This window comes from Glandiceps talaboti, chromosome 4 (genome assembly GCF_964340395.1).
Source record: "Glandiceps talaboti chromosome 4, keGlaTala1.1, whole genome shotgun sequence".
Classification (NCBI taxonomy): domain Eukaryota; kingdom Metazoa; phylum Hemichordata; class Enteropneusta; family Spengelidae; genus Glandiceps; species Glandiceps talaboti.
The window spans coordinates 15,912,043-15,984,131 of NC_135552.1; the positions used below are offsets into that span (position 1 = coordinate 15,912,043).

General features: G+C 35.6%; 1 protein-coding gene across 2 annotated transcripts; it reads left to right on the plus strand.

Moving 5' to 3' along the window:
• Positions 1–8,057: 8,057 nt before the first annotated feature.
• LOC144434517 (neural-cadherin-like) lies at positions 8,058–60,195 on the plus strand. 2 transcript variants are annotated; one of them, XM_078122978.1, is made up of 23 exons: positions 8,058–8,199; positions 14,585–14,703; positions 15,301–16,700; positions 29,431–29,666; positions 30,490–30,769; positions 35,151–35,381; positions 36,386–36,627; positions 37,618–37,856; positions 38,560–38,723; positions 39,654–39,911; positions 40,892–41,077; positions 44,202–44,311; positions 44,985–45,380; positions 46,046–46,311; positions 46,572–46,911; positions 47,730–47,845; positions 48,489–48,808; positions 49,239–49,414; positions 50,220–50,499; positions 51,478–51,652; positions 55,854–55,984; positions 56,563–56,826; positions 57,311–60,195. In XM_078122978.1, the coding sequence occupies exons 3-23, from the start codon at positions 15,440–15,442 to the stop codon at positions 57,553–57,555; spliced, it is 5,916 nt and encodes a 1,971-aa protein (XP_077979104.1). In that variant the 5' UTR covers positions 8,058–8,199; positions 14,585–14,703; positions 15,301–15,439; the 3' UTR covers positions 57,556–60,195. The 2 variants fall into 2 exon arrangements, with proteins under 2 accessions (XP_077979104.1, XP_077979105.1); XM_078122979.1 differs by lacking the exons at positions 8,058–8,199; positions 14,585–14,703 and adding an exon at positions 15,090–15,125.
• The last annotated feature ends 11,894 nt before the right edge of the window (positions 60,196–72,089 follow it).

Genomic DNA, 72,089 nt, shown 5'->3' on the forward strand with positions numbered 1-72,089 from the left:
ATGTTTATATGCTCATGATGGGAAGGGGATACATCACACCTTTCCCGCCATAGATGATGGTATGCCCAATTCCGTTAATTTATACTAATTTCCTAAAGAAATGAAGATTGAAGAGGAAAGTCCTGCTGGTTTAATCTCTTCACGTATACTAGTTACATCCCAATATTGGACGATATTTCCCCTTGCAAAGTCCACATCTATTTGTAAAGATTCATCATATATGGATGCTGAAGTCCATTGCGACTGTTATTTTAACGTAGTGTACCATACAGTTGCACATCTCCAGAATGTGGGGGGGGGGGGAGTACCGTACATATATAATTGTACATATATCAGTGTGTACTGTTTGGGGGAGGGGCTTCGGGCGGAATTCTTTGGTCAAATTCAGGGGGGGGGGGGGCGTGAATTTTTTGAGAGCGAGAAGGGGGAGGGGAGGTAACGCATCTATTTTGACTTAAATATTTTCCCCTCAGCCCTCCTACTCCCGCTTAAATTCGCGGCTCGTTCGAGTTGCACAGGTTTAACCTGTAAACGAAAGTATCAGTATAGTACTAGTAGTAGAACCACAACACGAATGTGAATGCAGAAGAGGGCGCTCTTCACAACAACAGTCTTTTTCTCGACGTACACGCAGACGAACTCAACTTCAAGAGTGGTGCAAATTTCAGGAAACTTTCGTTTTATTAATTTTTGTCAATGATTTTGTACATTGAAGGGATTGCGTTCGTATTCATCACGGAACCGCGTAAATAAGATAATGTATTTCAGAATGTAGGCATTAATATGCATCAAGATCGGACGGCACGTCGGGCGACCATCGACTTTGGGAAGTGGAACTTGGAAGGCTGGTTTTGTACTTTTACATTTTAGGACTTGTAAAGAGGAGGGTGATAGTTACGGGGATGCTATTTCTTCTGCCTTCGGTGAACTTGGAGAGTTTCCCGAGGTAAGTAAATATCGGGGACTGTACCTCAAGTGTGAAAAATTAAATTCATTTCTGGGTACGCACAAGGGGCCACACGGGGTTGTCTTCATGTGTACTATAAATGCCAGTGACGTCTGATGCTCGACTCCGAGTCCAAGGTCCTGAACGAAAGACAGAACTTTTCCATACATTGTAATAAATACTCTTTAGAGTTGCGATAATGATGAGATACCAATATCAAGGGGTGAAAAATGGACTCTGAGAAAATAATTGAAATTGAAATGTCAAGAAGCGAGTTTTCAATTTTTTTTGAACTTGAGGTCATTTAATTTGAGTTAGTATTAATTTACTAAAATTTGCACCGAGATAATAATTCAGTACTTGTAATTTGTAAATTCAAGTCGTTTTGGTACCCATTTACTGGCGACAAAATAAATATATAAAAAAATGAAATAAATGATGAAATGAAATATAACAGTGACACCAATATTGAGTTACCAATTTAAAAAAAATGAGAGGTAGATATTTATATCATGCACAAGCCAAGTTATTGTCTTTGAACAGAAAATATGGATTGTATACCCTGGTTTTTCTATGTCATGGCAACCTGTGTCTATGTTGCTGGTTCTGTAGTGCTTGAAGTATTTATAAAGTCAAACTGTTCCAAATCGCCATTATTTCCCCCTGCTTTTTCATTGATTACGCTTGCACTTGCAGACCGAGATGTTATTTCCCAATATTTGTATGTGTTCAGTACTTTTACAGCTAAAATGATGTAGGCTTGGTGTTTCACTCATAAGACATTACATTTTTTGACACAAATATAGACATATTTCAACTCTAGTCTAGACTTACAATAACAGAGACACAACAAACACAGCAGGATCCTTTGCCCAATCACATTGAACACTGATAAGCATTGCTATTCTTTCACAGTGCAGTAAAAACAGGCTTGTAATGAAAACATTACACACCAACTTGATGATTTAAATGATAATCAACATTTAAACTTGACTACTTGTACATCCCCACTGTGCACTGTACCTATGTAATTGTTTCATTTGCATTAGAAGTTGTCTGAGATGAGAGCGTGTAATAAATGTCATGTTGCATGAGTGAAACAGCAAGCTAACATCATTTTAGCTGTATTTGGTTGTTCGGTGTCATGACAATACATGTCAGCATTGTTGGTTCTAATTGCTTGAACCAAGAGTTGTACACATTCAAAAAATGACCATTTTCCATCATTTCGTGAATGTTTTCTCTTGACAGGGTGCTGTATGTCTTTTGATTCTGTTGCCATAGTAATAGCAAAGTCATTAGTTACTCTGGACAGAAAATTCAAATGATATGCTCCTATAAAAGATTTATTCTTGGTGTTTAAAAGTCAACATTTGGCAATAAATCCAATTTCATCTACATTATCTGCTCTTTGTTTGGATTTGTTTTTTCAGTTATCATTGGAAAAGAAATCTTGCACATCAGGCAAACTTGGACCAAATTGCAGTCTCTCTGTAAAATGTTCAGACAACTACTGACCAGGTTGCAAACTAAAGACAAATGTAGGACAGAGAAGCTGGCCTCTCATTGTATTTTACCTAAATTTCATGACAAAAATGATATGGATAAGTGTAGCAACAGTTTGTCATCTGGGTGATAAAGTATCAGAATGAAAGGGCGCCCTCATTAGGTCCATTGTGGTCAGGAGCAGTATAAAATGATTGAAAGATGAGAAGAAAGAAAAGGTATAACAAATGGTAAGTAACCTGACAGATGATGATTAAAATTTTTACCCATTGTTCTATTGTGACTTATTATCTCAAGGTATTTTAGAGGTTCAAGCCATATTTTTTGCACTCAGCTTAGTTTCTACTGCAGATTATTTGAAGATTCGACATTCATTCACAACATTTGTACAACTTAAGTATAGGCAAAGATAAAATAAACCTGTTGCCAGTTCCAAGATTCATCGCCCATCTCTCCATACAACGCCATGCATTCTGTAAGCACAGGGTTTTCACATGCTACTCATGGATGGTTGTCACCAGACTGTACCTGTCATTGATGGCTTTTAGTCTTTGTTCTATAAAACCACTCACAATTAAAGAAGTGCATGCATATATATAAATATTTGAAAAGACAGAAATTCAGAGAAATGTAAATCGTATAAGAGTTGCATATACCACAAGACTTAAAAACTGTGAGGTGACATAAACAATGTGTTTGGTATAGTCAATACTTTTGTTTTCACTGATTTCCATTTATTGATATTTGATTTAGATAAAAAGTCATGTATATGTTACTAGTCAAAGATTGGTTGATATTATTACTGGATTCCACAGTAGACCACAGTTGGAATCCAGACTATCCTGGTTGACATGGGCAGTCACTGACTATTTGACTATATTATCAGACTATATTCAAATGAAGTCATTATGTAAATGTACCTTCGTTAATCAGATAAACATTGTAGTCATAGAGGCATAATTTACATATATTATATGCTAATATTATGTAAATACCTACAATCATGCTGATAATGACCACTGGGGGCGGAATTTGAGGGCATGGCTAAATTAACAGGTTAATGCTGATAGTATTACAAACAGAACTGCCCTATATAAAGAGGATTATGGCTAATCTATGCAAATGCGGGAAATTCAAACTGCTGTACAGAGCACTAGCTTCTGGGTCTTGTTTTCAGCATTTTTTCTGTGCTCTGAGAAATACACAGGTCATGTATCGTGCACAAATTGTTTGTGAATGTCGTAGGATGGTAACTTGATACACAAATTAGTTGAAAAGCAATCTGTTTGTTTCATAGAACGAAAAAAAACCTTTAAAAATGAGACAAATTCAACTGCAAACAGCTGTTTAGATTGTGTGTCACTCAGGATTATTCAAATATGCGGCATTTGCATGTGAACAACCCAGAAAGGGAATGTTTATATTTTTGGTGATTACTTGCCAGTGAGTCATCACAAGTTCTCCACCTCCAAACATACAGTCAGTCATATGCAAAATAGGGTCCCAGGCCCAGGCAGTCGTACCTTTAAGTGTGAACCACAGACAAGTAATTTGTCTGTGTGTGAACCAAAGCAAAATCATAACTCACAAGATTTGACAGACAGACTAGGTAGATCACTGATTTCAAAGTGTAAAGTGTACATATTACCCCGTGTGCGGTACCAGTGGCCAGCTTTGGTAGGGGTGTGTGGCCAGTGCTGGAAACCCCAGGCCCCATTTTATACCCATTTTGGCCCAAAATCAATATCCCATTTTAGACCATTACCGGTTTTTTAAAGGATGAAAGTTTAGACCTAAATACATTTTCCTTAGAGGAGGCAACATTTGGGACAATTAATGGCAGTTTATGATTTGGTAAAGGACAATGGAGCACATTTTAGACCAAGTAAATAAAAAATAATGCAAAGTAGAGCCTGTTTTAGACTCAAGTTGAAAAGAAACAGACCCATTTTAGACCAAAGGGCTAGAAAACGCATCCCAAAGGGCCGGGCGGCACCTACGTATACTGAAAATATAAGGGGAGTAGCCCCAAACCCCCCCACCCCCCCCCCCCCCCCCCCCCCTCCATCATATTACCTGCTTGTATGAAACTCAGAACATACTACAGTTATAATGTAATTCAAAGCCATATTGGCTCAAAATAAATGTGAACCAAAATTGTAATAGGAAGATAAACAAAGAAAAAAATTGAGAAAATGATGAAATATTACAGTCCAGCAGTGACATGTCACATGTACTTCATTATGTCTATGAAATTATAACCTTTGCTTTCTCGTTATTATTAACTTCTGTAAATGGTACCTTGAAGAAAATTACCTAAAGAGTAAAGTATAAAAGATTAATTTACTGTGCTGTAAATATTACTTGCACTCATGATGGCTTGAATCATTGACCTCACTTTGATGTGTAGCCAAGTATTTTATCATTATGTATGACCTCAAAATGTTGCCCATTCAATATGGTCCATCAATCATAGATATGGTTGAAACAGTGCACACAGAGTAGAATATCACCTTTTCTCAGGATTATTCCATTCTGGAGTCGGATATTTGATTATCTATATGACCTTAAACTGTTGCCCATTCAATTGTCCAAAGATCACAGATATCGTTGAAGGAATTAACCCTTTCATGACTAGAGACGAGTTTTAAATAATATGGGGACCCAATTTATATGAATATTTTCATAATTACAATAATATTACTTTATTAGGAAGTAACATTTCTTTAATTCCAGTCTAAAATGAAGTTGATATATGCCAAAAACTTACATAAAACAAGAATTTTGTCCACACAATTTTGGCGAGAATGTTTTCAGTATTGAAGGGGTTAACAGTGCATGCACACCGAGTAGAATATCACCTTAGGCTTTTCTCAGGATTAGGCCATTTTGTAGTCAGATATTTTGTTACGTTTATGATCTGTAAAAATTGCCCTACTAGTACAGTTGTTCAAAGATCACAGTTATCATTGTTCAAGGAATCAACACTAACACTAGGCTAGAATATCACTTGCTCTGAGAATACAGACTTAATCATTAGTCTGTTGTGGAGTCTGATTTTTACTATGTTTATAACCTCTGAATGTTGCCCTTAAAGTTACCCAAAAATGACAGATATCGTAGAAAGAATTAACAGTGCAAAGTAGATAGAATCACCTGTTCTCAGGATGCAGACTTCTCATAGTTATGGAGTCTGATATTGTATGATGTTTAGTATGACCTTTGCTTTCATTATCATTATTGGCATTGGTTGCAGCAATTTCCTGTATTTAAGTGAATCTCAAGTCAGAGTTAAGTACGTGCAAGGAGACATTAGGTTTTCCCTAATGATAGATAAGATATGGCATGACATATATGGCTTTATTCCTACTAGAAGTCATCAAGATAATGATCTTTAGTACATGCATTTCCTCTGCTGGGATTGCAATACTCTGTTCTTGTCTTGATTTCATTTTGTGATACACTTGACAATGAAATCCTTTGCATTCTGTGGATTTTATTACCGCAACTTGAATTTGTGGTACAGCATTATGTCTGTCTGTTTGTCTGTTTGTCTGTTTGTCTGTCTGTCTGTCTGACTGACCGTGACTGTCTGACTGTCTGACTGACTGACTGTCTGTCTGTCTGTCTGTCTGTCTGTCTGTCTGTCTGTCTGTCTACCTGTGCCTGCCTGCCTGTATGTCTGTCCATCCATCCATTTGTCCATCTGCCTGTCATGTCACAATGTACACACATACATATACATACATACATGCATATTTACATAATATACATATTTACACACACACACACACACACACACACACACACACACACACACACACACACGCACACACACACACACACACACACACACACACACACACACACACACACACACACACGCATGTATAATTTCTGTGCATATATTATTGATAATACTTGAGGCTCATAGTGTATTTATCATCCTGGAACTAATGCCGCTTTTTTTTATAGGGGCCTAGCTTTTAGTTTCATTTCCTGTTGTTCATAGGTTAACATAACCTGAAATCCATGTTGTCCTTTCCTAAACTACAGAAATAGCTGAATGAATTCCTATATAAACACTGGTTTATTTCTCATTCTGATTTAAATTTGATCTCGGACCACTGAGATTTGATGTAGGAATATAGCTAGGTAATATTTACCTTTAGTTTGTTTGGATATTTTTTTATTTTTGTGTTTCTGAGAGTGAAGAGGCGAGCACTCTCAGACCAACAAAATGAAAAGTGAAGATGCGAGCACTTTCTGAACAACAAAATGGAAAAAAATGACAATATACATATGAAATAAAAGTGGTTCTAAGAGTGAAGAGGCTAGTGAACAACAAAATGGAAAAAAAAATCACAATATACACATGACATGAAAGTGTGTCTGAGAGTGAAGAGGCTAGCTGTAGCACTCTCAGAACAACAAAATGAGGGGGAAAAAACTTACAATATACATATCGTACCATGGAGGTAGATTATAATCCTACCTCCATGCAAATACAAATGGACTAAAAGGTAAATATTAACCTGTCGTATTCCTAGAACAGATTGTTATTGATTGATATACATTGTATTTGTAGATTTTAATATCTAAAGGTAAGTTTCCTGCATGGAAAAGTAAAAAATCACCAAATTCATGCTCCATACCATCATTACACAGGGACACTGTTGTTATCTCTAGCATGTACAGTTCCCTTTATAACAAACACTTCTTTCTTCATTATGCATTGTATTCCACTGGTTTCAAGTAACAGTAACTGTGACAGCTACACAAGTCATGTCATCTCTCAGTGTCTTTTTCAGCTATCTGACCTGACCACCTTTGCCTCTATCACTCCAGGCTATGGAAGAAAATTACAGAGTCTGGCCCAGCCTGAAGCTATAGGCTCTCGCCTACTGTATTCAAAATGAAGGATTCACACCACTGGAGTTTTAAGAATGAAACTCTGTCTACCGTCTATCAAGATTGATCACTGAAGCTTGCCGCAGACAACTTTTTAGATTAAAAATAGACACAGTCGGTTAGTATTAAACACAGCATGGATCTGTGATCACAGTATAACAGAAACAAGTCTGGGAACTCTATAAACAATATGCCTGATTAAGCAGGTAAAGTCTGTACAAGGGTCTTGAATTTCATTCACCCACCAGAAACACCTTGCCAACATACCAATCTAATTTTTTATGGGCATGTCTCAAGTTTTATGGTTGTTTGTTCACTAGCAACTCTCAAGAGCTCAATCTTGTCTGCTTCTTTCTGAGGTGTTGTACAGTTTTTGAAAGCATACATAACTCATCCCCAATCAGAACATGAAGAGTGTTTGACTTGTAATTTGCATCTGTAAGAGATTTGTAATCATAGACTGGTGTCTTTAACAAAACATGTTTTGTACACAACATGTGTTGAAACTAAAGAGCTATTATGTAATCTGACTGGTGGATTGGAATTTTTAGTACTTCAGCTCACTCAGTGATTGGCTGTTTAATGTGTCAGAGAGCTGATTGTAAGAAAAGAAAGCAGTCTTGATTAGAGAAAGGAATTATGTAAATACGATATGAATATTCATATATGCTTTCTCCCTCCTTTCATACAGGTTTACTCATACATTGTTCATCATTGACTCTCACACAGGATTAAAACCTAACCCTATTTGTAGGCAGATTTCATCAGTTTTGAGTCCCGGTTTACTCCCCAAGTTTACAATTTGCAAGGGAAGACGTACGTCACAAGAGATTGAGGTAAGTTATTTGTGAGGATTTCTTTTTTTTTCAGTAAATTGGAGTTTTCATTGAGTTTGATTTTCTTCAGAGAGCTCTGCTCAGGAAGGGAAGCATTGCATTCATGCCATATCTTGACACCTGAGGGGTCAATAGGGCCACTTCCAAGCTCTTGAGAGTCTGTGCATAGACCATGGTAGACTGCTTATAAGTTTTGGATTAGCTAAATTCTTTGAAAGAGTGATACTTTTTTTTGGTCTAAATGCCACCAATATCTGTGTGATTTACAAAGTTTGTGTGTGAATATTATTTGAATGCACTCAGTTGATGTCATTTTTCTATCATGATCATAAATACTTGGTAAAGAGAAAGCTCAATTTACTGAACTGTCAAAAAATAGACCCTGTGGAAACAGTCAAGAGATTAACTTTTTTTGAATGGCCGTTTTGCAATGGTAATAAGCAGGATGTTTATGAAAGGCAGAATTATTGAAAGCATGGTTAACCCCTGACAAAGATAGCATTCAACTTCAAAAGGAAGGATGGCCATCATGGGAATTCCATTCCATACTCTCAGAGTCATAACTTACTATACCACAAAATATGAAAATTTGATGTGGTTATATTTTGGTGTGTTTCTAATGTCGTATTTCCGTAACATGGAACTACAAAGAGAGCAGTGATGAAAGAAATTAGAGGTGATATATTCATCCACCTGGAACATTCTAAGGTTTCATGACTAATTTGCATGTGGGAGTTCTGACAAGTTGTGCTTTGTTGGCTGTCCTCACTGCAATGGATGTGGAGGTCTTAGCAGCGGGAAATTGATTGTGTGCATAGGACTCTCAAGGAAGGCATGTTGGTGCATGAAAATTGCAACTACCAACATACTGTCACCTCAGCTGTATGCATTTTAAGGTGTCAATTGGAAGGGGAAATATTTGTAGGTTGTTACAACAATATACTGTCTAATCATGGTCTAATGTGTTCTTATTTTGATTAGGTTTTGTTTGGGAAGTTAATGAAGGCACTGATTAACTCAGGTTTTCTTTCATTGTTCATGTACTCGTAAAGAGAATACATAACTGAAATATAAGAAGGCCCAGTAGAAAGAGTTTGATCACGGAAATATTCAAATTTCCATGGTTCTAGAAAACTTTGATTTTTTTTTTATATTTGTTCTCAAACTTTGCATAGAAAGGTGGTATATTGATAAAGAAAGTCTATAGATGACTCATCACTAATAGCAACCGTACATACATGATAAAATGTTTGCTTTGTTTCCAGTGTGTGTTATACAGTTTGTTTACTCGTACTGCTTTTAAAAAGTTAAATATGTCCCATTTTGTTTGATTTGCATAAATAATTATGTACTATGAAAGTCATTTTCATTCAGTAAGTTTTAGAGTATACATGTACATTAGAAAAATTGGCCCTGTTGTCGCTTTCTAAATCTGTCAAAGTACACACCAAAATATTATAAATACACTAGTATTTTAAAAAGGCTCTGAGTTTGGTTATCATGATCATGACATGTATTAAAACTTCCATCTCGTGAGTGAATATTTGATTGTTCTATTGGGTATTAGATTTTATTCAAATGTAACCAGGGATATATTTACAGGCTGACTCTGATCACTAACACATCCATGATGTCCTGGTCATTGCTGAAGTCAGTCAGTGTTGTTTAAATTTTTTCGAAAAAAGGACAGCAATGAACAAGTAAATGAATCCTACAAAGTACCACAGGTTTGTCACTTGGGGGGTCCATGAAAATTTATGATTGAAAGTTACCATTCGTGAGGGAGATTGTTTACTATCAGATTTTCTCTTTCTGTTACTGGGGTTACAAAAAGTAGAATTTTGTGTATGAAAAAATGAAGTGTTTGTTCTTCTGTAAATGGAAAGCTAAATCCAGCAAAGTTCTATCTTGATCAAAATGTTGAAACTATCCACGTTATCAACCTTAGTAGTACCTGCATATTGTCCTCGGTTGACTTTTTTCCATCTGTCTTTACATTTTCTTTTCTTCTACCATACCGTACATTTAATTGATGTAAATACTAAATTTTTAGACTGAATTAACGAAATAAATTTTTTTTTTTAATCCAATTTTTTAAAAGGTATATTTCTAAATCTTTTAATTTGTAATTTCAAATACTGCAATGTTTGTGTTGATCTTTGAAACCTCTCAGGCTCTGGAATAGAAGGGGTGAACACATAATAAAAAGATAGATGTATACATGTTACAATTTCCATCATTGTCATTTCCTCTTGTGAACTGAGATCATCGGGAAACTTTTGAAATATGGCTCTACCTTTTTGTGGACATGCTAAAGTACATAAATTTCACTGGAGTATTATTGTATATGTGTATTATTACATGTATAGTGTCAATAACATTCACACCTGATGTGATATGCCAATAAAACAGAGATGGATGTGGAATTTTCGTTTTTCATGACAGGTGTGCCAAAAACTGTGATAAGAAATTTTCATTACTCACGGCCAGATACATGTATGCCAATAATTGTGATAAGGAATGAATAATTATAACCTTCGATAAGTAGAAAATTTTAAACAGTGTATATTAAGTTACTTAAATTTATATACAAATGTATCGGTGTCAATAACATGATCATTCATGGTTGATATGCCAATAAATATTATGAAATTTTGACTACTCATGGCAGATATGCCGTAATTTGAATATCGTGATGTCAAATTTTCATTACTCATGACACCTGTACCAAAAACTGTGATAAGAAACTTTCACTACTCCTGGCATATCTGTCAATGGTTATATAATATGAAATGAATTATTACGTCCAAGTAGGAAATGTAAAACTATGTATATGACTAAATTTATTGTTTTGAAATATTTGTGTGACATCTGTCATGTGCAAATGAAATATGTCTCTTGTCACGTTCTTTCATCAACATAGATTATGAGCGTGGGATTAAAATGTTTAAAATCATACACTACTCCCAGATTATTTGCATTAGACTTTCTTTCCTTCCACACCCCATAATTAAATTGACAATTTGACTTACAATGTATATTTGGTTTAATACTAAACTTGAAGGCAGTTGTCTTTGTTTCTCTCTTTTTTTTGACAGAAAGATTGAAATTGCTAAAGATTTCATCATGAACATCATTCTTGCAAATATGAGTATATATTGTTACTGACACACTAAAAAATAGCCATAATTGGTATCACTTGGTGAAGCAGTCAGTAGCAACCATGTACATTGTAGATGTACGTCATGAGGTCTATAGCCTAGAATCCTGTTATGTAGGGATTTTGCTGTCACTTTCCCCGGCGTGGTAGAGGAAATGCAAGAGCAATATCCCCCCCACCACACACACACACACACACACACACACACACACACACACACACACACACACACACACACACACACACACACACACACACACACACACACACACACACACACGGTCACACACACTGGATTCTAGGCTGTGAGGTACATGTCGCATTGACGTAGTCTATTTCATGATACATGTATAGCAGTACTTGATAGCTTCATTGTCCTGCCCCATTTGTCAAACTTTATTACGTAGATTACTAATGAAACCATAAATTATAATATAACAATTTTACATCTACAGAGACAAAACGTGATTAATTGTCTAAACACTGTCAGCTTAATTGACTTTTACAAATATGATGCATATGTGGCAGATACAAATACAACTTGTATACTGTATATGTGGTGGTTGTCAGCCCTATAACCAATGAATGCTGGCTGATAGCGTGACACCAATGTCAATATCTTACAGACCAGTACAAATATGATCTATACATGTACATGGCAGGTACAGTTTTTTGGTCATAGTGTTTTTCATAGCCTAAAATTCAGTTACGTGTGTATTTTTGATGGTCACCTTTCCCCGACCGCTGATAGCTAGGACAGCTTGTAAAATCATAACATAATTGTCAATCAGTAGGGGTAAACAGCAAGAGCCCCAAAATTCTCACATGATGACTGGATTCTAGGCTTATGTTTCTTGAAACACATATTGGTAGTGCAGAGCTCTGCGGTAGTGTAGACTGTAAGCAGGTGATGAAAATGAGTTTTTTTCAGAATAGAACAAGGGCTTGTGTAATACACCACTACATTTTATGCTTCAATAATTTTCACAAATTTTTAAAAATAGAGTTAAAATTTGTTTACATTATTGTATTATATTTGTATTATATTAATAAACTTATGAATACTGTGGCAGTCACATGTAGGTGTAAATATTTGCTGTTTTAAACCCAAATTTCAGATACAGCAACACATCGAGCTGTTTTTTTAAAATTCAAAACAAAATGAAAAGCTTTACTCAGTTTAGAATAACTCCGGACTTTTTCATGTGGATAAGTGAATTTAGAGAAATCCATCACGTACATGTACCATGAATCCATGCATGTACACACACACACACACACACACACACACACACACACACACACACACACACAGAGATTAGGTTGCCTAATCAATGTACACTCCAAATTCAAGGGTTTCCTGGATTTTAATCTTGTTAGCTTTTCACTTCACTTCACAGAATATCATGAGATCCACAAATTATTAAATACTGAATATTTACCATCAAACTTCACTTTATCTTGTAATTGTCACTGAGATCAATATTATGCAAGGTATTAATTTAATCCTCACAAAATATAGATTAAGGTATGCTAACTTTTGGCAATTACATCAGTAAAGTAAGATGTGATTTTCCTGTTTGATTCGCACAAAAGAATACTTGACATTCGTTGTCACTTACTGGTACAAAACAACAAAGCCCTTCCTTTCAGATAGAAAAATGACACTCTCCTGCACAAACACAGCCGGAACCTATTTATCCTGAATAAACTTTATGATGACCAAAAAAGGCCTCAAGATAAGTTTTACACCCACTTCATTTCAAGGTGGCCATTTTCCGTGGTATTTACTGCATGGATTACATCATGTCTGGTCAGGTGGAAAGAAAAGAGAATTTTATACAGGTGTGCTGAAAATAATCGTTTGGATCTCAAATTCCCAGACAGACTTGTTAACTACCCTACTTGTCTGAATTAGTTAGGTCAGAGATAAGGTATCAATAATATGATGGTTGTAAATACTTTCATTCTAAAACTATGTTAGGTTGGTGATACTAAAAGTTGTAATAATTGCACCCTTGCGCTTATCCATAAATGTTTTCACTGATATCAGTAGTGATGTAATATAGAACTCATTTTGTCATAATTATGAGAAGAAAATGTTGATTGATGATATATTTAAACTTAGCCAATCTGTCTGAGATATGACAGATGATAAGTTTAGGCCGGAAAATGCAGTATTTCTTTCTGTAAATGATCTTAAAATGTATCTCTATAACTTGTATTGTACCAATCAATAATGATCTACCCTCTCCATCTTACATGTACAGGTATATATGCTATCATACCTGATTGAAAATACATGTAGAAAAACTAAACATGTGAAAGTGACACACACACAGACACACTCCCCCATAAATTTGGCTGACTGTGGTATTGTAAAAATGTAACATATAATACTTATGATTTCCGGTACAGGGTGAAACTCACTGAGATGAAATCACACTCGGTGACATACATGTAGTGTCATAGTCATCATTATACCAGAACAAGATGAATTGATCATTCATAGCATCCAAGCCTATTCTTTGCAGGCTATAAATAGTATTTCATTAGGCATCAGAATTCATTCTATAGCATGAGCTTGATCGTTTAAATTTAGTTATATCTTTGTTTTTGTTTTTACACTGTCACCTTTTGTATACTTTGTTCTAATAAGTGAATGTATTGTGATGTGATGGTAAGTTATATGGAGTGCAAGTGAATGACAACAAAATCAATTATGGCTTGACCTAGCCTGTAAATTTACTGGTTCTGCAGTAATCAGACAACATTGTACTGTCAGCTTGTCTACACTCTCTGATTTATGGACTATTCTATGTATATTCTTGCTTGGCTGACTGTGCTCAGGTGTTGACTCAAGTTGCACTGGTGTACACCGTCAATAAATTGTTTAACAGCTTTACGCTTTACTATTCAAAGCACATCAATGTCAGTGCCTAGGTAACCATGGTTTTGGTGAGTGCACATGTGACTGGACTCATAATACTGTGATACGTTTGGCGGCAGTGTGTGATTGTTAGGTTTGTTTTCACAAGCCAGGTACTGTGAGGTGAAAATCAGTTGACCCAATCATAGAAAGGTAAGCTGACAGCAAAAGTGTCCTTTGTGTATATAGTAATAATGCATATGCAATAAGCAAGGAGGCAGTCAGGGACGATGGGGTCAGTTTCACTTCATATGTTAATTTTGCCTTGTTTGTCTCTTTACATTTCTCCTCCACAGTGTCCTGTGTTATTCACTCTACTAGCCCACTCAGTATCCTGTTGTGAAAGTGACACACACCTAACTTAGTCAAGCGAAAGGAGCCAACCTATTAAAAAAATGTCCCTTCTGTAACACAGGTAAGTCCAGTTTTCCAAATTCAATGTCAGTCACAAGTCTATTTGTCATACAAAACTTGTTTACAGCAGAGAGGGCACAGTTCAGTTTAATCTGTCATTCAAATGAGATAAAGGGGAAACAAAAGTGTCAACACAAAGCAGGTATTAATCAGCCAGCATAATGGTAGTGCATTGTGTATGCGTCATTCATTAGGGCGTCTACCATGCAAATCATTTCAACTGTTCTCCTCATTTCCATATAAATAGTGGCTGTGTTCAAAAAATCGAGGTGGAGCCATGATTGGCTGCTATTAATATTCTAGCGTCGGGGTTTTTTAAGGGGCTTAGCAGTCGACTCATCTAGCCATTCACTTTCACTAGTTCAAGAACAGATTCATCATTAGATCCAAAGTTCAACCGGATATCACCATTTTAGGAGACAGGTAACATTATGTCAGTTTTCAAAGACAGGTAGGCTGTGAGTTTACTCTGTGACGACTGTGAAATATTGAGATACAAACTACTGAAAGTGAGTGTATGTGTGGAGCACAACACACAAGGTATCAACACACCTGAATATTATTTATATTGACGGCCATTTTGGATTTACTGTTATAGTGTAAAGAGGGAAGCTGTGAACTGTTCTATTCAGAGTTACAACGACAGACATTTTTGCAGATTGATCAAGGGAAAGTAAACCTCACTTTACAGAGGAAGATTTTGTTGTTTCTACGTACGAACTTAAAAGACCTTAATAATGGCATCAATAGCCATACTACTGCTAGCCTTGACTGGCTTGCAGTGCATGTCCACAGATGCCTTGCCGTTCTCTCAATTCAAGTTACCCTGCCATTCCATGCCTGGAGTTGAAATCACAAGGCTTAACCATAAAGGACAGGAGTATAGGATACACCCAGACAGTGATGAGGAAGCTGTCAGGTTATTCAACATTACAGAAGATGGTGTGGTACACACTGTAGAAAAACTTACAGACTATGCTGATAGAATGTTTTCAGTGGTTGTTGAACAGTTTCTTGATTTGGATTCCTGGAAGGATTCCTTTAATATTTACATCTCTAATAATGATGCCGATCTCGTGTCATTTAAGTTCCCACTAGACAGTTATGTTGGAAGTGTTCCAGAAAACAGCCCCTTGGGCACAGCGGTAGCAGGTCTAGAGTTGCTCTCAGCATGCAGTGAATGCATTGACGTTGAATATCAGCTTTCTGGTCAAAATAATGAAAAATTCAGAATTGAAAATGATGGACTCACTGTTAAAGTATACACTACAGAAACTTTAGACCGTGAATTACGAGCCCAATACTTCTTGGAAGTCACTGCCTCTCGGACACCAACAGACACTGTGACAGCTGATTTGAGAATTGATGTAGTAGATGTTAATGACAATGCACCTGTATTTAGCCACGAAGTTTATGAGGTCACTGTACCAGAAGTCATTCCAGCTGATGCCAAATTGGTACAAGTTCAAGCCAATGATGCAGATTCAGGGGCTAATGCTGAGGTTGCATATTACATGGACACCAATGATATGACTTTCTCAGTTCATCCCATCACCGGAGACATCATACTTGGAGGTCTCCTGCAACCCAAACAATACACCTTGAAAGTTTTTGCTCATGACCGTGGCACGCCATCATTAGAGGCAGAAAACCCAGCCCTTGTCGTTATTACAGTCACACCAGTAGAGCAGAGTCTGAAGTTTTCTTCAATCCTTGGACCTGGACCCGTCATTTTGAATTCACAAGAGAAAAATCTACCTGACATCAAAGTTAGCGTAAAAGAAGATGCACCTTTTGGATATATAGTAGCTGATGTTGACAACGTCCCCAATAAGCCTACCAAAGATAGGTTTTTGATGAACAATCCTCTGAATACGAGATTCCATGTTGACTACGTGACTGGAAAAGTTTCAGTTGCAGGACTACTAAACCGAGTTGAACACCCAACAGAGGAAGTGAATGTCCGTATTACTGAGGATCTGTCCTTGCCAGCAATCAGTAAGTATATCATTGTTATTAACTTGTCACGTTTGATTTGTATTCCTACACTCTCATCACAACAACTCATGTATGTCTAATAACTTACAATTTACAATATCAAAAAAATTTGTACAGCCGTGATATACATGAATACTTGAATGGCGTATTATAAATGGTGATTGAAATAATTCCCACAGCTTTTCAAATTTGTGTAAAAGGATCTGTCTGTGATACGAGTAAATCTCCATAACACCAACAGTTTGTGGGTATAGTTAATACAAGGGATAAAATTAAAATAAAAAAAATCAAATTAATAATCTTTGGTATTAAAATCAGTAATGGCTAATGCATAACACTTTCATTACAGAATAACAGGAGAAGTATCGAATACTCAGATTTACAGTTAGAAAAGAACCTCTTCTATTTATCTGTTTTAAAAAGATACATGATACCCAACCTAACTTACCCTGGTAGTCTAGATGCTATACAATGTACATGGTATCAAATCATCTCTTAACCCCAAAGAGATTTTCGGATCAGTGACGGATAGCACTAGAACCTAAGTTATCAATGCACTGTACATGTATGATGTAGTTAAAATTTTTAGTCCCCTTTTTTGTGACTCCCCCGAATCTTTGAAAAATTTATATTCATAAAAGTTAGAAGAGTAAGGAGAAGATTAACATTACCAGAATATTTTAAATAGTTTTGCATATACTGTATGTGTAGGCAGTTAATGTTGTGCTATAATGAAAGGTCAGTTTCTTTGTCAAGAAAATTAAAATTGTGGACTTCAAATGCAAGAAGTCTTATAGCAACTATAGATAGAAGTAAGAGATAGTTTAATAAAAAGAATTGTGGAACTGAGAGTGGAAAACGAGAAGGAATAAATGTGCTCTGTACTGTGACAACAAGAGGAAGTGAGATTATCTTTCAAGGATAGGTTTTATTTTCAGAAGAATATCTTCCCTCGTGATCGTAAAATCTTTAATTTCATTGGAGAGGAGAGTTGTAGGAATGACGTGACATTGTGAGTGTAATGGAGTTTAAAAACAAACAAAAGTAATCAATGATGACAGGAAATGTCCCTACCTTGGTGAGTCAGATCTATATTTGTAATGAACATGAGGAATTGAAAGTGGTGGCACACCTAGTAATTAATAATTTACATGGCTGACTCACTTTGATTATATTCATACCTAGATTCACATTAGGTTGAGGTCAAAGTCAAGGACATCCCAAGTATTAGGTTACATGGGGACCCATACTTCCGTAAAACAGGACAGCGTAGATTCCAGGATAGAAGTCTATGTTCACAGTCACTGTAGTGTAAGACATTTAATTTTAAGTATAAAGCAGGATACATTGTGGATCCAGAATAGAAATCTCTGCATGTTCATCATTATGTGGGGGGGTATGGGTAATTCTTGTATTTCAGTACAAAACAGGACAGCATTGATTTCAGGATCGATATGTATGTTCACTATACAAATGTACATGTAACTTAGGGCATTATATACATTAATTTGGATGCCAACATAGTCTCTATTAAAACCATGATCTGAAAGTTTCGATGAAGGATAACACTAGACTTATAATAAGTATCCAATGTACATGTAAGTAACACAGGACAACATTGATTCTAGGATTGAAATCAGTATGCTATAAATGTAGTTGCCATTGTGTGACATTGTATTGTAGTGGTAAAACATGTAAAAAGCAGCTTTTACAGTAATTACAGCATGCTGTAGTCATTCATAGCAGAGTCTTTTATTGTAAAACATGACAGCATGCATTTCACATGTGAAGACCATGAAGATGTGGGTACATTATTATATATATCAAGACATTTGCATACATTTCTAGTGTTATGCAACAATTGATGTACAGTTACCCATTGACACTGACAGGTCAATACATATACATTGGTAGCCAAAATCTACTTGAATTTGAAACAACACATTTTCTACGTGATCCAATTTCTACTACATCTTGTGTGTATATCAAAAAATACGAATCACAGAGCTATACAAAATTTTGTTGAAATACAAATGTAAGTTATACTATTGGCCTCTGTCAGGCTGTGCCATTTTCCCAGAAAATGTGTGAAATTTTGAAATATTGCAGTCATCAGAATGATACTCTCTCATAGAGACATAAAATGTTTGATTTATTGATTTATGAGTAACAATTTTAACCTTGGCAGATGAATTGTAAAGTGCTCATGTCTATAATATCATAACGTCTATATGTACACACACTTCACTTTATACCTGTCCTCACCTTCCACTTATATGTGGATGATACCAGACATCTGGCAACCGGCATGGTAAACAGCTCATGCAAATCAGCTCATGCAAATCGACAACGACAACTACGGGGTACTATACAAACGACAAATGACGTCACTGTTAACAGCCAGACACTACAGTTAACTATTGTTTGTTGTGAACATATTTATCGGAGCACGACACCAATGAGGGTCGTTGACATCACAGGTAAATGACGAACAAATTGTGAGCAACCAAATCGTGGTCCATCCTGTTTTGTGACATTACCTGACTGAAATACCGTCTAAATCTTATTGTTATTCCGTCATCACTATAGCGATTGTAGATCTCAAGGATACCAATATTTGTCTACTAAGAACTGCATCTGTTTTGTGATGCAACAAACAAGTGAATCGTAATTATCAATTCCGAACACGTTTTGTTGTCCCTACTCAATCATGTCTTGTGATCGTTAACAAATCTACTCAATTTATCCGACTTGTAATATTGAGACAGTTCCCGTCTCCAAAGTAGTTCATGGTCAGTAAAGTGTAATTCTGTACAGAAAAAAAATGGCTTAATTGTTTGCTAACAATAGTTTTGTAATCAGTGATCCAGAGATAACACTTTTTTAGATTCGATATATCTGTACCTAATGACCATCAATACTGTGTTATCCATGTCTACTGTGATAGTAGTAAGTCCGGCCACATAATCATTAATCACCTTGGATCATTAACAATATAGTCTAATTTATCAACTAAATACCAAATGGATACGTGTATGCCGAGTAGCTTCCCTGTACAGTATTATAGGCATCGTTTTTGCGACACTTAAAACTTGGTGTTTTTTTTGAAATTGCGACTGCGTCATTCTGCTGAGCTGTGGGAATTTCTTTGTTCTCATAGCAAAATTGCCTGTGAACTGTTGTGACCTAGCGTACATGTACATGTAGTCAAGAGAATTATGGCTCACAAGAATGACCTGCATGTACAAGTTTAAAATTTGAAAATGCGTAAACCGTCAGAAACATGAAAATACAGCTGTCACATATACACTTGTACTGTTGATTGTGTACACGTAGATCTACATTCACGCATTTCACACACAGTATAAAATTATACATGTTTGAATTTTGGTGTGATTCAGTTCAATAACCATATATCCATTTGTTTTAAATGGTTCAAGAACTTAAAACCCATCCAATAATTGAAACTTTTATTTGGTTCTTATATTCGCAATGCTTAGTCTGGATACCAACATGGCATTGAATCATCTCTAAGAGTCGCATGAGGCTATCGCAATGCTTACTACAGCTCTTAAGATATCAGGAGATATGTATCGTAAATTTTAATCAGCTCTATGTAACATCTAGACTGTAAGATGGTCTGTATGATCTTAGTTCTTACAAACTATGTAACATCTATTGCATGCTAGCCCATGAAAATGTTGTTTACTGGATCATTCTGTGGCGTCGGATGAGCAAGTCTCTGGGCTATTCTACATGTCGCTAACTCCCTTGTCATTTTGTAAAGGCTTGTCAAAATATAAACAGATTTCCTTGAAGCATACCACAGCACTCAAATCTGATACAAAAAAAACTTGGTAAAGTCTAGCATGCCAACAAGTGTTTTGCTTGCAAACATTGTACATGTACATTGTTATAGATGATGTAATGGCTAGATGAGAATATACAAGGTTACATCCCACATGTATACATGAAGTGTGTATGTGCATACACTTACATGTAAATATCATATCAAGTGCTCTTTATTTCTTGTCCAGCATCAGCATACAAAGTATATATCATGTACTTATATTGATAGCCTTAGTGACACAGTAAGTGTTACCATAGCAACAGATAAGATAACTGTCTACTAGTGGCATGTTGATTCTGCAGAACGTTGTCCTTCATCATGTCAGTGTTAGACAAGCAAAGAGAGATACACCCAGGCTAATAAATTCTTGTAGATTTCATATGAATATTCATAAGCAAAAAATTCATGAAGTCCATGCGACATCATAATCCTAGTGTAGGACTTTGTCAAGATGACTGATTTATAACCATAAATGTTATTTTGATGTACTTGTCATACTTGTGTTTGGTTTATTTTCTCATTTTACTAGTAAAACTAGTAGTATTAGTAACTGAGAGTGGGTTGGGTATTTCGTGAAGGAAAGTAACAGCAAGAGTTTATTTCTGAGGCACATTTAAAAGTATGTGTATCATATCTGGAAAGAAGTTGAAACTTATTTGTATTGAATCAGAAATTAAACTATGTTTACTCAGTCGGATCAACTATAGAATTTGTCAGTGAATTCATTTCATTTCATTTACATGTAGGTACAGTGTACATTGTATGTTGGGTTTCAAGTTCTGCGTGATTATAAGAATATCATGGAAACCAAATATTAATGTTATTTTTGTCATTGATTTTTTAGTGTAGAGGAATAGGTGTAAAAATAGTTGTCTGGCAGAACTTTAGAAAAAGAGAAAAAGTTGACCAGAAGAATCATTTTATCTAACCACATGGCTCAGCTGATAAGATAACACTAATGAGAGAACCTGGGATTGAAAAACCCTAGATCACTCTACACTTGTGCATGTACCTGCCTTGATGAAATTACAAACAAAAATCTAAACATTTTGTCGGGGGGAAAAGCATTCTTGTGATGAATAATAAATACTGACTGATCCGGAAACCAAACGATCAATATTTCACTCAAACTTTAATAGTTCTATTAAAAAAAAACAGAGACCGGAATAAAATGCATATTGTTGCAAGACGCGGAAACAAAATTTTTTAGAAACGGAAATGGATTGGGTGTCATGGGAATAAACTATGTTGATTGATGGCAAAACATTACCTTATTCACTGTATGACATTATAAAATAGAGTGACTGCATTTCATTCAATTAGGGATCCGAAGGATCTCTCTATGTTATTACTGAAGTCTTAGTTGTCAGTCCGTCTAGAAGTATTGTTGTTTTCAATGTTGTTACTCTTGTCAAATGAGATTACTAGAGATGTTAGTCTTTGTCATGCAATAATTCGATAAGTGAACATAAACCCAATGTTTGACATCGGCTATTGATATTTTAGTTTTAGATTGAACTTCTCAAGGATATAATAAATATGATTATGAAAGTATCTCTGAGTATTGTCAAATTACACTGTTTCATTTGTCGTGAAACTCCGTAACCTTGTCAGATATTTCATTATTGAATTAGACAATTCATTTACAGACCTCTGTTTTTTTTGTGAGTTGACATAGGAGAGACTGTATAACAAGATTTGTTTTGTGATGAGTTCTGAGGTTCAACCAAATGTGTGCATTGTTCAGGTTTTTTTTTCTGTACTATGATAGATTCAAACCATTACTCATCTGTGGAAAGCGCTTTTGAAGATTGTTTCTTCCATCAAGCAATTTTCTGAAATTGCACTCACTGTAATACCTGGAAAAAACCATCCAATCATCCTGCTGTATTCACAGATTCAAACCAGTAGACTAGCTAATTCTGAAGATGAAAATTTAAAAACAAGAAAAATCCTTAATCTTTTTGGAGTTCTCATATGAAGAATAAGATATTTAATATCATACTTTTCTTAGTAAGGGCTCCAAATGGATCAAGGAATTTCAAATTTTTGTCTTTGGAATCAGCCCATCTACTGGCTGGATCTGTGACTAGTAATGAGTACTGTAGATCACAGAAGTCTTACAAGTTGACAGACTATATTTCTAAGCCTTAGAAACCAGGCTATCTAACAGAGTTGAGAATGATTACTAGATTAGAAAACTAATGACGAGTCTCTAAGCTACTTCAGAATTGACAACTGCAAGTGCATGCGTGCCAGGTTTTTCCATGGACTTTCGGGAGATATATCCATTATTGATTGGATCACATCAAACATCAAGTCATGTGTGAGCAAGTTGGTTAAAAAAGCATGTCAATTTTCATCATTTCAAGAAGATGAAATACAGATTTCAACCGTATGAATATTTTAAAATGTAATTTTGATAAATCAAGTCAAATAGCAGATGAAACACTTTTTTTCACTGTAGACAGATGATTAGCCTACGGTACCTGTAGTCTTGACGGACTAACAGCTACTACATTATTTCAGCTATCCTTATACTACCATTTTAGTTTTCTGAATATTCGCTCCTCCTCATGGAAGACAAGTGAAAATTCAAAGAATTCAAAACGGCAGTTTACAGTTGATATAGTGTAGTAGCATTTAAGTCCTTCAAGACTACAGGTAAAGGTAATCTAGCAGATAATCTGATCAACCATAAACAAGGAAATGAGTGTTTCCATTATTTTATTCTTAGATTCCTAACAAACTGAATAAGGAGCATGTATTGTACATGGTGTAGGCAATGAAAAATATGGTTATCTTTCTGATGAAGAGAGAACAAGTCCGTATTGAATTGTGTCAATTGAAAAGTTGGTTTTACTTCGGAATTTGTTTGTATTGAAAGTAGTGGGTTACATGATTTATTGCCATAAATATTTTAATCTTGTTTCCTTCCTTCCTAACTTTATGCATGTAGGTATTGTTTTAAAAAAAGATTAAACATGCTCTCGTCCATGATATTAGCCCACAGCCATGGCCACCTGGCTTGACAATTGTAGTTCACAGAATGTGCTAAGCTAGTCTGGATGACCAGCCTATGGTTCTAACCACATGTGAGTGAAGGTATGAATCGGAACGATACTGTATAGGAACTAGACTAGTGTCAAGCCATTACATGTTTATCAGATAGCCAAATTTCTGATGAGGCTAATGAAATATTAAGACCTTTTTCAGTAGCAGCATAGAATCGGTCATCCACCCCACCCCGTTCAGGTCAGCAAAGTGGATACCCTATATATATACCAGGCATTTGTTAAGTTTGCAACTCAATAAATATTTTATTTTTTTTCAATTGAACAATTGTTGTCTTTATATGATACAGAACACTTAAATTGGTCTAATGTATGTTGGAAATAAATCAATCCTGTTGATAGCTTTAGGTCAGGTAGTATAAATAGACTTTTGATATATTGTACTCTGTCTTACCAGATGTCACTTTTTTGTTGGTCATGCCTTTTACAAAATGGCAGACAGCAGTGAAAGGGTGAACTGAGGTGTCAGCAACATGGGTGTGGCAACTGTGATATATTTGCTTTGTGTGTGTACAGTGTATATGTGCATACTGAGGTACCGTAAATTATAAAAAAAAAAACAAGATAGCCATCACCATGATGTATTAGTTCAGGAAAGGTGAATTCCCACCAAAACATTTATTTTTCGCTCCAGGAGAGAATAACAAATGACTAAAGTTTTCAGGACAACTATTTTGGTATATTGCAGGACAATATTCCATGAAATTGATGTATGCTTAGCAGTTAACTATAGTCAATAGCTGTGTCAATATGACTCTAAGCTTTGTTTGTTTTAGGTACAATTTAACAGTTTGTTTTAGATATTCGATTTAGATAATCACTCTGTTGTGTTTACCAGGTCATAGGGTCAATAGTTGGTCAGCAGATATGGCATTTATACATAGCAGTCACCTGGGCTTCGATGTATACTCTACTGGATTGTGGTCCAAGAACTCCCTAAAAAGAACACAGCTGTATGATGTGTAGTCAGGCATTCTGTCTGTAAGACATCTCATAAAAGAACTCATAGTCAACACTTAAAAAAATCCATTGATTCATACTCCCAGACATATATGTCTACATGTCTATTAACTCAGATCAGTCTTTCGTTGATGGTTGTATCACAACCACATCAATTTACAGACATCTTTCAAATCTCTATATACATGTTTGGCAATTACTGATTTAGTCTAGTGCTATCTGTGGTAGACTGTAAGATACGTGTCATGTTGTTCAGCCCTGTCAGACTTCTTAACTGGCTGATCACTTAGCACGAATGTCTCATGTCTCATATCATACAGACTGTATATCTGTGGTATCAAATCTCAATATCTCTCTGGTAAAGAGATGATTTTATACCAAGGGTAGCATCTAGATGGTTACTGAGCAGACCAATGCTGACTGTGAAATGCTCTTTGCCAGATTGAAATACTAGTGTCAAGTCAGTACATGTATGTCCAGTTGGATAGCCAAGTCTCTGGACTTAATTACTTATGCACAGTAGAGTCAAAAGAAAAAATGGATGGAAGTAAATAATATATCTGATTTTAAATTTAAAAGTTATTTCATGTCAGTTGGTCTTATCTGTACTGTGTTCTGTTTAATGCAATTTTTTGTTCAAATGTATATGATCATCTGGTAGACATAACAACACATTACAAATAGTTTGTTATTCCTGATTTCTGGTGTCTTCGAGTTTAGAACAGCATTCATAAAAAAACAAAACCTCAAATGTCTAGAAATGGACATACGTACAATGTATAGTTCCAGGCTATCCATGGAAAACCCTGATATAAAGGCTAAAATTCAAAGTAAGAAAACATGCGTGCAGTTTTTTTTATGTTTAAGTTTCTTACACGTGTTCAGGTATTTTACAACTCATTTCACAATTTTATTAATGCGGAGATCAGTTCGTACTCTATTTAAAAAAAAAAATTTTCCTACAGGATAGTTTGGCTGCCAAACCATACAGTGATAGTTTTTGAATTATTAATCCACTCATTGATGTTAGATAACATTATTATTTAAAACAAAGCCAGCCCTGATTCATCACATTTTTATATGAATATTTAATTTAAAAAAATAATTAAAATATGTAATTGTTTCCAAGGTAAGAATGTTGCAATTGTTTTGGTGTCCGGGGTTAAATCTACTTCATGACGTTGGGGAAATTTTACTCTGAAAGAAGCATAAAATTTGTGCCATTTCTACTTATTCTGTGCAGACCCACAGTTGTAGCGGGACTTAAACAGACCTGAGATGTTGATATTGGTGCTTAAGGTGAATCACAATACACATCTCAAAATAATACAGTACAGTTTGAGGTTCACCTCTGTCTAAAGTGGTTTCAGTTTTCTCAACTATGTTCCCCAACTTGGTGTTTAGTAACAGTGTCCCTCAGGTGAATCACCTATGTACACCTGTAAAAAAATGGTAGAGTCCAGTACATGTTTACCAAATGATGTCATTTTTTGAGTCACTGTCCATAAAAGGTGTGTGTAATGCCATATATGGGCACAGTTTCAGTACTGTAACACACCCTGTTGTGGAATCTATTCCTTGAATGGTTGACAGCAACATTGATTGGCGTAGGCGGCTCTTTTCAAAGACATCCACCATTGCGTGAAACCTTGATGTAATTTGACAAAATTTGGTATGCAGGGAAGAGAAACAGATATACAGAGATAAATATTTGTCATACATCAAATAGAGATAGAAATGTATGTTGTACTGTATTGTTATCCCGTTTAAATTCTAAAGCAACATCTGTCTAATAACCTTCGCAATACAAGTGATAGGTATGTTTGTTGAATTTCAATGACAAGGTATTAAAGAGAAAATTTCCAGATAATTGAACAAAGTGAGAGTGATATTGTATGGGTTCAACTGAAGGTTTATGCTTCACAATGTAATTGTCCCAGCTGATAATTGTGTGTGTGACCTTCCATCTGTTTACAGGTTGTCCCATTATTTATTAGCCTTGGCTGACCTTGGCCAATGCATTCATGCACATACAAACCAGATATTAAGACACAGAAAACAGTGCTACGTTTTTTTATATTTATTTCATCAACATGTCCCAAGCGTTTGCCTTCCTTGACTACCTAGATATTTCATTTTCTATTTAGTGAGAAGTGTTTTCGTAGATTTAAATGCCTGATAACAGTTTTCGGAAAGGGACAGTGATGTCATAGGAAATGCACACATACCACGGGAGTCATTTAGGTTGACCTTTTATTGATTGGTAAAGAGACCTTCCCACATTCCTGGCATGCAGACCAGGTGAGCTAACCGGTCAACACTTTCACCTTGTTTACACCTAAGTTAAATATTAAACTGCCTCTCCTGTGAGGCTCTCCAAACAAAGAAACCCGGTGTTTTGTCTGAAGTGTTTAAAAGCCAGGTATGTGCTTATTCAGCAACATGAGTGCATTGTGTGCTAAATACTGTACAGTAGAAAACTAAGTATTTGTTTTGTTACACAGACTCAAAATATACACCTCCACCAAATCTGTGACATCACAAAAGAACTTGCCAGACACATACCTGTCACATAGTTTTATGCTGAATGTTAATTCTGTTGTTTTGTTTAGTACTCTTGTTCAGACAATAGTATATGGTCAACATTCTTTGAAGCTAGGTGGCAGTTAGGAAGTGGTTTTTGTCGGTGCTGGGAGTCTCAAAGCAGTTGGGAATATTTTTAGTGTTGACAACAATCAACCAAATATGCGATCGATCAATAGACATTGGAATGGATATTTTTTACGTAAAAGTGGCTGTAAAAATCTAACATCTGTACTTTATATACATACATGTAGACTGGATGGAATCCATGCGGATTGGGATTTTAGATTTTGCTTTCCAATCACATAAAGCAAAATCCTGTATGGATTCCAGGCTAACATAGACATCAAACCAGCACCAATTTGAGTTTCATGAAATTAAGAAGCTCTATAGCTAAGCTACAAGAAAAGAAACACAACAATAACAAAAGATCTACATTTTTTACCTTACAATGAATAATCTAGGCACAGTCTGTCTAGTGAAACTGTCGTTTAGGTGGTCCACAAACTGAGAGACAGAAATATACATGATAGCCATGAAATAAAAAAAATGGGACTCATGGAGTTTTTTTTCTTATTTCATAGTTAAATTCTTGCTGGACACAAAAAAAAAATCCTGGTAATAATCAAAATTTTATAATCTTTGTATTCTGTGAATTATTTAATGAACAGTACATGCAGTTAATTATTTATGAATATTCAGAATAAACGTGTACATTAGCTCAGTCCTTGTAATTTGCACCAATCATTAATGTTTATTACATGTACATTTCGAAACATGGTGCATTTAACGGTAACCACTCATGAAAACATTAAAAGTGAAATAACATGTGAATTGTTTTGTATATGAAAACAAAATATAGAAAATTATAACAAGAATGTAAATATAATAAAAATACACATCACTGTAGGGGAAGATAGGTCCTTCAAATATGATATCATAATTATGGGAGTTGTTTCGTGTTTAAAATATATGTAAATTGAAATGTCACTCTTACAAGAAATACTATTTCAGTACCTGCGTGTATAAAATTGCAGGTAGTATCATACGAGATGATGGATGACCTGATCATATTGTAGACTGTTAAAATGTAATTTTCCCAATCATCACAGAATTTTATTGTGATCTGACCGTATTGCTAGTAAAAGTAATAACATTATAACAACAGCTATGGAAACAAAAGATAAAATGAGACGACAACGAAACTGTGTACACATTTTGTGTAGCGTGTCATGTAGTGAACAGAGTATGCTTAATACATTATGCCACCCTACCACTGATCGATTCGTGATGACATTTTATATCTATATTTAGAACATGATATACAAAACTGATAACAACAGGAATAAATTGAAACAGTCAGAATGCATTTGAAGTATATACAAGTCAATCATCTCACTTGGTAATATTATCTTTTCTTTTTTCGTAATGAAAGTGGAAAATTTATAAAAAATGTGTTGACAATATCAAGTAAACCAGATATCCAACAAGGGTCATGCCATGTTTATTTCATAAAAAAATAACTCCTTGCATCGTGTGCATTAACATACAGCATAGATGAATATGAAATGTATGTATATCCATTTCATATGTACCATGTTTGGATATATAAGGTTCATGGTTATTAAACTGGTCATTTGCAAAACAGAAAACATAGGAATACTCTTTAATACATGTTTGCGCACTACCAGTGGTCTGTTTAAGGGATTTACATGAATTATGTCAATTTGTATGCTGTGCTGCAAGCTCTCAAAATAAAATGAGAGAAAGAACTTAATAGTATATAGAAATACACAACATAATGTTCATTGTTGTGGTATCGTGTATATGATTAGACAGATGTTTACGTTTAAAAAAATGGACTAATGATATAATTGTATATTATAATATGCAAATGCTTTGAAATTTGATATGATGATTACAAGGTTTATTAGAGATTATAGAATATTATAATTTAGTGATCAGAAATTAATTACAGATGAGTGTAAATTTTGTGCGAGGAGAGACGCTTTGTTCACATCAATTGACAATGTATTGTAGTACATTGACGTGTATACTATTAGTCTTGATATGGTCAAAGTACCAGCATATGTTGATGCACTGAAATGAAAAGCCTTGCACATATGTTGTATTGACTCATACATCATGTGAAATATATGGTATGTGGAATCTAGACTACCATACCAACTTAGGTATATCCTCAAGCCAATGGTTAAAAGTTTGAGTTTTTATTCTGATTATTATTATTTCTTCACTTCAACAGGTCCACCGACATATCAAAAAGTTGTGATCACCGTGGAACCAGCAGATAACAGTGTCTATAAGCCTGTGGAAGAAGTATCAAACAACAGGGTGTCGAGGTCTGTGGAAGAACCAGTGAAATCCCGTCAACGTCGTGCTGTTAGACCAGAATTCAGAGACAACATATATGCCGGAGATGTTACAGAGGTGGATGGTCTCAACACTCCCAGTGTGTTTACCCCTCAGACCATCCTCACTGTAAGTCTCTCTCAGACAATCTCAGTGGAGTTTAAATTTGACTTTCACATCCATTTGCTTTTTACTGGGCTTTAATTTGACTAATCTATATATGTAGCTGAGTTTTTATTTTCCATTCAGTTGCATTCACTGGGTTTTAATATGGCTCTGATCAGTGTTTCAAACAGTGAAATTGGTAATCTCTATGCTATCATTGCTTTAATTAAGATTTTTAATCAAAAGTAAAAAAAAAGAAAAAAAGTACAACACATTGTTATAATATTATATTTAAAAAAAAGACATAAAGATTGTATAATTTGGTCACTAGGGGGGCACTGTATTTGCAAGCAGAATTTAATGTTTGGTCAGTCGTTCATATGGTACCCTAGAGTGAAACTCATGTGTTCCAAGCCTTTTGTGGCATATATTTTGGTATTTTATCTGAAAGTTCAAAATATTTCACCACTTTCAATTTTATGGTGTAATTGTAGAAACTCAAGTAAAAATTTTTGCACCCATTTTCTTGACTGTTTCTTGTACCACAGCCATGCAACTAGCATCCATGAAATCTTATTTTTCCTATCCCAGAGACTTGGCCAGCTGGTGTTTTCCAGTCAAGCCAGTATGTTGATCAAGTCAGATAGCCAAGACTTTGGGGCTATATTATTCCAATCTAGTGTTTTTTCTTTTGGCTCATATCAGATGCTTGTTTTGAAAATGGGAGAGTGGTGGGGGTGGGGTGGGGGTGTTACCTGAATATGACATATTGATATCGATACCTATGCCAATGATCACTGTATATTTTGTGGAAATGACAAGTAGCATGATTTTGTCATTTTCTTAGGTGGAGGCAACAGGTGACCCAAGTCCCAGATTCTCTATTCAACCACCAGAATTCCGTGATGACTTCAGAGTGGATTCAGTTACTGGAGTCCTGAAAACCAGACGAGATGTTGACCGTGAGGGTGCGATGGGAAGTGTACGTGAATTCCAGATAGTGGCTACAAATAGTGCTGGAAGTGTTGCGGTTGATGTTACAGTAAGAATACAGGACGTCAATGACAATGCACCAGCTTATCCATTCTCTCAGTATCTTGGTGATTTTCTAGAAAACACTGGCCCAGGTATGTGTTTACTTCACATTACTACTTGTGAAAACAACATGATGGCAATGTCCCTATCAGAGTTATTTGTCAATTCCTCCACCCAGTACAGCTAAATTAATAATGAAAACATTTGCATGTCTGATTGAGTAGATATGTTATTTGATTACTTTGCCATTAAAGAAAATAAAGGTTTAGAAAATGCATGGCCTTAGGGATCTATTGTTTAAGCATTCTTTGATGTGCTACAAATATATTTGTGGAAGACATCATGGTATCTGCATATCAAATTTGCTGAATAGTCTTGCTGATGCTTTCATGTCATATCCAGCCCAGAGACTTGTCTTGGTGTTATGTTCGTACTCTATATCTCAAGAAACGTATGTGGAGATCTTCGTGAGATATAGTAACACCTCGACAAGTCTCTGGGCTATGTAATATCACTCTCTTTCTCATATTATAAGCAAGGGAGAGAATATTTTATAACAGCACTGCAAATCAAAAACCCCAGTAGCTGTAAACAGAACGTGTTGCTCTTGAAGGCATATACATACATGAAATCCTGGGATCAACTCCTATCTATGGTCTACAAATTTACAAACGAGTAGTCGTGGGTATTATACACAATTCACCACTTTCTAAGTACAGATCTAAAAAAAACCCACATGTATATCATCAGTCATGAGTCGAGAGACAATTCAATTCCTCACAAAGATTGAAATCTTTCCAGTACAGGTTGAGTTTAATTTTGAACAGGCAAAAATTCATGAAAATTTACAGCTACTAGGTCTTGTGAAGATGAGTTGCCAAGCTATAATCGTCTGCACAAAAAAACCATATAATCATATGTATATGTAATAATAGCTCTCGATAAATGTCTCATTAACATGTCACAAAAATAAATGTCTTCACAGAATATTTGTGTATGCACCTCATATTAGCTGATAAGTACATTGAAATCACTGCACAGAGGATAATTTTACATCAGTCAAACTTCATCATTTCTTGCAAATCTTTAGTCTTTTTTTTTTTTTTTTAAAAGAGAGTGTTCTAACAGTAATCATTTCAAATACATCGTCACCATTACTCGGTATTATGAGTGGCTGGTATTTTTTAGATTCAGGAGCAGTGTGCCAGGCCTCGAAGTCACTTTGATAATATCACTGACACACAGCAAGTACTCTTGGCCCATCAAAATCAGATATTCCCCTATCCCTTTACTATGTGATGGTCGCACACAAGAAAACTCATCATTTTGACCCATAACAACAAATTTTGGTCTGTTGTTAGTAATGGGCACACTTTTTGAGAGAAAAATACGTCAATCAATGTATGTTTGTTTGTTGTCTACTACATCATATTACCCTGTAATTCTGTCTAAATACACCATTATAACACACCATTTTAACATAAGGCTTGTTAGCAGAGTTAGTCTTTTCACAGTTTTAAAAGTTAATTATCTCTCAACTACATGTCTACTAATACTTCTCAACACTGCCGATCAACTAATGTGAACAAAATTTGTTTTATTTACCTCTTCCACACTCTTTTTCCTTGAGTGATACATTCCTCATAAACCAATTTTTTCCCCAAACCAGATGCCGATAAGCAGATAGGTAACAATCAACTTTATATTTAAACTCCAATATTTCTAACATTTTTTCTTATTTTAAGTCCATCCACCAATTTCCCTTCTAATATAATCCAGTTTCCTAATAATATTAACTATACTGGTTATGCAGCAATGTGTTATGCAGCAATATTAATTTTTACCCATTGACAACATGTCCCTTTTTTTCGTAAAATTTTTTTCATTGTCATTCACACTAATATAAGTTTTTTTGGTCTAAAAATGAAAGATTTACCTGACAATTAATTTGGAATGAGGTTTATATTCCCCCTAATTTTATTTGGAATGTAGGGAAAAAAAAACCCATTGTACACGTATATATTCTTTTGGGAACTAAAAACACTGATGTGTATATTGTAGCATGCTTGTAATGTGTATATATGTGTTTATGTTGTCTGTACCAATGTCTTGTGGTACATTTATAACCAATAATGTCATTATAAACTACATTTGCCAACCTGCACTATATTAAAAATCATGCCATGTGAGGCAAATAAGGTTTTTTGCAAATTTACAGATAAATTGCCATGATTTTCCACATCTTGACTGTATTTGGGGTTTTGGGAAGGACGAGGGTCTGGAATACAAGAAAAGTTGTGATATCCATTCCAAATCCGACGTTTTCCAGGAATGGTTTTTGTTGTTGAAAGTATTCCCTTGGCCTTATCCCATGTAACCAAGCGTTGGCAAGATAAACCCAGTCAATGTATTAGCTGTTCATGGCTTATCTCTCCCTCACATCAATGCATGTACATTGTATCTTCATTGGCATGCAGCTACGCATCTGATACCAGACTACAGTACAATTCACATTCTATATTTCAATATGCTGTAATTTACATGTATTGCTGGTTTTAAACTTGACAGTTCACAAAACAGTGTACATAATTGTTTGGAGTATGTATGTCGAAGATCTTGAATAGTAGGCAGAAATATTATACAAGGTTATATTGATTTACTAAAATAAGTAGCCTGGAATCCGTGCGGATTGGGATTTAGGCTATAAAAGTGCAAATGTGTAGTTGATAAAATGAAAAAAATAAAAATGTGTGGTTATTTGTTTTTAATGGATAAGTGGCTTATATCTACTCTACAACATTGATACAATTAATTAATTTATCTAATACATTCAACTCATTGCTACAAAATATTGAGATATAGAACTGCTGATCAATGGAATGATCTCATACACTTGCACCTTGAGACCTGATTTGATATAACCTCAAAGTACTGTATACATCAACATACGTGTGTGTATCGGTATTTATATTCTTGTCAAACACTCGCCTACTTTAAAGGCTTAGTTTAGGATTACTATTTAGGCATGAAAAAAAAGTTTTCTGTCAGAGCTATGGAAAAGTTGGTCTGGAACAAAAGAAATAATTATATGTAATTCACTGAAAGATAACACTAATCCAAGAACTTGGAAATCAATCCCTGGCCTTTAATTTAAAAAAACAAACCCAACAACCGAAGAACTCACTGACCCTTGTAGGGTCCATGATGGAATATACTTGGTAGTTAGTAATTCTGACAGTCACGTAATATTACCTACATATACCTATTAGTATTTACAGGTTATGTCCACTTTTATTGCACTTACTATGTAATACTGCAGAAGATTTCTTTTTTATGTATATTGCTGGAGTCAAAGACTACGAGATATTGTAATACACTGTAATGCTATTTTGAAATGACAGTGTAATTGGTGAATTCTCAGTATAATATCTTTTAGGTTTTTTCTACATAATCGTGTATTAAACCACACATTTTTTACAACACCGTCCAAGAATGGACGAAATAACATTTGAAAAACGTTATCCAGGTGAAATTTTCACCTTGTGCCTTTAACTGGAAATTTATATCTGGATTGAGTTAGATAAAATAATGGAAAATGATTTTCCTGAAATCAATTTTTGTTTTACCATTTTACAATAGCTGGGTTCTATTAGCCAAATAACCAACTGTTGCTATGTGTAGTTAAAAAAAACCCAGATACATTGTTGACATCAAACAGAATATTATTCAGTTCACAATTGTATATATTTGGTGCAAAAAAAGTATAGTGCCTCTAAATAATTAGTGTAGTTAAGACCAAAAAACGAAGAAGAATTGTTTCTGGTCAGGACATTTTGTCTAAAGTGGTGCGACAACATGAATTTAAAAAAAAATTTTTTTTTTTTTAATTCTCAACAAACCTGTCACTCAGTCTACTATTTATGGCAGTTACTGTTCGTTTTATTTCGTACTTTAGAGCAAATGTGTATGAGATGTGGGGGCGCAGATGTAATTTGCATGATTGACTCTGCAGTTGTCTTCACTGAAGTAGGGAGGGTTATTTTTGTGTTTCCCCATGGAACTGCAGACTGCATGGGCTGAACAAACAGGCACAAAAACAAAAAGATACCGACACAGGGGTATTTAAGTGATGCACGTGTGGACCAGAAACAATTCTTTTTTTTTTGGGGGGGGGGGGGGGGGGGGCTAAAATCATGATTATTTTTAAGTATAAACATAACACATTTGTATGATTTCACTCAAAAACTGTTTATCCTATAATAGTTTTTGGAACAGGAAAATCTGTGAACTCGTAATTCTTTATTCCCCAGAAACTTTCAAGTTGAGCTTGTAGCGAATAAAAAGTATGTATAACTTTGCTGCTGTCAGGTTATATTTCTACACAATATTAACTTAATTGTACCTAAATTATGATCCTGTAAGATATATATCATAAATGTCTGTGCCTGATGAATTGAAAACTTTATTTTTCAGGTCAAAGTGTGATGACATTGGTTGCCCAGGACCGAGATGATCCCAATGTTGGTGGCAATGCCCGTGTAACATATTCCATTATTAAGAATGCTTATAATGCAGAGTCACAAGAAATTTTTGACATCGGCTATGACAATGCTTTGGTCACAACTAAAGTTGGGAATCTAGACAGAGAACTTGTAGCCTTGTATTACATAACTGTGAAAGCAGTGGATGGTGGCGGCCTTTCAGGTAATGTTGAATCAATCGTGGGAAAATCGTGTAGCTATAGACAAAACTTTTATGTAGTAAAATATTGTATGTCATGTCATGTATTCCAGTTGTTAGAGAGGTAAAAGATTTCAAAGTTTGGCCACTAGGAGTGCTGTTTACAAATTGTTTTGAGGCCAGAAGTGAGTGACAGAATAGTTGGGTAGCATGCAGACAGCAGACCAAATTCTAGCCCTTGCTTTGCAATCCCTATATACAAGCAAAATGGTTAGAATTTAGGTAACCAGAGTATAGTGTTTTAAATGGACTATCTCTACAGATGCACAAGATGATTTGAATCGATGACATGCCCAAAACACTCTAGTCTTTAGAAATGTGTAACTTGTAATTACAGAACCTGTGTTATCTTGCAGGATAATAAGTGTAGCGAATGATTGTACAAAACTCATTGATGTGTTTTTCTATACTTCTAAATCAGTTTAATAATAGTTTCTAACTAAGGTAATTAATTAGTCTTGTACTAAGTTGTAGTATAAGACTTTCGATCTGTAATTTGGGGTTGCCACATAAAGCTTAAAGGTGATAAATATACATCTGTTAGGTTAGCGCCCTCAGTGTCAACCTCCAGTCGCTTTTCAAGTAAAGCAGAATAGTCCGAGGGGTCCAACAGCAGTAGTCTAGTAAATAATTTACCTTGTGTATTTCAGCTAAACCAATCTTCAGATGTTATTGTATAAGGTTCAATGACATACACTCTCATGATATATCATATCAATTGATTTGGAACCATGGCGTTATGCCCATCCATAAGATAGCAATGAAACTGTACATGTAGAAGTTTACACTGGCTGGCATGTATCATTGTTTGCAAAGTCTGGCAGTGATATTTGGACAAAACAGTATGAATTTTTAATCTACAGTTAACAAATGAACTGTTTTTATATTTAACATTGAATACCTTCAACTTACTTTCAGTTCACCCTGCATCAATATTAATATCTCCTTTCTGTTTTCTCTTTGTAAAGGCACTGTTACAGCTACCATATATGTGGATGATGTAAATGACAACCCTCCGACCTTTTTCGATGCCAAATACTCTGTAAGCATTTCTGAAGCACTTGAGGTGAATGAACTTGTGTACACTTTGGATGCTCATGATCCCGATCAAGGCGAAAACACATATAGATTTACAAGTGGAAACACTGGCAACAAATTTAGGATTGAACTCGGCAACAGAAACAAATTTGGTCTCGTCAGACTGAATGAGGTAAGATTTTTATCTTGAGTCTTCTGTTTATAATGTGCCTATAGAAATAAGATCTATATAAACATATTATTCTGCATTCAATTATTTGCCAAATACCGTTCCATATCTTGCTGCGAGAGGTTATATTTCCAGTGATAATGGAGAGCCGGAGGCTTAGCCCTTATACCGGAAAAAATGACCAAGTAGCAAGATTTGGAACAGTATTTGGCAAATAACATACTTATACCGTCACCTACTACTACGAATTCATTTTTGAATGTCTAAAAGTGCTGTTTTATTTCAAAATAAAATCACATCAGCGTTATACGTTTGAGCGTAGTATCACATACCTCTCCGATGACTGTAATGTGGTTGTTTACATCTCAGCCTTAACATTATAATCCAATCACTGAGTGCGCGTTTACTCAGTAGTATGACATAATGTTTACGATTTGCATATCATAACCTTCAGCTGAAAAATGAGTGCGTCGTTGTTTCGTATACTGTATTCCATTAACTGTACAGAAATGTTCGTGATATGCTTTGCACCCTCTGTGGTGGTAATTTGGATATAGGAATTCATGTTCATGTCGTGTGATGACCATGCATTCGCCGTCACTGGACTTTTGCCGTTCTGTGTAGAATTTTTGACGATTTTCCCGTGACATGAAACGGACAGTTCAAAGACTTACAATGTATACAACGGTGATGTTTTGTACGGTTGACAATAAATTTGACATTTGAAATGCTGTGTATAGATGGGTTTATAGTTGTCTGCCAGGATTGTTTACAAGGAGATGTGCAGTAATCACATGATACATCAAGCAAAGATATGGCTGTTGGTGAAAAATATGGCTGCATATCTGCAGGGCTCTCGATAAATCAGAATGTGAGGTTGGTGACAGGTGACGTATAATGTTAATTTATCATAGATGTACGTGGGTGTAGTAAATTGACAGTCCAAGTCTACATCAGGTATGGCAACTTGATTGTGTTTCTTTGTATTTACAGCAAGTGGACTATGAAGATACAACACAACAAAAGTTTAACCTGATAGTGGAAGTATCTGATGGTGTTAACACTGCCAGTACTGAGTTAGAAGTCCTAGTACAGGATGCTAATGATGAGATTCCTGTCTTTGGACGTCGTTCATATGAAATGACAGTACCAGAGGATCATGATGTTTGGACACGACTTCTTGATGTCCTTGCCAATGATGCCGATATATCCCGAGATTTCGGGGAAATTGAGTAAGTTAATGATTTATCCAGTGTTGCTGCCTGCCTTTTGAAAGAGTGGGACATAGTGTCCCGAGAGTCCCCAAGACTTTCATTTTTCTGGGCCATCATACATTTTTTTGGGACATTATAAAAAAAGAGCGCCAGTGGCATTGTAGCACAACTGTACAGTTTTTACAAATATTTACCCACATGCTGATCCATGCTAGATATTTGCTGAATGATTATGCAATTGCCTTTCCAACCCTGTTGTTATCTATGCAATATGTGCGATCATTTGGCTGTTACTATAGGTGTGGTCATGTTGCTAAACATATTTGCATACAATTTTGGTGTGGGTCATCTATGACCCGTATGTAACGAGTGCTCACAAAAGGAATGAACGATAGTAAATGTAACAGCTAAAAAGAAATCATGGTGTACACTACATCGGATTTTAATCAGATTGACATTAATCTAAACTTAGGCAGAATTAAGCAATGTATGAGAATTACAAGGCAACTGGCAGAACAAGGTTTGAAAAGTCATGAGCATATGGATATATGTGTGTGTGTAGGCTGAGCGTATGGATATATGTGTGTGTGTAGGCTGAGCGTATGGATATATGTGTGTGTGTGTAGGCTGTTTGAGTTCAACCATAGATTTAAGGGCAGACTTTCCAGTGTTTATAGATACATGTCATTTAACCAATATATCATTGCTGTCACACATACAGGTACCGAATTCAAAGAGGTCCAGAAGATGCCAAGTATTTCACTGTTGGGGCTACAAATGGAACTGTGATGCCAATATTGGCTTTAGACAGAGAAGGGTTTGAGGATCCATTCCAATATCGAGAGGAATATGTTTTTGCAATTCTAGCAGAAGACAATCCATCAGGTACTGTGTGACAACTTTAATCATGACATTCGCAAGATATGTGAAGTTTACACTCTGTAACAATAAAAACATGAGAATGCATGTAGAACAGTATGCACCCATTTTAGATGACACAATCACACATGCTAGGGAGTATATCTAAGCCTTTTCATAATCTAATCCTAACTCCCTACATAGACCCCACACCAACTTTATCCCATGTTTTATGAGAAGTAGGAAAGTCTCGCAAGAGTTATCGCGTGACTTACATGGTATTGTGAGATTTTCATGGCGACTGAACATCTAAGTTTACCATTATCAGTAAAGGGGTGATCATATGCAAATGAACATTGTTTCAAAGGAAATACCAAAGTTGTTTATCCTGTTAGTGGAGGGTCTATGCTCCCTAGCTTGAATACAACGTGTGTATCTATCTAATTAAACAATCATATCATAGTCTTGCTGGAACTTGACATCCTGTGGAGATTCTTATTTTGTTTATTGCGATATTGATTGTATCTGTACATTGCGTGGAAATTGAAGACTTGTTTGGGATAATGTTTATTTGTGATATCTGCTTGATCAAAGTTTGAATTTTTACCAACTTTGGAAGTTGACTTTATCCTATTTTTTTAATGTAGTGTTTGTTGACATTGCTTTGTCTGATCAATTAAACCATGCACAAGTCAGGTTCAACGAAAAATATGGAATACATACTCTGGTTGTTTTCCGTCATGACAACACACATCTATGTCACGACAATGCACGTCTACGTCATGAGTCATGACCTAAGTATATCATTGACTTGTAGTGACAAAGACCCCTTAGGTCACTCGTATTTCCCTTGGCTGAATGAATAAAAATATTGGGGAATAACATCTAATTGTATCATGTAATAATTATTAAATATAATAATCATGTAACCTATCTGTCATATTTCTTTTTTGTCAGGGGAAACTTTCGAAGTGCACAACACAGCCACAACAACTTTCACTCTCACGATTACCGATGTCAATGATAATGCACCCGAGTTTCTTCCTGGATATGATCTAACAGTGGATGAGAACACAAAACCAGTCGTCTACATTGGTGAAGTCACCATTATTGACCGTGATGACAATTCTGTCAATGGTCCGCCATTTAGTTTTGAAGTCGTTAATGATGATAACATTCTTGACTTGTTTGCAGTTGAATCAGTGGATAATAATCGTAAGTGTCGTTCCTTCATTGCCAACTTTTAATAGGCCACTATATTGGCCATCTAGCAGCCATTTTGTTTGCGAATCTTCCCTGTCCAAAGCCATAAGTCAGACATGCATGAACAGATCTCATTCAAAGTTGCTATTAGAACAGTGTTATATGACATACATGTGCATATTTATTATTGTCGTGATATGATTCAATATGGCTGCCTGGCAGCCATTTTGTTTGCGAATATTCCATGTCCAAAGCTTAGACTCAGACATGCTTGAACAGATCTCATTCAAAGTTGGTATTAGCACAGTGTTCTATGACATACATGTGCATATCCATTTTCGTCATGATACAATCCGATATGGCTGCCTGGCAGCCATTTTGTAAGTTGTCTGGTGCGTATTAAATGCCATGCCAGATGAAGCCTACCTCATTTCAGCTGTAAGTTGTCTGAGGGTGTGTATTAAATGCCATGCCAGATGAAGCTTACCTCATTTTAGCTGTAATTATTTATTATTTTGCCACTTTACAATCTGCCCCCCCCCCCCCCCCCAATTTCTACAAACTCCTTTAGCGTAGGGTTAAATACTGTAGCTGACATTGTGAACATATTCATAATGAAAACAAATGAAACAGCTATATAACACTAGATTAAAGAATACTTTGGCGAAGTCAATGGTTTAGAATGTGTAGTGAAAAGGCCAATAGGGGCAGTGGTTTTACTTGTAGAGTGTGACCACTTGGATTGTGAGGCCACAGTCAAGCCAACCATGTTGCATTGTGGGTAATGTATCAATTCATCCCGTTGATAAATGTGAATCAATCAATATATTTAAAAAATCTAACTGTCACATTCCGTGTATGCTGGATGTGGCTCTTTTTTTGTAAATTATAACTTGTATAGTTTGATAAATCCACATAAGACCCCTTAATACAAAGTAATGTAGCGTAAACATAACAAGTAACCACAACTAATCTTCCTCTTTTTTTTACAGAAATGCTTGAAGTTTCTGCCAAGAAAGAATTTGACCGCGAGGAGTTTGCCTTTTACTACATCCCTGTAAAGTTATCGGATACACTTGGTTTATCAGCAACACGGACATTGACTGTTAAAATCGGGGATTTAAATGATAATGCTCCAGAACCTGCAACAAAAACAATCAATGTGTACAGTTATAAAGGTAAGAACAACAACAGTTAGGTTTAGATACAGTTTTGGCGAACTTTGACAACTTTGTAAGTTCATGTTACCCTATTGAATATCATACAAAAGTTATCCAAATATGGTTGAAATCGAAAGAAAGAAAAAATATTTTCTTCACATTTTCCTTTTTTTTTCCTTTTTTTATTTTTTCATTTATTTATTTATTTTATTTATTTATTTATTTATTTATATATTTATTTATTTATGTATTTATTTTTATTTTTATTTTTTGCAATCACAGCAATGCTTAAGAATATAGTGTCCTGTGGACTGAGCAATGGGCCTTCTCTTGCAAAGTTGCCGAGAGGACCCTTTTCTCGATCTCTCATTCTGTGGTTTCTTGTACAATTTACAGTGATTTTAGAGGTGTCCATAGTGTCAAATTTGTTTGTGTTAACTGTCTAAACATGAAAACAGAACACACTACATGTTAATATTACTATGCAATCATGTATCAGATACCAGAATGGCCTTGTAACCATCACCAGTTTGAAATACAGACAAGTAACCTGACAACCTTTTGCTATTTTCTCTGTCCCTTACATGCATATTTAGGTACAAGCTCAGGAGGTATGGAATCAAAGCTATTGTGTACATTTGTATGCTTGTTTTTGTGCGTTCATGTTTATGTTACAGTAACCATGTCGACCAATCTCAAAATGATGACCTCTGTAACTTGACATTTCAAGTCAAGACTGAAATTGTACAGTGTACATACATTTTTTGTTATCAAGTACAAATTATGATTTACGTCAAGTAAAAAATTGTACATCAATAACATGTAAACTTTGTAGATACAGAAAATGGTAAACATCAAATTGCTGCATTGTGTGGTTCACAAAATTTCCAACAGATTTGGTTTTAAATTTCAATTAAAAAAAATATTGATATTTAGGAATTATATTTGTAGTTTTATATTGTACAAAATATGTGTTACTGTTTTATATCATATGGAAAGTTACAGAGGATGTCAGTACAGATCAAGATTTACTTTCTGACTTGGCTCGTAATAGACTACTAGTCATAGTGCATTGGGTTAGCTTAGTTAGTGCATTATGTTAAACACTGTGCTGGCAATGCCTTGCCAGCATATACTAGCAACTTGAAGGGTTAATACCTCTACCAGTCCAGTGTTAACATAAAGCTAGTGCAGTGCTAACACCAGGCTGGCACTAATGCCTCACCAGCTTGTGTTTGCAACTGGAAAGGTTAATTACTGCCTCTAGCCCCATACAATATATTGCCACCATGTATAGCAAATCAGAAAGATGATCTTGAACTGTACTCTTATGTTCTTTACTTATCAGCTAACACTTGTCATGTCATGTGTTTTGTGTCATTTCCCGGTTCCATACTATTCAATGCACCAGATGTCACTTATGGGGTAACATTTTGACAGGGTCAGAGGTCATTTTGTGTACACTTGATACTTGATAGTTTTATCAATATATTCGAGTTGACTGGAAAAACAATATCAGATGCAATGGCAAATCAAAACGAACATGTAAATGGTATGACCAATCAAAATGTACATGTAAATGCTATGGCCAATCAAAATGCACATGTTGATAATATGACCAATCAAAATGTACATGTAAATGATATGACCTATCAAAATGTATCTCAGAGTTGTACATGCAGGATTCCCCCTTATTGACTCTTTACACTCTGTAGTAAAGGGCAGGTGTAAGGTACTCAGTGGAACTGTGAAATGGTGATTTTTGGTTCTAAAAATACAATTGAGTTTTCTTTTCTCATATTAACAAATTTTTGCTCCTTTTCTGCACAGTTTTGTGTATCCCAAACTATCATGGTTGAAGGGAATCCATTATTCCTTTGTAGCAGTTTTGTGTTGTTGTTGTTGTCGTTGATTTTCTAACAACCTACGGGCGAAATTTAATTTTCTTATATTAACACCATTATATTATTGAAGCACTGCACATTGACTATTATATCGTATTACTAGTGACTTGTTTCTGTAAATAAAAGGTGGCGTGGAAACAAACAGAGATAAAGTGACCATATCAGAAATGATTTTATCAGTCTAATCATTATGTTGGGTACTATTAGTTCTTCATTTGATCTTGTATCACTTCGATCATCCTGTGTATTACATGGGTTCATTTTTTTTTATCGCTGTCACCTGTGCTTATACACCTGACAAAAGCAGCCATTCAAGCCCTGTTCTGAATCTCATAATATATGTATCTAGACTGCAAGATACAACTCTGTCCTCATTGCCCGTGAAAGGGGTTGACACGATGTGTGAGGGCGCCCTCACCAGCATGCGCTATAAAAGGAATTGACCGATGTGTGAGGGCGCTCCAACATCGCATGCCTTAATACACAGCTGACCATGTCTCCAGAGTTGAATTACTAGCTTATCAAGAGCTTATCTAGTAAAGAGTGACATAACTGAATTAAACGGACTATTTTTATCTGTTTGTATTATTAATCACTTTCAACAATATGCCTTTGAAAGATGTCATTTGAATAACTATTTTACTCGGTTCATTATATATATTTGGAATGGGATTTGAATGCTATCTTTCAAATATCATATGAATGATTAAAACTGAATCATAAAAATGTAATCTGATGAACAATTCAAGCATAAAGAGATGGAGGTAATGAGATCAATTGAACGACTAATGGACCCAACTGCATGAAATTTGACATATATCGACTTGTGCGATATAATTGACTTGAAGAATAGGCAATCAATTAGTACTATGGAATTCCAACTTCAATTATCAACAGTTTGTATAGCAAGATTCGAGATATTATTTATAGTAAAAGTTGTTGCATCTATGACTTACTGCTGCATTGTATTGTTGAAATGAGGAATTTTGTAATTACTGGATGAAGTGCGAATTGTCTTGTTCATCATTAACAGAGTCAAGTGTTGTTTTTCTCTCAATACATTAATGTCGTGGCGTAATACTCTAAACTGTTTACTCTGTGTGTACTCAATGAGACAATATCTATGATATTTAATATTTCACTCTGTGTACACATACTAAATTACTAAGACGATATCCATGATACTTCACTCTGTGTACACATACTAAATTATGGAGATGATATCCATGACATTTCAGGTGAACTTCCAAGGAGTGCAATCGGAGAAGTATATGCTGAAGATGCTGATGAGGTAAAAGGAGATGTCATCAAGTATACAGTAGTTGGCACTGCACCTTCACAGTTTTCGGTAAGGATAATATTTCATATGTTATTTAACTCAACTTTAATATTTCTGTGTAATTTCCTAATATTTGATGTTTTAACTTTTGAAAATCTTACACATTTCGATTTAGATGGGATTAAGGACAGGTTCGTAAAGTTCATAAAATCATTTTCATACAGCCTTCAGTGATTGGTTTAGACCATGTCACACGCTATGAACTAGTGACCTATAGTGACCTCAATTTGCATATTCAGGGCAGTATTCATTTCTATTTTCCCTAGGGCACTATTACCTTAGGACAAGACTATAGTTCCACCAGTGATTTGCTTTCACTCTGGAAAGAATACATGCCTGGGAATGTAATGTGTTATAAAACACATATTGCCTTGCCATATTTGGGCACTAGTCGACATCATATTACCCCTCATCATTTTATGTAGCAAAAATTTTCCTCTGCTATCAGACTCAGGGAAATAATTACTGCATGACAGCCTCTGAGGTAGTAGGCTTCTACTAGTGCCCTCAGAGCCAGGTAACAAGAGTATAAATAGTGTATTATGTTTGAACTACTTGAGAAATTTTTTTTGTCGGTGCTCTTCATTTATCTGGAATTATATGGACATATGACATTGTGTGTATTTCCTGTGTAAAACAACATCACTTGGTGGATATTTCATGAACTTGTTTTTTTTTACAGGTTGAGAAAGATACTGGCACCATTTACATTGAAGCGAACGCTAAGGAAGGAGAGTATGATTTTAAAGTTGAAGTCCATGAGGAGCCATGGGATCCTGTCATTTCTACAGTTATTGTTATAGTCAAAGAAATTCCAGAAGAGGCAGTCTTCAGTTCTGGATCAGTTCGACTGAAAGTATCAGCAGAAAACTTTATATCAGGCAATCCTAGCATGAAGGACAAATTTCATGACGTTCTCGTTGACGTTCTTGGGGCTAAAAAAGAAAATATTGATATCTTCAGTGTTATAAATGTGGTAGATGAAGACAACATGTGTGATGTACGCTGGTCAGCTCATGGATCTCCATATTATAGACCAGAGAAGATGAACACAGATGTATTACTGAATAAAGATCTTGTAAGTACTTTAAAGGGAAAGTTATAACTTTCAGTTCTCCCCAGTTACAAAAAAAGTTATCTTAAAAGGGGAATGCCACTCCATGAAGTAAGGGGATTTTCATTACCTGTCAGTTCTTGAGTGTTATTTCATGATTTCACATCATATAATGTTCACTTGGTTGCCAAGAAACATTTAAACTCTTTTCCTCCACTATTGTTTATTGTGATCACCTCTATTTTTCACCTCTATTTTTCACTTTTATTGTTCATAGTGGAACACCATTGCATCATGGGTCTTAGTAGATATGATTATTCATATTATGCATACTGACTATTAAAAATATTATCTGAAGGATGAAAGCTGTACGGAGTCATGAATGTTTAGTGTGCATCTAATGAATTGACCCATCAGGCATGGTGTATCACTGAAAGAACAACAGAGGTGAAAATGAGTTTCAATTTGGTGTTTCTTGTGTTTCTTGGCAACCAAGCGAAAATTATGTGGTGCGAAATCATGAAATGTCCCAAAGTTTATGAAAATACCTATATTTCCAGAAATTGGTTCCTCTTTGAATATGAGATGTTTCATGTTCAAAAATGTATGCTGAGGCATTTTCTTCTTTCTACATACATCTGATGAATACCTTTTTTTTTGGGTTAATATGGATGTAATTCAATTCACAGATTGAGAGCAGACTTGGTGTCAAGTTTGGTATGGTGCCAATTGACATGTGTCTAGATGAAGGTATTTGCGAGTCATCTTGTACGAATTACTTCACTGCCATCACAGACCCAACTGTTGTTGATGCAGGTGAAGACACCTTTGTGTCTGTGACAACAATCCAAACAGCTCAGTGTGTGTGTGGTGCCAAGGAAACAGTGAGAGGACCTTGTGCATCTAATCCATGCTTGAATGGTGGTACATGCATTGATACTCCATCAGGATATGTGTAAGTTGTTCTATTCATCATCTACTTTATTTAATATGGATTGGTTAAAGTGACATATACTATCTACCAGTTGCATAAAGCTGTGCCAATATACACCTGGAACATTTTTTTAAAAACTATTTCATGTTCGTTGACAAACATTTAGTGTTACTAATGTTAGATCTGTGTTACACATTAAAACTAAACCAAAAGTTGCATTTTGTTAGTTGATAAATTCTTGAAATATGTTTTGATATCATGTTACGATTATTGATTTACAGTTGTGAGTGTGATCACCAGTTTGAAGGTCCTAACTGTGAGGATACAGGTCGTGGCTTTAAATCTGGCTATGCCTGGTACCAATCATTATCACAGTGTTTAGAAACACGTACTAGTATTGAGTTCCTGACAGCCAATGCAAATGGTGTTCTCCTGTATAATGGTCCTTTGGTGGCATCAGACCTAAATGCCCCTGAAGACTACATTGCTATTGAATTAGTGCAGGGTAAACCAATACTCTACATAAACTTAGGATCAGGAACAAAAGTTGTGCCTATACCCAATTCTCCAGCATTGAACGATGAAAAGTGGCATACACTTGAAGTTGTAAGAGAAGGACAAGTAAGTTCTACAATCTACTGTTTTGTCTTGGTCAAACTTTACTTCCACCAGAATAGATTGTTGTCCTTGTATCTATGTACAAGTGTCACCTGACTTTGTTTCATAGACACGTCAAAATTGTGAACAAGCACATAGTCAGAAATCTTTGGAAAGTGCCTTGGGGACAAAATACCCAGAAAGTTCTTAAGTTCGCTCCAACTTTTACCATACAAATATTTGTTCCTGATCCATTGGAACAATTTTTAAGATTTAGGGCAATCACTGTCTTGTTTAGGAAATCCAAATCACTAACTTTCCCCATAAAGTTAACACAGTATTTGGCGGCCATATTGGATCCACGGCCATATTGGATTCTATGGCCATATTAGATTAAAAAATGACTAAATTTTGATATCATCTTGAACTCTATTTGAAAAATTTGTATGGTGAGCCCAGATTTTTTTAAATTGATTTTAACTGAGGAGTTTTCTTGAACAAAGTAACAGTAGAAATTGAAAGAGTTTATTTGAAACTTGAAAGGTGTATTCTATGTTAAAACAAGTAACACTTTTGCCTCAGTAGGGCAACCAACCAACCCATCGTAATTGCCTTTTACAGGTATTCTTTTCATACCAGTGAATATAACTGTACAGCAAAAAGTTTGGTTAAATTTAAAAAAAAAAATATTTCTTCACAAGTGTAAAAATTATGCCTTCAACAAACTGCAGGCAATATATAGTTCAAACACCATGTCAATGCTGTGTGTGATTTTTTAGTAGCAACTCACCTTACAAGTTTGATTTTGTTAAAAATAAAAGTTACTTACATTTGCCTTACAGGAAGTGACGTTCATTGTTGATCACTGTAAGAATGCTGACAGATCTACATCAGAGAGTAATCCAGATGAATCAAACTGTAAAAGTGCAAAAGACACCACCACCCCAGGCACAAATAGGTATGGACATATAGAAACACAGAATTGAAACTTTTTTAAACCTCTATTGTTTTTTCAGTGGAACTAAATAGCGTCATGTGTCTCAGCAGATATGATTTTTTTATCATTAGATGCACACTGAATATTCATGACTATTCATGTGAAGGAAGTAAGCTCTTAGGAGTCATGAATATTCAGTGTATATCTAATAAATAATCATGTCAGTTCAGACCCATGATGCAATGGTGTTCCATAGAAAGAAGAATCAAGGTGAAAAAGAGTTTCACTTTGGTGTTTTTTTTGGCAACCGAGCGAAAATTCTGTGATGTGAAATCATGACACACCACTGACCAGAAACCATAGTTATGAAATATTTCCTGAAGTGGAATTCCCCTTGAAGTTTTATTGTTTGCGTTGGACTGCAATCATATACATGTAATAGTCAGTGTGTTTGTTTAAGGTTTTAGAACTCCAGTAATAGAGGATAGAAATTTGGTAAAATTTGCACCGATATCTATACATTATCGAATAATTTTAATGGGGCACACCCACCTAGGAAATACATCAAGATTTTACCTCTGTGCCACCCTTGACAAAAAATGGTGTCAGTATTTTGTGCTTCCATGATAAAATCCATTACATATCTTCACCTCTTCGGTTACAGATTTCTGAATGTCAACACACCATTACAACTTGGAGGTATAGATGAAGTTGATTTTACGTACCCAACTGACTTTAGATATACTGAAGCAAATGGCTTCAATGGATGTATCAGAAATGTCATTCAAGATAGCAAAATCTATGACTTGGCAACTCCAGGCAGAGAGAAGAACAGTGACCCAGGCTGTCCAAGAACTGACGAATTTTGTTATGATAATAATGGTGAATATGTTTGTAAGAATGGTGTATGTTTAGGTTTACTTGATGTGGAAGATTTTGTTTGTATCTGTGATCCTGGATATGCTGGTGAAACATGTGACCAAGGTGAGTTGATTGAATTAATTACACTATGACAATATACACATACACATGTATACAACTCAAGATCATAATTTAGAAATAATCTATTTCCCATTTAAGGTGTTGATATTTTTCAAACCACTTAAGGTGTTGATAATTTATAACCACTTTCACTACAACTGTTCAGTTATTGAAAGACTCCTATCTATAACCTGTATATACCTAATCTATAGCTGCTAGACCCTTGGAGAATTCTGGTAACTCAACCCGACTACCCGTTGCATAGCACCAAAGGAAATGTCGAGGGTGTGCACCAGCGGTACTGTCATCCTCGGTTTTTATTTATCAACCTCCCAAGCACAGATCTGAGGTCTGATGTCAAGACTATAATATCACGTACATTACACCTTATAATCTCAATGTATTACTAACTTCTTTGTGGTTTGATTTTCAGAACTCAAGGGTTATGACTTTGGAGATAATAGTTATGTAGAATATGATCTGCATTCAAGTCTTGTTGCAGATGTATATGCATCTGATTATCAAATCATAGTTGAAACAAAAAGTGATGAATCTGAACTTATTTGGCATATTGAAAATGACCTTGGCTCAAGATACATCACGATAAAGGTAAATAGTTATTGATTGTAATTGTCTATTTCTATGTTAATCGAAAAATAACAATGCAATGAAAAGTATACTACATTCAGTATATACCACTCCAGTAATTACTTGCATTGGTGTGTGCGTGCGTACACACATCTGCAGTGTTTTTTGCTGCACTGTCACCTCACATCACTTGAGAGAGTATGACTGCAGAGAACACCATAATACCAGAGTACATCACTGGAGTACTCGCATCATCATCAGATTGTGTTATACTATTTGATGTATAGTTATCTATATATTTAGTCTCCAGGGGGCAAGATTCACAGGTTTGCATCTAGAGACACCATTCAAATTTAGACGATAACATTACCATATTACACACCAGTTGTGGGGGGGGGGGGGAGCTGGCTGGCTATGTCAAGTAAATGACGGCTTGTTCATCAGTAAAATTAGACTCAAATTTAGTTGAGAAAATTGTGTAGTCACACGAGAAATAGTGCATGCAGAAACTGATATTAAATTAAATACATAATATAAAACTGTTCTTCCAATCTGTAATGGCTGTACATCTGATGAGAAGAAACTAATATTGCAGAGACCATGTGAAAAACAACTGAACATATTACTGCCTGAACTAGACACTCACACATGGGGGGGGGGGGGGATCTACCTACCCCCACCAATTCTAAAATTGAGCATAATCGGAACCACACAATATTTTTTTTTTTTACGCCTAAACATACCGTACATATAAAAACACATTTATAGAATCTGGTTGTTCCGTTTATTTGACTGTGGATTTTCTATTTTTGTTCTTTATATTTAGACTGAAGAAGGCATTGTCACAGCCACCTACAATCTTGGGGATGCTGGACGTGTGTATGAACTGAAGCTGAAAAATTACACAATAAATGATGGAAACTATCACATTGTACGTCTCCAACGTTATGGTAATTATTTCAAGTTGGAGGTTGATGGAGGTGGTGGTACAAGGACTGTAGAAGATACACAGGGTACATACAGAGAATTCCAACCTGATCCTAAATCATTGCTGATCGGTGGTATAATGGATACCGATTCAAACACAGTGACTGATGACTTTCAAGGTGAGTGCAAATTAACCCTCTTTCATTTTAACCAGGGAGGGGGAGGGGGAGGGGGGGGCACTAGTACATTTGTGGCTGTGTGTATGCATGTGTGCACCCCATATCTCTGGCATGCATCAACTGATTTCAACCAAACCTGGCACAATGGTGACATACTATGTGAGATGCATATGCATGTCAAATTGTTTTAGGACTAAATCAAATAATAACTTTGCCATACAACATACCAGTTTGGGGCTATGTCCTCTATGAAGGCTTGTTTTTAGTGATTCAAATTAGAATGCACACATTTCTACATATATGGTACCCGTAATAACATTTTACCTCATGATAAGAGGGTTAAAATTAATAGAACGAAAATGGGTCACTTATTTTCATGTATGCCTATAGTAATGCATGTGTAGTGGCAGGGGTGAACAAATCATTTTGTGAACTGGTGGTCCCCGGACCAGTGCCTTAAAAAAATCCAGTGGTCCTGCTGAAAGAATTAGTGGTCCCAGGTCCCGCTAATGTGAAACATTAAATCTTAGCTATGAATCTGTATATTCAGACGACTTTTTAACATAGGTATTAACAGTAAGGTACTGATCCGACAGACCAGACAAGGTAAAATTTGCGTGGTCTGCCCAAAAAAATTGCTAGTCCCAGGACCAGTGGATTTGTTCACCCCTAACTAAGTGCATGGAGAGGATGCCAATGTTTTGACCAGAAATCGACTGTTTGTTATTATTTTTACAATGCACTTAGATGGTAAAATTATATTTCAGGTAACAATAATGAAAATGTTGTGCTAAAAAAAAAGTAAAATCATTCAACACAGAACCATGCAGTTCTAGTCATGCTATGTTCAGAAATGTTCAGTTAAGTTTTAGTGTTGTCTCCAGAGGAGGCGGATTCTCCACTCCCTTCTGTAAATGTTACATAGTGATACATGCAACTCTGTAGAACTCTATTGATATATTTGAATTCAATTTACAGGCTGTATGAAAGACGCTCGTTTGAGTAACTATTACATAGGTTTTGATGGTGAAACAGAAGACGGACGTTCAGTAGCGATATCAAAAGTAGTCACGGAAGGCTGTAACCTTTGTGTGGGAAATCCTTGTTCAGCGCCGTTTATATGTGTGATGACAGCGAGTTACTACTACTGTCAGTAAGTACCACGCTTAGGATGTCAACAGTTTTATATCAGATATCATAGGTACCTGGGTACACTAGCCTCTTCACTGCACTGTTGAGGTGCATCATGAGCTGGTCATACCTCCCACCCCTTGTATCAACAGCTTGTCCTAAGAATAGTTCTAAAGCTGGTAATTGTGAATTGAAAACAGTCGCCCAATAGCCTGATTGATCACAGTGTGCAGTGCCCACTACCATGACAACTATAGTCAGACTATTATATTTAAATTAGTTATTATGTAAATGAGCACGCATTGCTGAGATGATCACAGGAATTCTCATCAAACGATTATATTAGTGTAGTAATTCACATTTGATTATGTTAAAGGTGATTCAAAATGCTCACATTCACTATCGCTAATTTGCTAGACTACATGTTTGTGAAATGCATTCTGGTTTTAAAACTTTTCAAAAGCGTCTACAAACACCTTAAAATGACCTTTTTTCAGTCACTTCCCTTCGGATTTACTTCGAGAGTTTTCGGGTATTTCCGGTCCCACCTAGACCACGGGATTTTATGACGTCATAGAGAGACATGGTTAGCACGTAGCCTATGACGAGCGTAGTCAACAGGTGAATAAAACTCAACAGCATTGTGAAAAAATACATTGCTGGTGGTTGTAATAGACATCAGTAAACAAAAACTACACTCTACATGTCTTATTAACCAACATTTACCGATATTTACTCACACTTTCTCACTAATTGGCAGTGTCTGTGGGTATAAATGCTAAAATATTATCTCCCCATATTATGGCAAAATAAATCAAAACGGCTAGACTAGATATATATAAACACTTGTATTGTCGCGTGCTTCACATTCATTGACTTTTATTTATCTGATTTTTTATTATTTGCGGACAAGAGCATTACGATACCGTCGTGACGTTTGACGGCATCCCGGGCCAAGGACGGCATATTTTAGCCGAATCGTACTCGCGTCGCCTTTTGAACAGTGCATTTAACAACAAAGTAAACATATTTCATCTCGAATAAATATACTAGCTATTAGAATACCAATGGGAAACTTCAAGAAGGCGTCTCGGGACATCAATCTGATTAAAATCCGATGTGGTGAAAGCGGCTAGATGTCCTTATTTACCTCTATTCATCGTGTTGTGACGTTTGTTTTGTTCAGAGTGATCGCCGCAGGCGTTCGCCTAGGAAAAAAAATCACGTAAAAGACGCAATATCGATGGAATAAAGGTAAATACAGGAAAACCAGCCTATCTAACATCAGATTTTAATCAGATTGATCGGGACATGTGCCACAATATATTTGTTGGTCCCATAATACACTAATTGATTCGATTTGCTCCCAGCATATGGAAGTACGCTCCGAGTCATTGCATCATGTAAATGGAACTGTGACCGACCTAATTTTTTTGTCCATATATAAAATGAGACTGACCTGTAAATTTTTCACAGTTTTCGTTGTGGTCTTGTATTGTCACATGTTTGGCTTGTGAACACAAGTTTACATCTATTATTGTCTAGGGCGTAATACTCTAGTCCGAGTCTGAAACCCTTATAAAACCTAAGAAACTCGCATTCGGACAGAACAGAAGTAGGTCTCATCGACTTGTTGGGGACTCGAATTATTGCTTGTTTTTATCACGGTATACAGGTGATTATTATATATCGGTAGAGGGGTAGTGTTGTCAAGTTTTGTGCAGTCACCGCGGCCGCGGCAGTAAGCTTATACTAGGATAGTTCCGCCGATCAAAGCTGAAGCAGTGTATGTACAATGTACGTATGGAATCGGGAGAGCACAGCGCACATTCGTGTCGGGTTAAATTTATCCACGTGTTGATGTAATCCATATTTATCAATCAGATATATTGTAAAATTCTTCAAGTCGTACAGAAATAACGTCTCTAACTTCAAAACAAACCCTGAGAAACTGGACCGGACGTGGCTAGCCAAGTATCTAGTTGCAGGCTTTCTTTCATAACCATGTGCTGGGGTCACGACCTTGATTGCCGACGTCAATATTGTCCAATCATATTTAATATCATGAACACATCGCGATATTTGATTTGTTGGTTTCCTAAACTGTATACTTCGAATACCATGATTCGTTACAGAATTCTTCTAATGAATATTAAATAGGCCGCTTGTTGCATTAAATTAAGTGATATCGCAACAAGGGAAACCATACAAGTTTTCTTCCAGACGAGTTACAAAAGTCATGTAAATGACAACACTAAACTCACGAAATTTCCTCAATTCTTTACAATCTAATAGCTAGTATATTTATTCAAGATAAATATGTTTACTTTTTTGCTAAATGCGCCGTTCAAAAGGCGACATCAGTGAGTATAGTCGAGTATAGTGGGCTATAATATGCTGTCGACGCCATGCCTGTCGAAGATATTGTAATGCTTCTCCTCGGCAAATAATAAAACAAAATCAGATAAATAAATTGAAACACGGGAGCGACATTACAAGTGTTTATGTATATCTACACTGTAGTCTAGCCGTTTTGATTTATTTTGCCATAATATGGGGAGATAATATTTTAGCATTTATACCCACAGACACTGCCAATTAGTGAGAAAGTGTGAGTAAATATCGGTAAATGTTGGTTAATAAGACATGTAGAGTGTAGTTTTTGTTTACTGATGTCTATTACAACCACCAGCAATGTATTTTTTCACAATGCTGTTGAGTTTTATTCACCTGTTGACTACGCTCGTCATAGGCTACGTGCTAACCATGTCTCTCTATGACGTCATAAAATCCCGTGGTCTAGGTGGGACCGGAAATACCCGAAAACTCTCGAAGTAAATCCGAAGGGAAGTGACTGAAAAAAGGTCATTTTAAGGTGTTTGCAGACGCTTTTGAAAAGTTTTAAAACCAGAATGCATTTCACAAACATGTAGTCTAGCAAATTAGCGATAGTGAATGTGAGCATTTTGAATCACCTTTAAAGTTTAACATACAAATGTTTGATAATGACTTTTGGAGGTGTAGTTACCTGAACCAGTTTAAACTATTCTCAAGAATAAACTGTTGATACAACAAGGGCTAGGGAGGTGTGGCCACCTAATGATGTATCTCAATAGCACAGTGAACAGGCTATAGTTTACGCATGATGAGAAATCTTGAATTTCAGAGCACCATGTGTGATTCATTTTAATTTCTGTTCAATCTAGACTGTAAGATATGCCATGTTGCTCTCCATCCTCAATGGGTTGGCCGATACATGGCGGCACCCTGACCCGCATACCTTGCATGCAGGCTGTTTTGGCCATGTATCATTTGCCTGCATTCGCTGTCATATTTCTTCCTTAAAATTCATACATGTAGAAGGAACAACGTAACTGCCATGCATGCATGCATGCAAGCAAGCATGTGTGCACGTGAAAGTACCGCCACCTTAAATTTTGAAACTATCCTGATATGAGTTTTGTAGCAAAATTTCCTAAATTGCATCTGAATTCTAAAGTCAAATTTCCTCACCCCTGTCCATAGTTCTATCAACAAGAATCATCAAATCCTTATTCTTTGTGTATAGTTAAAGGCCATGAATAGCTTCACTGCAAGGGCATACATCTACATGGTTATAATCTTATTTTGACATGTTAAACAGAAAAATTATGCCTTGTGGATGAACTGTGAATGACATGTATGATGTAGTCTGCTTCTTTGTTCTCTCCCAGCACAATTATTATGAGAACAATGTATTTCAAATCCTTTAACCATATCCTTTCTCTTGCACATAATTTCCCAGTTTGCAGCACAAAAATGAAGCACCATGCTCCCCTTCATATTGATAAAACTCACTTCTTTCTCTCTTGTGTCTATCTCACTTTTTATATTGTGCTTTTGTCCTGTCTTTTCCCTCACCTACTATTGTAATATCTAGTTGTCTACCTGGGTTACTCCATGTTGGGAATGACTGTGTTCTTCCAGCTGTTGATGTTCCTGAAGGGTATGTAAAAAAAAAGATGACAAAATGAAAGCAATGTCTCTTATCACTTCCGCTTCACCTATATGAATTTCACTTTTATTCCTGCCAAGTATTTGTGTAACTGCCAACACTATCTCACTTGAGCTCACAGTAGTGCACACTGGTGGTATTCACTGATCATTTTTTCCACAGTACCAATCTCCAGGAGTGACAATAACTTGTGGATTATTGGGTAACATATTCTTTCAAATTGTTTCAGATGTCCTGATGGGTTGATCCTGAAAAATGGTGCATGTGTACCAGGAGGCATTGTCCGCCCTCAAGTTGGAGCAGCAGGCATTAGTCTGGAAGCACTCATTGCAATCTTGATCTGCATAGGTGTTTTACTTTGTGAGTATAACCCTTCTTTCTGTAGTCAACTCGCAGTGGACATGAGCCTGTCTCAAACACTGTGACAAACTCATCAAAGCTGACTATTTTCAACATCCAATGTGGGAAGGTTGTCACTTTTTAGAAATCAGTTTAGCTCAAGAATCTCTTCTATTTGGCAGTAAAAGGCCTGATGTTAACATTGGGCAAGCCTGATGTTAGCCTTGGGTTGGTACAGCCATTAAAAGCCTCACTTCAGTTTAGGATTAAAATCTATGTGTGATAATTGTTTGTTGGCAGAGCTGAGCTATACAAGAATTTGGTCCAGAACAAAAGAAATTATCCTATGTAAGCCTTGCTATGATAAGAGTATTACGATGACCCGGGATTGGAATATCGCCCTTTAACCCTTCCCATTGATTTTGAGCTGTTAGTGCCAGTCAAATGTTAGCACTGAGCATGCCCAATGCTTAGCCCAATTATAAAGTAAATCTTGATCTGTACTGTCTTTGCTTCATGATTACATATACAATCAACGAAACTATACTCAGTGTTCTGTATTATCATAATTTATTGATTCGCCTTGTGTTTTCCTACAGTGTTGACCTTAGCCTTTGTGGTGTACAGACTCCATAGAAAGAGGGAAAAACCAGGCTTGGCATTTGGCGTTGAACCTGATGATGACCTGCACGAGAACATCGTTGTCTACGATGATGAAGGTGGTGGTGAGGAAGACTATGATGCCTATGATATCAACACATTGCGAAAACCTGTTGAGGAAAGCCCTATTGTTCCTGTGAATAGGGAACCCGTGGAAGAAAAACCCCGGCGTAAGGCACGCCCAATGCTGCCACCAGGAGCTGGTAAGTGTCCTAAACACAGTCAAGTAAAATAACATTTAATTCAGGCTATCCAAGCCATGGTTGCATTTGTTATATACTCCCGTGACAAAGTAGATGTTATTGTTAGTGACATCCATTTTGGAGTTGCATAGTTCAAGTTGAAATGGAAGATTAATTATATTTTCTGAAACAGCTGTACAATGATAGCTCATGTTGTTTAGTATGCCAACAAAGCACGTGTCAGAAATATTTTTCTGTGACACAAAATGTACAATGGTTATATTTGCTTTTCAAAACACAAAAGTCTACAAGAACTAGTCTACAAAGGAAAAAAATCAATAACTTTATACTGTTTGATGTCACCATAGGTTATTTCTGCATCTACGAAAGTTTCAACAAAAATGCGCAAAATGTTTTTAAATGCCATAACATGTCTCTTGTTATAGATATTTTGATGTGATATTTTAGTTTCTAAAATTAGACTTGATTTGCTTTGCCCACACAGAGCTACCAGATATTGGAGATTTCTTGGACAAGAGACAGAATGACGCTGATGATGACCCCGATGTACCACCTTATGATACACTGCGTATGTATGACTATGAAGGTGAAGGGTCAACAGCTGGAAGCTTGAGTTCCCTCAACAGCAGCAGTTCTGGAGAGTCTGAGCAGAACTATGATTACTTGAAGGATTTGGGCCCACAATTCAAGAAACTGGCAGATATGTATGGTGGAGAGGATGAAGATTAAAAAAAAAAAAAACTTGAACAAGTGAACTTTTGGGGAAACAAGTTTAATGTCATTTTGGCAATAACTCAAATTTTGAAGCAAGAGATAACTGCTTACTGAAAGTGCAGAATAAAGTAAAAGTGTGAAAATTAAAAGTTTCCAAGATTACAAGATAGAAGTGGCAAACAAAATATCCGGAAGACTTAAAGACACAGAGATATAAATGTAAGGAAGATGTATAGCAATGTCTTTTACTAGTAAAATATTGTCAAGTTGAAATTTGTCATAAAAAGACAACTGTTTATATGTACAATAAAAATCCAAATTCAAAATTCAAAACACATATGACAAATACAAGATCTGTGACAAAGAGTGTTATGGGTATATTTTAGAAGGGTTCAGTAAACTTTGGAAAGGAATGAACACTATTTTTGTAATTTTTCCCTATCGCTAGCTGCAAGACAGCATATAGTACTATTTAGACTTATTGACAGTCAGTTTTCACATAATCATTCTGAAAAAAAGTTTTTTTGTATATTAGTACACTACAATGTCCAAGGGCATTGTGCCACATCTTTCTACAAACGTGCGTGTCATTACATTCAAATAAGTGTGTCAAAAAATTTAAAAACTGCCTTTTTGCCCAGCGTATAGGTGTTCAACAAAATTTACGTTACTTTCATTTGAATTATGAGGTGTTTTTGTAGTAAATTACATTCGCAAGTGTAAGTTTTATTTCGGTTAGTTTTATAGCACTGAATTTTTCATGTCATTTTTGATCAAAAAGCCAGTTATTTATGCATGTCAGTTAGATTGAAAGCTGATATTTCATCTTGTTAACGACACATTTAATAATAGCAATAAACAATTATAAGGTAGGTGTAGTGCAGCTGATTAGCCTTTCCAGCAAAAATCATACCTAGTCTAGAATTTCTATACAATGATGTCAGAGTAGTTTGTTTCATTCAAATGAAGTTTTTTTTTTGTACCGAGAGCACAATTTATATGTAAAAGTTTGGTATTACAGATTTGGTACACACACTACACAAGATCATTTTTTTAAAGTATTAAATTGGTTCTTTATTCACAGATAATGCACCATTCAACTGATACAGATTCAGAGGATTGAATTGCATGTTTATGCATAGTAATTACACTATTATGCATATTAATTACATGGTTATACATATTAATTGTGTAGATATGCATATAGATTGTATTATTATGCATACTAATTGCATGATCTTGCATATTAAATGTGTAGTTATGCATATTGATTGTATGATTATGCATATTGATTGTATTATTATGCATACTAATTACATGATCATGCATATTAAATGTGTAGTTATGCATATTGATTGTATGATTATGCACATTAATTACATGATCTTGCATATTAAATGTGTAGTTATGCATATTGATTGTATGATTATGCATATTGATTGTATTATTATGCATACTAATTGCATGATCTTGCATATTAAATGTGTAGTTATGCATATTGATTGTATGATTATGCATATAGATTGTATTATTATGCATACTAATTACATGATCATGCATATTAAATGTGTAGTTATGCATATTGATTGTATGATTATGCACATTAATTACATGGTCATGCATATTAATTACATGGTTATACATATTAATTGTGTAGATATGCATATTGATTGTATTATTATGCATACTAATTACATGATCATGCATATTAAATGTGTAGTTATGCATATTGATTGTATGATTATGCACATTAATTACATGGTCATGCATATTAATTACATGGTTATGCATATTCATTGCATGGTCATGCATATTAATTACACATGTTAATATGTTGTGAATTAACTGATCTGATCAACCAGCCCCCTTAGTGTCAACCATTACAACTTGAAAAGTGTTATCCTGCTTTGTGAGGGCGTAGAGGTGGTACCACCATAACGTTGTCAGATCACATCATTGCAGTATCATCATTCAGTAATTCAAAACCTTCTGTAAAGCACACACACACACACACACACCAGGTACACAAGAGTATTCTAACCAGTTTTCAGTCATCTTTTCCCCACAATTTTCTAATTATGCATGATATTTCATCAAATTTAAAAAGTGAAAAAGAACTAATTTTGGGTTTTTTGTTTCCATTAAAAATGACAAAAATTGACCCCTCTGGAGTCAATAGAAATTCCATCTGTGCATGGTCAGTTGAATTTAGTTTAGATATATTGATATCAGATTTATATAATACACATTTCATATTTCGTATTAATTTTTGTTTGTGTTTATTTCGATGGCTTGTCAAATTTATCAGACAGCCATGTATGACGTGCTCATGCCGATCCACATTTATTAAATGTTGTACAGTTTTATGTCAATCTCTATATTAATTATGAAATAATATGGTCTCATATTTCTATTATATCATGGTACTAAGGTTAGAAACCAGGGAGTAAAACTTAATGGTTTTTGTGTTTGGGTGTTGACAACAATGTAAAAGCAACGATTGGCACATACTGATCATGTGATAGTTATACACATCAATTTGACTACTCTGTCATTCTCTCTCTCTCTCTGTCTGTCACTTTTTACAACAGTATCTGTTTAGTGATATTTCTGAGGATTTTAATAAAAATTACTTTATGAATAAATCTAGTTTGTTGACTTGTTTGTGCCTCGTATGTAAGGTTTATATTAAAGGAGAATTAATACCAATGACGTCACTGTCAGTGTTTATGAGTACGAGTATGTCAATAGTAACAAATATTTCTGAGTTAGCGCCACTCCCCCAGCGTTCCTGCATCATGCAAGTGAAATGACTTCTTTGAAATATGACTGTGGAAAGCAAGCTATCAGCTAACTTATAGCCGTAAGTAAAACTATTGTTTCAACATATAAGCTGTCGCAGGACGTTGATGTAATGATACTCGCAGTAGGGCTGTGTTTGCGATTGAGCCACAAAATAAATTGTGGTTCCGATTACGCTCAACTTTAGAGTAGGTGGGGTAGGTAGATTTTTTGGAGGTTCTCCAGTATTTGTTTTTATAGCCTTCAGGATCTTCCAGTTTACGGTTTGGATTTCAAATGTTCAACCGTCTTGAATTACAAGGTGATTATGTCTGCATATTACCACGGTAGTATCCTCACTTGTGAAATCTACCACGTCGAACAATATAGTTTGAAGGTTTTGTCCAACTTAGTTATCTGAAAGCTGGCTTTCCACAGTCGTAAGGTCTTTCGCACTCATAATTACTTTACCAATTTCTGTGCGGAGTGTAGAAAAAGTTGGAAATAAAACATATAGTGAAAGATCGGTGAACATGATCTGTTTACTCTAGTAATGTTGTTTCCATCAATCACCAATGACGTACATCATTTTCAGAAATTAAAGCAAATCAAAGTGTGTTGACCATAGTATAATCATGGTAAATGTTAGGTTTATAGACTGACGTTTATAGCATCATATGCCGCGCGACTTTGGTTACACACACACGGACAGAGTTATCATATAAATATTGATAGGGCGCCCTCAAGTAATCATTCTTGTCAGAAATGATTTAACCTTTATTCATAGCGGTTATTAATAATGTTGACGCCTACCATGCCACCAACGGCGATAAATGAACTTTTTCGTCAAATGTCCAAAGATTAGAATAAACAAATTTTGATGAAATCACTTCGTTATACGATATACACACAGTCTTTATTACGTGCATGTGTTTAAATAGTCTCGCTGCCAGACTCGTGACTATCGTCCCTAATCTTTTATGTATGCCGAGCGGCTTAGCCGCGAGAGGGACTCTTCTCACGGCTGCGCCGCTCGGCATACAAAGCTTAGGGACGATAGTCACGAGTCTGGCAGCGAGACTGGTTTTTAAATAACTTGCATCGAAGTTCACGACACTAGGTTCATATTACTAGTAATGTAGTCTGAATATGTATTCCCCATGTGACTATTTGTTTAGTACATTCCATCAGCCAGCTACTCCACTAATTAGTAAGCGTTGTATTTATATATACTAGTATTTTTTTTTTATGGAAACCATTTGGAGAATAATTCCATGATAGTTGTGATTCATGACGCGTAGCATTTTGAAATTCGACCGCAAGAGGGCGGGCTTCCAACTGCACGTAATTGATAATCCTGTTGATAATCTCTATCTGTATATCTGTCTTTGCGGATACCAAAGCGCGCACGCGCGCGTGTGTGTGTGTGTTGTGGGGGGGGGGGGAGTATGCACGCAAAACTATTTTTAATTATAGAGGGTTTTTTTTTGTCTTTTTTGTGTGTCTTTTTGTGTCTTTTTTGTGTCTTTTTTGTGCTGGGAATTCCTCCCAGTGATCTTCTGTCCCCCCAAATTCACACTCGTCTTGTGAGTGAGGCACGGCTAAGCGATACAGCCTACCCATCGAGTCTGTAGAACATTCACCCTGGGTTTGGGTCGGTCACAGAAAAATCCCCTGTTTCCAGTGGGATTCGAACCCGTGACCTCCCGACTGCTAATCCTGTGTGCTAACCACTACGCCAGGGAGCCGGTGCACATAGAGAGTTTAGCTGTGAAAGCATCCGTGTCCCAGCTTGCTTGCAGGCCATGATTTAGTGTGTTCCAGTACTGTTCGTTATGAAAGCCAGTAAGGGACATTTTGTAAAATAAAAAATAAAAAATAATCTCGTGAGCACGACATAATATCTTGTGTGCACGACTTACTATCTTGTGAGCACGACATACTATCTTGTGCGCACGACATACTATCTTGTGAGCACGAGATGTTATCTTGTGAGCACGAGATACTATCTTGTGAGCACGACATACTATAAGTCGTGCTCACAAGATAGTTTCTCGTGCGCACAACATAATTTTTTGAAACACTTTAACACATCCTAAGGAGTCCTAATTTCTGATTGGACAATACCTTGCATTCAATGGCCACATTTTGTTTCTCCTATATTCAAGTGAATGATGATTCAATCATCGAATACCAATGTCCAACTGTTGCCATTTGTCATTTCGCTTACATCTTAGCTTGTGACTGAAAACAGTAATAGAATAGTGATACTGTGAACCCTGAAATTATTCACGCATTTTGAATTTCGCACAATTTCGCACTTGATGGTGAACACGAAATTAAAACTGCATGGATGTATTTTATTTTGAGACCTAAGTCAGCCTTGTGACATCATTTTCATTCGATGTTACTACTGTTACTATGAATATTGTGAGTATGTCAGTCATCTCACGTAAATTCATCTCAGTGAAAACTTGTCGCCAACAGTTTGTTTTATAGCCAACTCGAGTTTCTTGTCAACAGATGGGGGGGGGGTCATTGTGTTTTTTATTTGTCAGAGGGGGGTTGGATTGTTTTGTGGATGAATTGCAGGGGGGTCACTATTTTTAAGTACAACATAAACAAAACGTCACCGGCCCACCCCCGACCGTAAAAACTGATCGCTCCCTAAATTCTTTCATTTCTACATAATGATCGCAACATAAATTTTCACCTCATTAAAAACATATAGGATGTGTCTTTCCTTACCCGATCACAGATTTTATAAAACGTGAACAACCATGAAGAAAAAAAGGTCTTATTTAATGACCATCATACATAGAACTTTGGGAGTAATTGCAAATTATGTAAAAATTCTCTCAAGTTAGTATATTTCGAAAATGGCTCTTCTAGGTTTTACGTAACGCAATTAAATCCAAATGGATCCTATCAAATTTCCAAGCGTTTTCCGTCACGTTGCCATACAGTAATAACAACCAGCCATATGCATTTTGTTAAGATAATCTTTCATCACGTATACTTTAATCCCATACCTCGGGAGAAATAAAAAGCGCCTTAAAAAGTTTGATCCCTTTCGAAGAAATGGACATCATCTCAGAAACCAATTTTCATGGATTACTCCCGCTTTTCAAGCATTTGGATGATGCATTTCAAAGTATGTTATGAGATACAGGAGAGAAATGGAACACTCTATAATATGTTTATATTAATTCTACGCACGTGCTCATGACATGTTGCCTATATCACGTGTCCACGTGTTTCACTTACGCTCTTCTTTATGTTACCATGGTTACAGTGGAGTAAAACACGTGTTATTTTTTATTATGTATTCTCAATTTCGTTCATCTATCTAGCACATGACGAGACAATGTGTTATTATATATCACGTTGCCTTGGTTACTAGTTAGCCTACGTATACCGTATCTGATTCACATGACTTTTATTCAATAACATTTCCTACAAATAGAAGAGGGAAAATGTAACTTCAAAGAATATATATTGCGTTCGCAAAAAATCTTATCTATTGCATAAAAAAATATTGACATGTCGAGTGTAAAAACTAAAACCGAAGGCGGACGTTTAATTTGATGTACGCTGTGTAAATCCATTAACTCGCCGCAAAGTCCGAAGACATTGAAAGGTACTGATACCACCTGTAGTTCTATCGATATATATATATATATATATATATATATATATATATATATATATATATATATATATATATATATATATATATATATATATATATATATATATACATATATATATATATATATAACTCGGTGAGTATCAATCTGCTAAGACAGTGCTCTATACCGCATAGTGGCAGAGCGTGATAGTTTTGTATATGTATATATATATATATATATATATATATATATATATATATATATATATATATATATATATATATATATATATAACTCGGTGAGTATCAATCTGCTATAAGACAGTGCTCTATACCGCAGTGGCAGAGCGTAATAGTTTTGGTAGTACTGGAACTCTTTCTTGGGTGTAACACCCAAGAAAGAGTTCCAGTACTACCAAAACTATATATATATATATATATATATATATATATATATATATATATATATATATATATATATATATATATATATATATATATATATATATATATATATATACACACACACTCTGGTATCAAACTGTTGAGCAAATTTTAACTTTCAATTTTCCTAATATCAATTATAACATGTATTTTTTAGTCAATTTACTGGCCACTGGCAGAATTTGCCCAATTTAATACCAACATAGACAAGTACTCAATATCGATTGGCAAACAATTCCATAATTATATGATTATTCGTACATGATAGTTAATATAACAGAATTTTCGGTGAACCCCCCCCCCCCTCCCCCACACACACACACCACCGCAAAACCATACCCTGTAACGATGAAAACAACATGCTGCGTGTTACTTCAAAGTAAAGTGATCGTGGGAATGTATAGCCATAGGCCAATATAAATACCAGTCTTCAGGGGAAATATTGCGATTAACTGGATTTTTTTAGATCAAATAGTTGGAAATTGCAACTATAAGTTTTTCAGACAAGCACATACGTTAAAAGTGACACAGTTTACAAGACGAGTTATTATGTATTTTAATTTTATTGCCTTTGATAAAACAAAATGGTGGCTCAAGTTGGATTATGCGACTTTTCAACCTGTATGCATTCATCACGACAGTCATATTACGATTTGGTGTGCCCTTTAAAAAAAAAAAAAAATCAGTGTGACGAAAATTCGTCCATTTATTGTTGGATCATACTAAAGTTGTTGTTTAGAAAGTAGAAATGCATTGGTTTGAAAAAATTTTCATTCACAAATCAAGAATCAATAGTTATATAAAAACGATGATGTAGACTAAATTAAAGGTCGATGTCACATGTCTCCAGTGTACTAAACGTACCCATGTTCCCAGACATGTATAGGTCGAATCAGAATTGTTCTTAACAAAAGACCGTATGTGCGTGATCACGTGGCTGTGCCTGTGACTCAGATACAGGTAGGTAAACAACGACCGCTTCACACTGTGCCACTGACAGATGAGTTATTAGACGAACGAGTTTCAGTATATCGCTAGTGGACATCCCCGCTTCATTGCTATTGCTATGTATATCTACCTCTCACCAGGCTGTACATTTTAAAACTCGCTGTATATTCTGTTCATTAACAGTTCACCTTGTTTTGACGCTGTAAAATACTCATTAATTGTTCGTTTACATTCAGTGCAACCTCTCATCGCTTGCACAGTTAGGATATATACGTATCATCTGTACACGCCAGGCTTCCCGGAGATCAAATGCAATTGAATGCAATCGCTAGTATCAGGTTGATAGTATGACGATACTACTTGAATGTGGACACTGGTAAGCGACAGTGGTCTACTTGTCAATGAGGTAAGTTGTTAAAATTCTTTTATTTTTTAAAGAATTGTATCAGATAATAGCAAACATTTGACACATCATTGGTGATTCTATTTTGTCGTAATGATACATTGCTTTCGTAATGTTATCACCGCTAGTTATTTAGTGACCGTTTATACTCACAAAACATTGTGTGACAGAATGGTGTATTATGAATATGTGTGCGAGTACGTGCTTCCTGTCCGTCTGTCTCAGTCTGCCTATCTATCTATCTATCTATCTATCTATCTATCTATCTATCTATCTATCTATCTATCTATCTATCTATCTATCTATCTATCTATCTATCTATCTATCTATCTATCTATCTATCTATCTATCTATCTATCTATCTATCTATCTATCTATCTATCTATCTATCTATCTATCTATCAATTCATCGATCTCTATCCATCCATCCATCCATCCATCCATCCATCCATCCATCCGTCCGTCTATTGTCTATCTATCTGTCTATATATATATGTTTATATATATGTATATATATAAATATGTGTGTGTGTTTGTTTGTTCGTACATGTACATTGTACTAGGCTTGCTTGATTTAATGATGTAAAACGATTCAGCACCTTAAAGAAGTTAAAACTCGCTGAGATGCTTTCTATGAATACACTTTTTTCGAACTCGACTTACGTATATACTAGTACGTAGTAAGCTATCAGTTATTTGAACAATATCCGTCAGTTGTAATCCATATACGATAATTTGTCAGTGATAAGGATGAAACCATTCCAAATGAACCAAGTTGTTTGCTGATAATGATCGTACATTATTAGTATCTAACTATATTTTCTCTACCAAAGAACAGACAAATGTCTTCATGGTGAAAAACAAAATTACATATCGATGTAACAGTTAGTAGTGCAATATATATTCGTCGACCCTGATAAAACTCAGACACGTCGATCTGACTAAACGTAATCAGTTCTCATATTCACTCCACGCGAAGTCGTAATATAACCAGTTTTTACTAGCATAGCTTATGAAATAATTTAGAATTACAAATATGTTATACTGTGTTACAATTTACAATACTATATAATATATACGTTTCTCAGTGCCTACAAAGAAAAAATGTACTGAACCTTTGTTTTGTTATCATGATGAATAAAATGATGTATAATGGACACTCGGTGAAATTTATTAAAGATTACATGATACGATTATTACATTACTGCCACAATTTCTTATCTCCTTGATCTTTACAAATCGTTCTAATGAATTCGTATATCATCTCTGAAAATAGCAACAGTAAGTGATAATGGATGAATGTCAAAACGTTTCTCTGAAATGATGACAACATGAAATCAAATTTCAAATAATGAACTAATTTTTGCATTTTTCACTCATGTTTGATAGAAACGAGACCTTACCAAAACAATTTTTACTGATAAATGTAAACACTTAGATGTCTAGCAATGTTCTTTCGTTCGAAAATTTACAAAAAACCTAACTACAGCTAAGATTTCGTCTTAGCTTGCAAATGTTATTAAACGATGTATCAAGATCAGTGAGACTGATCACAATGTTTCATGTGGAGATAGACACAATACATATAATAAACAAACATCCCTTTACACAGTGTCTGCTCTGTAGACACAATAAAGATATCACACACAAACTTCACTTACACAGTGTCTTCTGTAGACACAATAAAGATAACACATACAAACATCACTTACACAGTGTCTGCTCTATATTTTGTCATATTTGTATTTTTGTTATCATTAATAAAATACAGAGCAGACACTGTGTAAGAGATGTTCATGTGTTATCTTTATTGTGTCTATCTCCACATGAAACCTTGTTTCAAGTTCTGATCTTAGCTCCTTTTGATTTTGAAATCAAATCATCCTGAAATAGGGCCTACATCTAGGATAATGAACACACATATATTTGTCTGCCCACTGCCCATCCTACCTCTTCATAGTGGTAATTACTTTCTGATTTCAATATCCTGTCCAGTAAATACCAGTATGTCAGGTTTATTAATCATGTGCATTCAAGTACTTTATTTGGGTATATGACTGTCTCTGTCACTTCTCACTAGAATGAGAACGTTATTTTGTAAGTTGTTTATGTCATAAATTTTCAAGGTCTCGGTGTGAAAATTTGTCAACTTTGAACTTGAACTCGCAAATAAGCTCATAGTGCCACGAATCATTGAGTACATGGGAGCTGTTTATAATGGGTTAAGCAAACACATGTAAAGTAGTGAAAACAAGGTATGCACGGTTTACAGATTTCTTATAAAAGGTGGAACCAGCTGCGGAGTATTAATTCATTATGTTATGAATAGATCCAAACTGCCCGCTTTCACATAGGTCACACTAGCTACATGTCACCGATGCATCCTCAGTATGAGTGGCGTGGAGTAAATAACACAGACGTGACCAATGGCCTACCATACCGTTATATGATAAACAACTATAGTGCATTATTTATATATTTATATGAACTAGATATGTAGCCATCATCCATATGTCCATCAATCTTCCATGACATAGAAGGGATATATATATATATATATATATATATATATATATATATATATATATATATATATATATATATATATATATATATATATATATATTGTGTGTGTTGTATCACAAAGAAACGTTTTACAGTTTTATGTCTGTCTGTCTGTCTGTCTGTATATATGTATGTAGGTATGTATATACGTACGTACGTACATGTCTGTGTATGTATGTATGTATGTATGTATGTATGTATGTATGTGTGTGTGTGTGCGTGCGTGCGTTCATGCATGCATGCATGCCTATCTGTCTGTCTGTCTGTCTGTCTGTCTGTCTGTCTGTCTGTCTGTCTGTCTGTATGTATGTATGTATGTATGTATGTATGTATGTATGTATGTATGTATGTATGTATGTATGTATGTGTGTGTATGTATGTATGTATGTATGTATGTATGTATGTATGTATGTATGTATCGCTTTCAACGAATTTCCTATACTGAGGTGACCATGCAACTCAAGTTTTCATATGTATTTCTTGTGTTCATTTCATTTGACGGATACAAACTAATAACGTAGTATTCATTGTTTTAATGCACCAATACACTATTTTGATATCACGACTACAACTTACAAGATATATTATCTATGAGTTATGTCTCACTAGGGTAATAATTCACACTACGATTTACTGACACATTGAATACTGTCAAAGATATTATGCTATCATATTGTAACATACATGTACACTGAATGCCAGGTTTGTTTTGTTTGCTGTGCTACAGGGAGTCAACAAGTGTGTTCATTTCAAGACATATCTTATTGATGAAATGAACACAATAATAGTAAACTTTCCTTTATGTGTGACCTTTTGATATGCAGATTCTGTTCAAACTGTAGAACAGTGGTCATTCGAAATGAAACCTTCAAAGTCTATCGTTTTGCAGAGTGCGAAAACCTCTTCATTTTATTCGAGTTACTATATACTCCGCTAGAATTACCCGAATGTAGTAAATCTACATAACATGGAACTCTGATTTCGACACATACACTGCCTTCCTATAGTTTCTATAGCAACTAACTATGACGTCACCACTGTTTCTCGTTTCAATAAGAATGATTGATAAGCAACATTGCAGAAGGCTATTCCTTGAATGATTGAATACCCAATCATAGAGCTGATAAATGCTTCAGTTTGAAACGATATACTCAATTATTAAATCTACCAGAGACAAAAGATGTCATATTTGGTGTACATATAGCTAGCTACACGGCACATCTAAAGTGCTATTTTCCTAGCAAACGAATTCATCTATCTTCATACACTTTGCTGATAGCGAGTTATTACACCGTCAACTGTTATCAACTGGTATGCCGATAGCGGGCAAATCATTGCTAACCTCGTTTCATTTCCGAGAAACAGATATGTTCTGTGTGACGTGACATGGGTTATTATACCGACGCCGCGTAGCGCCGCGGGTAGTTCCGCTATTTTGCGAACTGGCATTAAGTTTAGGAAGTCACCATTAATCAAGACCGTGGGGAAGGGGGGGGGGGCTGAAAAATCCCCACACAGGTGGGGAGGGGAGGGGAGTATTGGAAACAAACTGGGAAAGACAATGGGAGTGGCTACTCAAAAATGTTTATTCAGATTTATGTAGATCATTTAAATGCAACCGTCAGAACATGTTTTTGAAAAAATAATGATAGAGGTTCTGAGAGAGTGCTATTTTTTAAAAAAAAAGCATATAATGAATTGCACCAAGTTTTGTGATAAGTTGTTACTCGGTGTTAAATGCAAATGGAACAAGAAATTACGAACCCGTCTCCACGATTTGTTGGGCCTTTTGATACAGCCTATGAACATGTATATAAATGTATATACGTAATCTAATATAATCCAAGGTATAAGGATGTTATGAGTCGTTACTTGGAGTTTAATGCTTCTAATGCGATCTTCAGACCTCGGCAGGAGCGTGAACCTCCGAGTCTGGACTGATAACATCTTTGTACCATGAATTAAGTATACAGTGCTCTGCTACTAATTATTATTAATATTACATTGAGCACTGTTCTCGCTCTCATATATATATATATATATATATATATATATATATATATATATATATATATATATATATATATATATATATATATATATATATATATATATATATATATATATATATATATATATATATATAATTTGATATATAAAATTTGATTTACGCGGTAACTGTGCGAATATCGAACTTCAATACTACTACTACTACTACTACTACTACTACTACTACTACTACTACTGGTAGACAGGCGGTAGCAGAGCTCTCTGAGGAAATCAATTTTCGCTATTTGGAGAAGTCATCCATCGTTAATCCTTCAAGGTACTGACACGTTTGTTTCCCCCCTTCCCGTTTTTCTACTTTTACTGACGTTTGGAAGACCCGGGCGGTGGATTTCGTCAGATTTCGTTTCCACCCAGTTGCTCGCCAAAGGCACCGCGGCAAAATGGCCGCCGCCGCGAGTCAGGTGTTTCGTGGACAGACACTCAAACACGGACTCAGATGTGAATCGATTAGAGAAGTAAGTGTAGAAACCTATCTAAAGGAAATTGCTGTTATAACAGGACCAGAAAATATCGTAGCCGCTTCCCGTGCCAACGGAGCTGTTATGGTATTCCTGAATGATTCTAGCTGGGTCAATGCAGTTTGTAACCAAGGATTCGATTTAGATGGACAATACATTCATACAGAACCACTAGTTAAACCTGCCATTAAGATAACTTTATCGGGCGTTCCCCCATTTATCCCCAATGAAGTGCTGGTAGGAGAACTTAGTAAATACGGGAAAATCGTAGGGAGTGTAAAATCTATCCCCCTTGGATGCAAAGAAGAACGATTGAAACACGTCAAGTCATTCCGACGCCAGGTGTTTCTACTTCCATATAACCGTGATGATGAATTGGTAAGTTCCTTCATCGTGATCTCAGAAGAGCGTACATACCGAATCTTCTTGTCAACTGATGAAATAAGATGTTTTAAATGTAACTCTCTCGGACATATCAGAAGAAATTGCCCGTCAAATAATGTGGACACAGAAAATACAGTAAATAGACAGCCGGTTCAATCCACAGCACACGACGAAAATGCAAATGATACAAATGACATTTCTGAGAACAACAACGCTGCTACCGAAACAAACAAAAACAAAAATACCGATGTGAGTGTGCCCAACCACAGTGTAGTAAACACACCTGAAAACAAAACTGCAACCAATAGAGATGAAGAGAACAATGACACACCTGAGAAACAAAACGCCCAACGCCACACCAATGAATGTAACGATGGAAACGGAACTATTATACCAGAGACTTGCATACCTTTGAACAATAACAACAGCCAAGACAAGTCTAAGAACGAGGTCAACATCGAACCAGAAGTGAAGTCTGGAGAAGTGGACATATTTATGGACGCCTTAAACGAAGAACCTCAAAACCAAGCAAACCATGAAAATCAAGCTACTAGCTCAACAACACAAAGTATGTCAACAGTCAATGGTGAAGAGAGGGTACAAACCCCTCCTTCCTCTTTCCCTCCTTCACCTTTCTTCTCGCCGGCCTCTACGCACCGTACATCTGCGGAGCCCATCCCTAGAGTTCCTCCCAACTTTTCAGACACTTCGCAATGGGATCCAGGAGATACAACGAACAATAAAGCCGGAAACTTCAACACCCAACCACATGACACGGCCCCAACCTTACCCGAAAATTCAACCGACCAAGACAACCTAGATGAACTTGAATCGATATCATCAGAAATCTCAGATATGTCACAAA

What these genes read in the sequence shown, in the direction of transcription:
- LOC144434517 (XM_078122978.1), top strand. Translation starts at nt 15,440, where the DNA reads ATGGCATCAATAGCCATACTACTGCTAGCCTTGACTGGCTTGCAGTGC. An exon ending in AGTGACTGATGACTTTCAAG is followed by an intron (nt 50,500 to 51,477) that starts GTGAGTGCAAAT and finishes TTCAATTTACAG; the next exon opens with GCTGTATGAAAGACGCTCGT. An exon ending in AATGCTGCCACCAGGAGCTG is followed by an intron (nt 56,827 to 57,310) that starts GTAAGTGTCCTA and finishes TTGCCCACACAG; the next exon opens with AGCTACCAGATATTGGAGAT.